Here is a 72,089-nt window from a genome sequence, read left to right on the forward strand (position 1 = left end):
CCAGGCCCAAAGTGCTGCCTAGTTTCCAACGGGCAGAGAGGCCCCAAAGCATCTTGCTTCCAGCTCTTTGGGAAGCTACAAACAAGTGGCTCTGCCCAGTGCTCATACAGCCTACTGGGAACATCAGTTACCAAGTCTGTGAAATGCAGCTTCTTGGCAGACATGATCTGGCTGAACTACAACTTCTGCTCTGTGTGTGCTACAATGGCCTAGAACTGCCAGGCCCAAATTGCTGCCTCGTTTCCAGAGGGGCAGAGAGGCCAGAAAGCATCTTGCTTCTATCTCTTAGGTAAGCTAAGAAACAAGAGGCTCTGCCCAGTGTTCTTACAGCCTACCAGGAACATCTCTTACCATGGCCTGTGAAACGCAGTTTCTTGGCAGGCCTGGTCTGTCTGAAGTAGAACTTCTGCTCTGTGTGTGCTTCATTGGCGTAAAGCTGCGAGGCCCAGTGGGCTGCCTTGTTTCCAATGGGGCAGACAGACCCCAAAGCATCTTGCTTCCAGGTCTTTGGGAAGCTAAGAAACAACTGGCTCTGCCCAGTGTTCTTACAGCCCACAGGGAACCTCTCGTACTAAGGCCTGTGAAATGCACTTTCTGGAATGCCTGATCTTGGGAAGTAGAACTTCTGCTCTGTGTGTGCCACATTGGCCTAGAGCTGCCAGTCCCAAAGGGCTTCCTTGTTTCCAAATGGGGAGAGGAACCCCAAAGCGTCTTGCTTCCAGCCCTTTGGGACTCTAAGAAACAACTGGCTCTGCACAGTGTTCTTACAGCCTACCGGGAACATCTCCTACAAAGGCCTGTGAAACGCAGTTTCTTTCCAGCCCTCATCTCGCTGTGTTAGAACTTTTGCTCTGAGCCACGTCTTGGCATATATTCGAAGAGTCTTATTTACTCTCCGTATGGCTGTGGAATAGTCAGCTGTTCTATTAAATGCTAGGGAACAAGCCTATTATGAATATGACCCAGTATCAGCCATTTGCAGGCTTAGTGAATAGCCTGTGCCAGAGACCAATGCTATGTGGAATCACAGTGATCCTAATGATCATGAAGAGGAAGACAACAAGATGAAAAAGCAAGCCACCCTGTTTGGTGTGTCCCTTCAAGTCTGTTCAAGGTAACCTGAGGAAGAGAAGGAGTGAGTGACCTCAGCCTCCAACCAGTGACCAGAAAGCCACCAGCAAATTTGGGTGTGTGTACTGCAATCTGGAAGGGCATTGGCAGCAGGACTGTCCCAACCATCACCAGAGAGGGAAGAGATTGAACAGGGTCAAGCCACGGTATCTTCTCTTGACCACAGATGAGATGTCACAGGGCCATGTGGCTCCCCAGTTGGCTCTAGGGGTGACCTTGGCAGTAGAAGGAGAACATGTTAAAATTTTTGGTCAATACTGGAGCCACATTCTCAGTGCTGAATACCTAAAAGAGAAACCTTTCAAATAGTTAAAGATGTAGCCTCAAAGGTGTATCAGGCAAAGGGGAGACCAAAAGTTTTCTGGAGCCCCTTGACCTATGAAACAGGATAAAAAGTACTTAAGCGTTTCTTTCTGTATGTACCAGAATGCCTTGCTCCCCCTCTAGGGAGTGACAGGCTATCTAAGCTAGGGGCCTCAATAAGCTGGGAAAAAGATAAAGTAGAGATCCAAGATCCCAAAAGTTTGGGAATTGGGCTTATGGCCCTATTACAGGATACACCAGCACCTGAGAAGGAAGAGATTCCACTAAATATTTTAAGTTAAGCTAACTCAGAATTATACGCACAAGGACAGGTGGAGTGAGCAGCCAGTGTCAGGTCAGTAAAGGTAAAACTGAAGCAGGTAGTTTGCTGGCCCCGGGTAAGACAATACCCCCCTGAAGCCAGAAGCCATAAAGATGAATCTTTCTTGTAATCAATACGTTTTTAGAACTGGGGAATGTAGGTTTGTTCAAGACCGTAGTGCTGTCAATGCTGTACAGTACTGGATTTATAATAGTAAATATCTTCATTTTGTTTCTGGCACAGAGATCCAAAAACTCTTGTAATTTCCCATATAAGAGCCATAGAGGCATATATTGTTATAATAATTACTTTAGTCCTCAGTTCCTGAAATTACTCCAGAGCAATAAAGGGGAAAGAGGTGTCTTTTGTTATTCCTAACAAGACCCTTTCAACCACATTGAATTTATGTTAATAAGGTGACATTTGGAAAGCCCCTAAGGGTGGAGGCTGGTATGTGGGAAAATAGGGAAAGCTATCTTGTGATTCAGGGTTGGAATTTTCAGCCCCATCCCCCTCTCCATAGGTCCAGGATGAGGAGGGGGCTGAAGATTGAGTTCGATTGTCAAAGGCCAATGACGTAATCAACTGTGCTTGTGTAGGGGGGTCTCCATTAAAATCCAAACGGATGGGCTTCAGAGAGCTTCTGGGTTGGTAAACACCCAGGGAGATTTGGGGAGAGTGGCATGCCCAGAGAGGGTCTGGGAGCTCCACGTCCTTGCCCCACGTATTTTACTCTATGCATCTCTTCCATCTGGCTGCTAAGTAAAATGTTTTCCTGAGTTCTGTGAGCCGCTGTATCAAAATAATCAAACACAATGAGGGTTGTGGGAACATCTACTCTGTGGCTGGTTGCTCAGAAGCACAGGTGACAACCTGAACTTACAATTGGCATCTAAAATGGGAGGCAAAGGGTAATTTTGTGGGACTGAACTCTTAACCTGTGGGATCTGATTCTATGCCCAGGTAGTGTCAAAACTGAGTTAAAATGTTAAACTTCTTAGCCAGTAAGGGATATAAAGTGTCTAAAGGGAAGGCACAAATATCTAAAGAGACTGTAAAGTACTCGGGGTTCATCATTTCAAGGGGACAACACAGCCTTCCCCTAGAGAGGAAAATGGTAATATGTCAACTTGCTTCACCAAAAACTTACAGGCAGCTCTGAGGATTCTTGGGGATGGCTGGCTTTTGCTGCATTTAGATCCCTAACTTTGGATTAATTGCTAAGCCTCTCTAGATAAGCTGCAGGGGCCAGAAATAGACCCCTTTGAATGGGATAAGCTATGTCACCAAACTTTCAATAAGCTTAAAACTTGCTAATGGAAGCACCTACACTGGCCTTACCAGACCTGAGCAAAACATTTGACCTATTTGCCTGTGACAGACAGGGAGTAGCTACAGGAGTGCTAACCCAAATGCTGAGACCCCCTAAAAGCGTGGTAGCCTATTATTGTGGCAAAAATGATGACTCCCATGCTTGAGAACTGTAGCTGCCACCTTCCTATTAATCAAGAATGCAGAAAAAGTGATGATGGGCCAAACTTTGACTGATGTGGAGCCCCCAGCAAGTCTCTAGCTTACTAGAGACTAAAGGACATCTCCGGCTATCCAAGAATAGAACACTACAATATCAAGCTATGCTGTTAGGGTCCCCTCAGATTTCTTTAAAACCTTGTCATACCTTAAACCAAGTTACCCTGCTCCTTGATTCCAAGGAGCCTATTACCCATGCTTGACCAGAAGTGATTGATCAGGTTTACTCTACCCACAGAGATCTCCAGGGTGAACTATTGCCTAATGCAGAGGAGGTACGATTTGTAGATGGGAGCACCTTTGTGAGTAACAGACAAGGAAGAGCAGATTATGCAGTAGTGTCTCTGCATGAAACTATAGAAGCCAAGGGGCTGACACCAGTCACCTTGACCCAAAAGGCAGAAATAATTGCATCAATCAGAACTTTGGAATTGGGACTAGAAAAAATACTAACAATATACACAGACCTTAAATATGCTTTCTCTGTAATTCATGCTCATGGAGACATTTGCAAAGAAAGAGGACTTTGTAATGGCAGCAGTAAGAGAAATCAAACTTGAGCCAGAGATCCTCTGGTGCACGGCCCCAAGGAACTAGCTGTGGCCATTGTAAAGGCCATCGAAGTGGGGAATCAGAGCATATAAAGGGGAATGATTTGGGACATGCAGCTGCAAAAAGGGCTGCTATATCAGGAGAGCTTCTCCAATTATCATTAATTCCTATTCTACCCGTCTATGTATTAATTCCCCTGATGAAGTCATGGAAACCACTACACAGGGTTATCAGTGGTCTCCAGTAGTCAAGGACTGGATGATAAACCCATGAGGGAAGATTTGGGTCCCCAAACAGCTTGGGGGCTCCTTAAGAGTGCTCATGATTCTACCCATCATGGAAAAGAAACCTTATATACCTATGGCTGACAAAGGTCATAAGCACCCCAGGTATAAAAGAACTTATTGAAAACAATATCTGGACAGTGAATTTATCACCAGAAGAATAATGCATAAACCAGGCCTCCTGTACCGACCCTGGCCAAAGGAATGCACATTTGGGAAACTTTAGTGGGGGAAGACTGGCAAGCTGTTTTTACTGTTATGTCCATGGTCTCTGGAGGGTACAAATTCCTCTTGGTGTTTGTGGATAAATTTACTGGATGCATTGAAGCCCTTCCTTGTAGGTCAGAAAGGGCGAATGTGGTAACAAAGTGTTAAAAGTAATAATTGCCCATTTGGGGTTGCCAAGATCAATTCAGAGGGACAACAGGCCAACTTTTATATGAAAAATAACCTCCAAAGTAGCCAGAGTTTTAAAAATTAAACGGAGGGCTACATGCTGCAAAGAGACCACAACTTCTGGAAAAACTGAGTGGGCCAATCAAACTTTAAAGAAAACATTAGCAAAATTGTGCCAAGAGATGCAGGAAAACTGGCTAAATTACTGCTAATAGCCCTCACTCAGATAAGGGTAGTTTCAAAAGGCAAATGAAGCATAGCCCCTTGGAAATCACCCATGGGAGGCTGCTCCCTAAGGACTCAGATTCGCTACAAACCCAGACAAAGAGGTTTCCATGGCAAACACATAATCAATCTGAAGCAGGTGGTAGAAGAACTCAATAAATATGGAAACTTCTGACTTCCCTTGTCCATGTAGGTCAAACTCCACCCATATGAGCCAGGAGATTGGGTCTTCCTTAAAACTTGGAAAAGCGGTTTGTCCCAAGATCTACTATGTCCTATTTGGGTAGGGCCTTGCTTGGTGTTACTAATCACACACTCTTCCCTTAACTAAGGAGTCGCCCCTTCGATCCACCACACAGGAGTTAAAAAGACGCCCACGCCTGAACATCAAGAGAGGTCATCACAGACGCTTGATGACTCGGAGTTTTCCTGCAAACCACTCTGTCTTGAAACTCTTGCTTTGGTGACACTATACAGATTACTAATGACTCCCTACTCACCCCAGGCTCTTCCCTGGATCCTAGCCAACCCCACACCAATTAGGGATGGTATGCTTCTAAGGGGGTGGCATGTTCCTGGGCAGCAAGACTAGGTCCATCAGAGAATGATAGACAACTCAGTTTCTAGATTATAAAGAGCTGGTGGAATTGGGGGCAAGTACGCCCAGATCCGAAACATATACTAAACACATTGAGAGTATAAAATTACAGGTGGTTGTTACGAACAACTTGGGGCTATGCCTGTGGTGAGCCACAAACCTATTTGAGAGTAGCTGGAAATTCAGCTCCTCTTCTGGTCCCTATGACAATGCCCAAGCTCAGCAGTCACAGAACATGGACCTTCGACCTGTGCCCCTCAAGAACAAGGCACAGGATAAAACCAGAGGAGGGATTTGTGTCACCAACTAGTTACCCCGAGAAACTCAAGGGTGGGTATGGATATTTTAACTGTTTTTCCAAGTTGTTACTGTTCCTTATGTTAAGGAGATGCAATCACCAAGCTCTCTGGGTCAGACAAAGCCTCATCACAAGAGCAATGCCTATGACCTTTGCCTTATTTTTAAGGCTAAGATCTCTCCAGGAGGAGCTTAGGCCTTATTACCATAACCTACAGTGTATGTGGAAGCATGTTTTCAAACTGAGCCTGTGCAAGGAAATACCCACCTTAGCCTTTTGAATATTCATTTCTTATCTGAAATAAACGTCCCTTTTTCCCTTTGTTCAGGGAGGCCATGACTTGGGAGATGATTACTCATAGTCTCCTATTTGCTGCAAATATGCCTTACTTTGTGAGATAGCTACTTCTGATGGAGAGCCTGATTTAACTCACCAGGAGCAAACTCACATTGGTTTGGTAAAAAAGGGAATCCTGAGAATAAAATAACAAAGATGGAGGGACCACACTCCCTGATTTCAAAATATACTACAAGGCTATAGTAATCAAAACAGCACTGTAGTGGCACAAAAACACACACACAGATCAATGGAACAGAATTGAGAGCAAGGTAAATAAACCCATATATATATGGACAGCTAATTTTTGACTAGGGAGCAAAGAAAATACACTGGACAAAGGAAAGTCTCTTCAATAAATGGTATGGGGAAAACTGGACAGCTACCTGCAAAAGGATGGAAGACCATTATCTTACATCATACACAAAAAGTAACTCAAAGCGGATTAGAGGACTTGAATGTAAGACCTGAAACCATAACACTTCTAGAGGAAAACATAGGCACTATCCTCTTCAACATCGATCATAGCAGTGTATTTTCAAGTACCATGTCTGGCCAGGAAAGGGAAAAAATAAACAAATGAGAGTACATCAAATGAAAAAGCTTCTGTACAGCAAAGGAAACCATCAACAAAATGAAAAGTCAACCTGAAAATTGGGAGAAGATATTTTCAAACTTGTGCTCATCACATGTATGGTATGAGCTGTTAATATCCAAATTACATAAAGAACTCATACATCTCAACAACAAATAAACGAAAAACCCAACTCAAAAATGGGCAAAAGACGTTTCTCCAATGAAGATATACCGATGGCCAGCAAGCACAAGAAAAGATGTTCAACATCACTAATTATCAGGGAAATGCAAATGAACACTATCATGAGATACAAACTTACACCCATCAGAATGGCTATAATTAACAAAAAAAGAAATAAGAAGTATGATTAAGTATAGTAGTTCAGTATGATCCAGCCAGTCCACTGCTGGGTATTTTTGCAAAGAACATGAAAACATGAGTATGTAAAGACATATTCACCCTTATGTTCATGGCAGCTTCATTCAGAGTAGCCAAAACTTGGAAGCATTTAGGTGCCCATTAAGAGATGAATGGGAGCCAGCAGTTAAGTTCACATGTTCTGCTTTGGTGGCCTGCGGTTCACCAGTTAGGATCCCAGGTGGGGACATGGCACTGCTTGGCAAGCCATGCTGTGGTAGGCATCCCACATATAAAGTAGAAGAAGATGGGCATTGACGTTAGCTTAGGGCCAGTCTTCCTCAGCAAAAAGAGGAAGATTGGTGGTAGATGTTAGCTCAGGGCTAATCTCCATCAAACAAAAAAAGAGATGAATGGACAAAGAAGATGTGGTATGTATACACAATGTAATACTACTCCACAATGGAATACTACTCAGCCATGAAAGAGAATGAAATCTGACCATTTGTGACAACATGGATGGAACTTGAGGGTATTATGCTAAGTGAGATAAGTCACAGTGAGAAAGTCAAATACCATATGACCTCATTCCTATATAGAAGATAAAAATGAGAACAAAGACATAGAGACAGAGATTGGATTGGTCGTTACCAGAGGTTAGGAGGGAGGCAGGAGGGTAAACGGGGTAATTACACACTTGGGTATGGTGATTCATTGTAATTAGCCTTTGGGTGGTGAATATGATGTAACACACCAAAATCGAAGGATAATCATGTACACTTGAAATTTATATAATGTTTTAAACCAATGTTACTGCAACAAATAAATAAAAAAGGAATGAATATGGTAAAGTTGCAGGCTGCAAATCAACATGAAGTCATATGTTGGGTTTCTATACAATAACAAGGAATTTGCTGAAAGAGAAATTGCAAATGCAATCCCATTTACAATTGCAGCAAAAGGAATAAGCCACCTGGGAAGAAACTTCTCCAATGAGGTGAAAGAACTTTGCACTCAAAAAGTTAAAACATTGTTGAAAGAAATGGAAGATGCAAAGAAATAGAATGATATTCCACGCTCTTGGATTGGAAGAATTAACATAGTTAAAATGTCCATACATCTTAAAGCAATCTTCAGGCTCAATGCAATCCCTACCAAAGTTCCAATGACATTTGTCACAGAAATAGAACAAAGAATCCTAAAATTTATATGGCACAACAAGAGACCAAAAAGACCCAAAAGAATCTTGAGAAAAAAGAACAAAGTTGGAGATATCACACTCCCTGATTACAAAATATGGTACAGAGCTATAGTAATCAAAACAGTACTGTACAGGCACAAAAACAGACACACAGATCAATGGAGCAGACTCACGAGGGCAGAACTAAACCCACACATCTATGGATATCTAGTTTTTGACAAGGGAGCAAACAACATACAATGGACAAAGGAAAGCTTCTTCAATAAATGGTGTTGGGAAAACTGGAGAGCCACTTGCAAAAGAATGAAAGTAGACCATTGTCTCACACCGTACACAAAAATTAACTCAAAATGGACTATAGATTTGAATGTAAGACCTGAAACCATGAAAATTCTAGAAGAAGATAAAAGTAGTACCATCTTTGACATCGGTCTTAACAGTATATTTTCGAGTACTATGTCTGACCGGGCAAGGGAAACAATAGAAAAAATAAACAGATGGGACTACATCAAACTAAAAAGCTTCTGCAAAGCAAAGGAAACCACCAACAAAACAGAAAGACAACCTAACAATCGCTAGAATATGTTGGCAAACCATATATCTGATAAGAGGTTAATATCCAAAATCTATAAAGAACTCATACATATCAGCTAGAAAAAATGGAAAAGCCCAATCAAAAAATGGGTAAAAGGCATTTCTCCAAAGAAGATATACACATGGCCGACAGGCACATGAAAAGATGTTCAACGTGACTAATTATCAGGGAAATGCAAATGAAAACTATGATGATATATCACCTCATGCCCGTCAAAATGCCTATAATTAGCAAGACAGGAAATAAGTGTTGGAGAAGATGTGGAGAAAAGAGAATTCTCATACACAGCGGGTGGGAGTGCAAACTGGTGCAGCCACGATGGAAAACAGTTTGGAGATTCCTCAAAATAATTGTGAGTAGAACTACCATATGATCCAGCTATTCCAATGAAGGGTATTTACCCAAAGAAGATGAAAACATGAACATGTAAATATGTATGCGCCCCTATGTTCATGGCAGCATCATTCACAGTAGCCAAGACTTTGAAGCAAACAAGGTTTCCATCAAGGGCCAATTGGTAAAGAAGATGTGGTATACAACTAGACGGACACACAACTGAAAATGCACAACTATGTACCTGGGGGCTTTGGGGAGAAAAAGGAAAAATAAAATATTTAAAATAAAAAAAAGGAGATGTGGTAAATATACACAATGGAATATTGTTCACCATAAAAAAGGATGAAATCTGGTCATTTGTGACAACATGGATGGAACTTGAGGGTCCACTGTGCTAAGTGGAATAAGTCATAGTATGGAAGTCAAATGTTGCATGATCTCATTCATAAATAAAAACAATAAACAAGGGGCTGGCCCCGTGGCCGAGTGGTTAAGTTCACGCGCTCTGCTGCAGGCGGCCCAGTGTTTCGTTGGTTCGAATCCTGGGCGCGGACATGGCACTGCTCATCAAACCACGCTGAGGCAGCGTCCCACATGCCACAACTAGAAGGACCTACAATGAAGAATATACAACTATGTACCAGTGGGCTTTGGGGAGAAAAACGAAAAATAAGATCTTTAAAAAAAACAACAAAGAAACACATAGAGACAGAGATTGGATTTGTGGTCACTAGAGGGTAAGGAGGGAGGGAGGATGGTGAAAGGAGTGATGAGGCACATGTGTATGGTGATGGATTGTGATTGGGCTTTGGGTGGTGAGCATGATACACTCTACACACAAATCGAAATGTACTGATTTACACCTCAAATTTACGTAATGGTGTAAACCAACGTTACCACAATAATGAATGAATGAATGAATGAAATAAGAAATGAATATGGTAAAGTTGTAGAATACAAAATTAACATGCAGAAATCAGTTGCTTTTTTATACACTAAAAAGGAAGTAGCAGAAAGAGAAATTAAGAAATAAATCCCATTTACAATTGAAGCAGAAAGAATAAAATACCTTGGAAGAAAGTGAACCAAAGAGGTAAAAGGCTTTTATACTGAAAATGATAAAACATTGTTCAGAGAAATAGAAGGAGACACAAAGAAATGGAATGGTATTCCATGCTCTTGGATTGGGATAATTAACACAGCTAGAATGTCCATACTCCCTAAAGCAATCTACAGATTCAATGCCGTCTCCATCATAGTTCCAATGACACTTGTCACAGAAATAGAACAAACAATCCTAAAATTTATATGGCACAACAAGATTCCAAACAGCCAAGGGAATCCTGAGAACAAAGAGCAAAGCTGGAAGTATCACACTCCCTGACTTGATGTAAGTTGAAGAGATTGGAAACTTTGGCTGAGCCAGTGGCTGGTGTCTCTGATGAGCTCCTGTGGCTCATCCTTGATCTGGAAGTCACTGACATGCTTCCCATTCTCCCCTACATCCCTAATCCTGCCGTCTCCTTCCATAGGTCTCAGGGGTGGGAAAAGCATTAAGCCCCAACATCCACCTCCTTCAACTCTTCCTGGAACTTTTGGCAAATATCAGCCCAATAACGACATTGACCATGGCCAAGCTCCCTGCTGAGCACTTTCATTCATGATCACCTCATTTAAATCCCGTAGAAGCCTCCATGAGGTGGATAAAATGAACATTCCTGTTGTTCAGATGGGGCCACTGAGCCTCAGAGAAGTGAAGCAAACGGGCCAAGAAGTGCACATGAGTTTGAATCCAGGTCTCTCAGGGATGGGTGGAGAAACTAGGACATCCACACAGGGGAAGAGGGGGATCATGGGACACAGTGCTATCTTTGAATCTTTCTAAACTTCAGTTCCTTTGTCTTTAACATGGGGATAATTATAATAATACTTTCCACCACAGTAATGGTGAGGGAATGTGTAAGTCACGTCTCAGAAGTGCTCAGTAGGTGTTCATTATTGTCACTGTTACTGCTTCTATTCCCAACTCCAGGAAGCCTTTTCTTTCTGGTCAGGGTCTCTTTCCCAGCCTGGGAGAAGAGACAGCCAGATAACCCCGCACTGCTTGTCCCTAGGTCTCTGACTGTGTAAAGCAGGACCTCAGGAGTTCCCTTGGTCTCTGTCTCTAGTTTGGACTACATGTTGGCCACCATCCAGGCACTGTTCTCCTCCAATCTGGACCACTTCATGGTGAAGCAAGTGCTTTTAGACAACATCCTGAATGTCTCATCCCACTGCCTGGGTGCATCTTAATTGGTGGTTGATGTGCATGTGACAGGTGCAAGATGGAGTCTGGTTTCGTGGCTTGAAGACATGGGGCTGTGAGGAAGGATGGGTTTTCTCAGTAGCAATGTAATGGATGGAGGCTCTGGAGGTGAAAGGGGGTCTATCTAGATACCCATGGAAGTGTCCCATCCAACAGGAGGCAGGGAGACGACATCAAGCAACTGCACCCAAGGGAATGGTTATTATTACACATCAATTTTTCCAACTCAAAACGTGAAGGATCCTGAGTTGACTTCTTAGGCCCCTTAGTTATGAGTCATGCATTGTTTCATTCGCATTCATTTATTCAACAAATACTTAAAGGGAGTAAATAGGCACTGATGGTACATTTTGATGGTTGCTATAATCAGAGAATTTCAAGAGCCTGTGGGAACCTCAAGGAGGGACACACAGCCATGTCTTGAAAAGTTTTCTGAGGAAGTGATGAGGAAACAGAGATGTGACGGGGAACAGGACCTAGAAAGGGGGAAGAGATGGGGAGTGGTGCTGCATGTGTCTATCACCTAGAGAGAAAGATCAGGGCATATTTGGGGAAGCTGTTAGAAGTTTAGTGAGGCTGAACCATACAGTTTGACACAGGAGAGGTGACTGTTGAGGCTAAAGATGTGGGCAGGGTCTTTGGGCACTGGAATGGTTCATGGGGGGACACTACACATTCAGAGTCCTGCTTTAGAAAACTCATCTTCTAGGTGATCTTTGGAGAATGGATTGGGACGGGGAAGACGACCAGCGGCAGAAAGCCCCATTAGGAACCTAGGTCAGAAAAGGTATGTGACAGATGCCCACTGGGGTGACAAGCACCTTCACTTGCTGACTATGCCCCCCAAGAGGCCCAATCTCCTCTTCCCCCATCCTAGTGAACTCTCATAATTCTTGGTTGGGTGTTGGACAGGTAGACATATGAATGGATTCGATGTGGACAGGGAGGTGAAGGGCCTTCTGCAGCCCACCTTTAAAAACCCAGCTCAGGGGCCAGCCCGGTGGCTGAGTGGTTGGGTTCGCATGCTCTGATTTGGGGGCCAGGGATTTCACCAGTTCAGGTCGTGGGCGCAGGCATGGCACTGCTTGTCAGGCCATGCTGGGGAGGCATCCCACCTGCCACAGCTAGAAGAACCCACAACTAAAAATACACAACTATGTACTGGGGGGCTTTGGGAGAAAGAGGAAAAATAAAATCTTCTTTTAAAAAAAATAAACCCAGCTCAGGTCATGTTGCCAGAAATAAGTGGACCTGGCTGGAATGACGTCTTTGTTAAAATCTTCTCCTGATCCAGGAATTTTATACTTTCTGTTTATTCTAGGAGTGGAGGCACCATTTCATCTGCTGACAGACAAGCCAAGAAGCGATCCCAGTCCCCAGCGTTTCCAGCAGAATTTCACTGTCACCAACCTACTCTATTCCCAGGACATAACCCAGCCAAGCACCAGCAAACACCAATAGAACAAGAGAAGTATGGAGGGTGCGGTGAGAATGGAGATGCTTGTCCACTCTGTTCTCATGTAAGGACTGACCTATGGACACTGGGTGGTCAGAGTTTGACTTTTCTTAACAATTCATGGAGACAGGTTCTTATTCCTGTTTTACAAATTAAGAAATAGGCACTGAGAGTTTCCATACCTGGCCCAGGGTCACATAGCTAAGTCATAGCCTGGGACAAGACATCCTTTGGTACACATACCTGGTCTAGTGCTCATTGAGACAAGAAAAAATAAATGGGGAAGTTCATTCAGTAGCTGAAAACTCTCAGAGGCCACAGAGCCTGGGATTCTGACCTCGGAAATATTGCCGTGTCTTTCAGCTCAACCAGCTCTTCTGAAATAGCAGTGGCAGGAGTTATTTTCATGACTGTCAAGTTTTAGCATTCAGTCGAGTTTCAACTCAGGACCTAATGACTCTGGAAAGTTCTCCTTCTGTAAAAGAATTCCCATTTCATAGTCTCTCAGTTCCAGCTGTTATGGAAGAGAATCCTTGGAATATAGAATTGTTACCTAAAATCCAGCTTCTTCCTAAACCAGTGAGCCCAACAGGTTTAGAACCTCAAGGAAGCCTGTGTAAACTCAGAAGTCATGGAGGTACCTAGTGCTTGGAGCCATGGAATATAGTGTGTAGGAATCATGCCTTAGTCAAGATTCATGGAAGATGGGGGCCTAGAACCAGTTGACTTAGGATCCAGCAGTCTAACTGTGCTGTTCAGGAGTGTATCCACTAACCACATGAGGCAATTTAAGTTTTTAATACACCTGTTGGGATAGGGTTCACATACCGTGTGTTCATCTGCTTATCTCTTAGGATTTTCTATATATGATATGTCATCTGCAAAAGGAAATAGTTTTACACCTTCCTTTCCAACCTGGATGCCTTTTATTTCTTTTTCTTACCTAACTGCCCTCATTAGAACCTCTAGTACAATGTGGTTGCCACATGAGATGAGGGCAGACATTGCTCTCTTGTCCCTGGTCTTAGGGGGAAATTTTCAGTCTTTCACCATTGAGTATGTTGTTAGCTGTGGGTTTTTCAAGGATGATATTTATCAGGTTGACAAAATTTCTTTCTATTCCTAATGTGTTGAGCGATTTCTTTTTTAATCCTGAAGGATTTGTATTTTGTGAAACCTATATTCCATGTGTGTATTGAGATTATGTGGTATTTGTCCTTTACTCTGTTAATACAGCATATTATGTTAATCAGCTTTTCAGATAAACCAAACCTTCAGCTAAAGGTGAGAGATTAAGACCTTCTCAAGTCTTTCCTGGTTATGCACAGAGCCCTGCACACTTACAGCCTTCTAGATAACCACAAATCCACTGGAGCTTTCCAAAGCTCCCTATGGACATTTCATTCCCACAAGTTTTCTTTTATGTTTCTGCTCACCTCTTGCCTGCCTCAACTGGCATAGCTCACTCAGGCCTCTGAAATGTAAAACACTTACCACTGATGTTTTTTCTTCAAGTGCTCTGGGGAAAAGCTTTCCTCACTAAGCAAGCTCTGAGTCAACTACAGAGAAGCCCTGAGAGTGAGGCTTTTTCAAGGAGCTGCCACACAGGCCAAATAGTGACAGTTCAGTGGGGATGGGTCTTTTGGGAGCTCCAAATCCATTATGGCTGCTAAGATCTTGGTTTTCAGAGCTATCATGGTTCTGAGACTGATGGTTTTCAAAGTTATTGAGAATATTGTGAGGGCAGGATGGGAATAGTGCACGTTATAATGCCACAGAGCTTACTCACTTCACCAAGAATCAAGTTTTTCTTAACCAAACAGTCCTCAGATTGCTCTAAGACTTTGGTTCATTTCTAGACTTCTGAAAATATTGATTTTGACCATTTTGACCAGTCTTCTCATTTGTTTTGTATTTTCAGAAATCCTTTCTCCAACATTTCCCTGTGACTAATCATTTATAAATCAATTACATTAAATTAAAATATATGAGAAATTTAGCTCCTTGTTCACACCCAGTAGGCACATTTTAACTGCTCAGTAACAACATAGGACTAATGATGACTGTATTGGGTAGGGCAGACAGATGTTCACATCCTTACAGAAAGTTCTCTTGAACAGGACCTAGAATCAGGGTAGAATTCCAGACACCCTTGTGCATCCCTTGTGCCCTTCTAGCTCTGTCCCCACAGTAACCACACTGGGGGACCATCTGTGTAACTTCTCACCATTGATGTGGAGACTGGACAGAGTTGCCATCTGTGAGGAATTCCTGTGACTGACGCAGAATGGTACCCAGCTACAGAGCCTTACCCTGGACAAGATCAGTGTCTTTGTGGATGGGAAGGCTCCCTGGTCACTGGGACAGGAGTAGGTTTCCAACTTCTACACCTGGGGTTGTTCCTGGGAATCGGGAGGACTGGAGCTGAGAGAGCATGGAAACTTCTCAGGCTAGTGGGAGGTGGCATAGTTCCCCAGGCTTTACCCACCATTGCGGGAGAGAAAAGGAGACCCAGTGGAATATAAGAGGCCTTCTCCTAGACAGCTCTGTGAGCTCAGGCTGGTCACCTCCCCTCTCTGGACTCTGTTTCCTTATCTCTGCACTGAAAGCCACTTGGCCAGATGGTCAGTGAGGGCCTCTAGCTGTGTGTGAACCAGCATTGACAAGTGTGGCAAGGTGGACCTGTTTCCACATCCATAGGCTGTATAAAAATAGGAACGAGCCTGACTTGGCCCACAGGCTGTAGTTTGCCAAGTCCTTCTCTAGATCAGCACCATGCACTAGAGCTTTCTGCAAAGATGGAAGTGTTCTAGATCTGTGCTGTCCAGTGCATAACTACCTGTGGCTATCGAGTACTTGAAGTTACATTATTGTGACTAGGATTTATGGTTACCGATTTCTAACGGTACTGAAGTACCAGATTTTTAATTTTACTTAATTAAAATTAATTTTAATTTAAAAAGGCACTTGTTGCAACTCCACATTGGACAACACATCTATAAGAATTTGGCTGGAGAGAGGTTGCACAAGTACAGGGACCTGAAACCCTACCCACATGCACAACAGGTGCTGTGTGTCCAAACTCTCCTGGAGTTTATGTTGTAGTTGGTAACAACAATGATAGATGATTGAAAATTATAAATTATGTGACGTGAACCAATCCATGATTGGGAGTGGTAATCTGAGATGGCTACTTGGAGGAAATTACGTTATAAGAGAATCCTTAAAAATGAGTATAAAACAACTCAGTAAAGGAGAAGCGGATGAATACTTTTCTAGGCAGAGAAGAAAGCGTTTGAGTGAGAATTTACAAATTTAGAGAGATCCCATGGGCTTGCCAGGTATGATGATCCATTCTGCCCTCGACCATCATAAGATGACTCAGCCCAATTTCAGTTCTCCGTGCCCAGAGGTATAAGTTCGATTTAATTTGTTACTCTCTTGTCGTGCGATAATGACCTTGAATATGTAGCAAAATTCCCTGATTTTCAGAGGTGCAAAATGGGGGTGAAACATCACGATGACTTTAATATTTTAATTTTAATTTTAATATTAATATCCATTTTCAAAGAAGCAAGGGTGGCAAGTGTTAATAATTTACACATTGGAAGAAATATTGTTTTACTTGGCTAAAATATACATTGTAAAATCTAGGTGATGGATGTTTCTGATATTGTTCTACTTTTCTGTGTTTGAAATGTTTTATTTAAAAAAGTAAAACACACATGCATTCTCCATTCCATTCACTTCCAGGGTATTCTCCCAACAGAAATGGTGCCTTGACTGAGAATTCTGGTCAACCTCAAGGAAACCTCAGCCCAGGGTGGGGAGGGAATATCTTCATGCTCTGACCCATAAAAGATAACCATGAAAACAGGGTCTTGGGTGATGATGAAAGTTGGCCAACCCATGTCAAGGAGTGTTGCAACACAGTGAGGGGACAGCAGCAGCCCTGGGAGAATTACCAGAGGTGGCTCACAGGAACAATTGTCTGCCCATATCTCCCCTTCTAGACCATCATTCTCATTTGCTTGGCAGGATTCATGGTGCTCATCACTCGCTGGATCTTCTGTCTCCTGGCAAGCAGGGAAGTGTTGCTTGTCTTCTTACTATTGGGTTGTAAGAGCTCTTTGTATATTATAAATACATGTGCTTTGCTAGGGATATGTTTTGCAAATGTTTTTTCCCAATGACCGCTTGGTATGCAGAGCTCCTTTAGAGCTTAAATTAATAGTGAAATTATCTACATGACTCTTAGTGACTCACTCCCACATCCCAGATATTTCCGTCAACCCAAATGGTCTTGTGCAATAATAAATAACTCAGAAAACATATCCACCCACAACCAATTCCTGATTTCCAGTGTTTACTCAAATGCTCATACAATAGATACTCGTTCCTCAAGATTGGAAATAATGCCAGATCACCACATCCTCACCTTCATTTCTCTTCTCCTCTTCATTCTCTTCTCCTATCATCCCAGGATTCCATGGGCTATGATCTCAATAATTCCCTTGGAATGATCCAAACTTTCTTACTGCTGATATCTGTCTTGTAAAACTTCAAACCCAGAAGATCCTGGTTATCTGCCATGACTTACCTGCTGCTGGTTTTATGTTAACTGCTAAGAAAAGCACATAACATATGTTGGTACCACTGTACATCCAATATTATCTACCTCAACTGGGAAGCATCCATAAAGCCTGGAAATTTTACTTGCTTTTTATGTGTCAGTAATTTTGAGCCTGTTTTTAATATTCTCCACTTTCCTTATTCCTTCCAACATATTCAAAGTCACTTAACTTTCCTCACATTTCACAGAGAAATTGCTGTCTATAACTCCTTTTCTGTAGTGGTGAACCATTGCGAAAAGATCATCTATATTATGTGTCTCTGTCCCACCACCTCCTCAGATCCCCCACACTCCATCTGCCCTCAGTATTCTATGAGTGATTCCCTTGGTAAGGCCGCACTGACTCCTTTCTTACTAGACCCAAGGGAAACTTTTCATTATTCATCCTACGTGATCCTTAAATGGAAATCTTTTAAGCATGTTTGCAACAACTTAGAGATGTGAATCTTATGTTACAACTGTCAACGTTATAATATAATGTATATACGAAAAAATTCAAGTTACGAATGCAGATTATGCTACAGCTGAAAGGCACAAACTGGATTTGTGGAACCAATAAAAAAAACCCCAGAATGTAAACTCTCTCATTATTAATTTTTATATAGATTGCATGCATGAATGATAATATCATGGTTATAATGGGTTAAAATATACTATTAAAATTAGGTTCAGAGTTTGTTTTTACTTTCTTAAAGGTGGCCACTAGAAAGTTTTGATTTCATGTTATAGAGTGTTAATGCTACTATTGGACAGCACCAGTCAAGGCAGGAGTGAAAATAAAGCACAGAGAAAGTGGTTAGGGGGGCCCGCTGGGTGGTGCAGCAGTTAAGTTTGCCCATTCTGCTTCTTGGCAGCCTGGGGTTCACCGGTTCGGAACCCGGGTGTGGACATGGCACCGATCTGCAAAAGCCATGCTGCGGTAGTCATCCAACCTATAAAGTAGAGGAAGATGGGCATGGATGTTAGCTCAGGGCCACTCTTCCTCAGTGAAAAGAGAAGGATTGGCAGTAGTTAGCTCAGGGCTAATCTTCCTCAAAAAAAAAAAAAAAGTGGTTAGGGAACATTTTTCCCAAGAAAAGGAGTGTACTCTGCCCCACACTGCAAGAGGCAGTAAACACTCTCATTCACACACACAGACACACAAAATGAAACAAATGTCATCCTAGGGTCCCACCGCTACTTCTCAACTGGCATGAAGTTGCACTCCTACATAGTGCTAAATGGACTAATCTCAAGAAAGTAATCAGAAATCAAGATAATTTACCATTAGGAAGATCTAAAACCAGAGACTAAGGGTCAAAATTTTTCTTGTGAATTTTCCATCAATGGCTTCTGTTATTAATTCAATATGGGAGGGAGACTCTTTGAAGGAGAGTTCTTTTAAAACTCACTTTTTCTTTACTATGTAAATGTATACAAGATATGTAAAGAATAATTGAATTATACCAGCCAATCAATGAAAAGGAGATGATAGAATACAAATATCACTACTATAAATCACTATTGGATTAGCGAGTTGGTCAGGGAACAGATGACATTGGATTAATTTGGACCTCATTAGGATGATTCTGACTTCATGAACCATCATATTGCAGGTATTATGCTAGGACCTATGAAATAGCCATCCCCGCCCCACACACAGTTTAACTATCAAGGCCCACCAGCAGAACAGGTCCTTGCTGACAACTCCCCTGACTCCACCCCTCTGACAACACCTGGAGAGTTTTACACAAATCCCACCCTGTCACTGCATGCTTCTACCTGCCACAGACCAGGAAACGTTTCTACAAGGCTCATGTTCTGTGCATGCCCAGATCTGGGGATGACACTTCTCCTTAGTGTGAAGAAAAGGATCAGAGTGCAGACCCTGTGAGCTGAAGCAATTAGGACAAGGACTGGGGTTTGTGACAGAGAGAAGAGAACCTTTAGAGGGAATCTTCACTAGGGTCCAAGAAGCCCCAGTGATTCCTGGATAGAATCAAAGAAGACGCTTAAGGACAGAACACATAGGTTTGCGTGTGATTCTGCTTGGGAATGCCTGTAGGATGACATATGTGACAGTGGTAAAGCATTCAACAGTGTTGTTCATTCTTTTATTCATTGTATGTCATGGAGTGCTTTCTACATACATCCGGGCACTAGCCTCACCCTCTGGAGCTTATGAACAGGGTCAGAAGATTTTTTAAATTTTATTTATAATGCATAGATACAGTGCTTATGATATGCTAGGTGTTCCAAGCATTTTACAGACATTAACTCCTTTAATACTCTCCATGACTTTACAAAGTGGCTATGCTTATCATTATTGCATGATGACATTATTGACAGATGAAGAAACTGAGGCACCAATGACATAGTAATTTGCCCAATACACATATCTAGTAAGTGACTGTGCTAGAATTTGAGCATGAGATGTTTGCTCCATTTTCTATGCTCCTAATAGTGATATTTGCTCTCTAAAGACTTCACACATTGAAAAAAATTGATCAACTTATCCCTTTTCTTGGTGTATTCAATAGCCTATCTTATCTGTTTGAAAAATATAATACCTGCATAGAAACTATTGCACATACACACCCAAAAACATTTACTATGTATCAGGGGACTTTTGGAGAATAAGCAAAAAAAAAAAAAAAAGAAAAGAAAAAGATGGGCAACAGATGTTAGCTCAGGTGCCAATCTTAAAAAAACATAAAACTTAGACATGATCCCATCGCCTTGGCTGTATTAAGTTGTTCAGAAGCCAGTAACTAACCACATCGTGGTTACATGAGGATATGCACACCAGGAGGCAGGGAGTATTGGGAGCCATTGTGAAGAACCCATAGGCCAACATGAGGCACTTGGGTCCATAAAACAGGAGACCCTGGAAGGTTTAATGCCAGTGGATGACATTAGATGAATATCTGAATTTCATTTAATTTCAACCCTTTAAAGATGCAGGCCTGACTATGAGGCCTGGTGGGGCAGTGAATTTCCCAAGATCACAAAGCTGAAACCCAGGCCAGCTTTGAGAGATAGTCCATGGTATATCCCACGCTTTCCTGTAATTATTTCATCTGTAAGTTTGTGCATCAGAGACATGTGACACTAGCCCACAGGTGTTATAGATGTCATCTCATATACACCTGACCATGTGCCTAGGTAGTAGTTTTGAGCATCATCACCATTGTGCAGGTTGGGAGAGTGGGGAAGCCCTGAGAGGCACAACGGCTTTTCCAGGACACAGGACTGGTAGAAAAAAAGAGGTCTGAATTCAGTTCTGCCTCCTCAAAGCTGGAGCCCTGGCTTCATCCCCAAGGATCTCTGGGCAGGGTTGTGATGGATATTTGTGTACAGTTATGGAGATGACATGAGCAAGGAGGATGAGCAGTCAAGAGCCCTGAAGGCTCAATGCCTCAGCACAATGCCTTGGGAGCACAACACAATGTCTGCCTGTTTAGCACTCAGCAGAGTGCTGTCCATTTGAGCATTCAGCACAGTGGTTGGTGAGCACTCAGCATAATGCCTGCATGTTGAGTACTCAGCACTGTGCCTTCCTGTGACAAATAGAAACGGCAAGCAATAGGATATATTGGAGAATATGAGGAAGCCACTTGGTGTAAACCTAATTTGGCCTGACTTTGTTTTTTTCCAAAAGGGTCTGAGCACAGCCATTGAGCACGCATTGTATATCTGCTTTAAAACATTTACTATGGCAAGAACAAATGGCCTTAATTAAGATAAAGGTGCAACTTCCCCCCACATTGGCATTTCCTTAGGGATAAGCATCTTTCCTTAGGCTAGGAACTGATTGCTGTGCTCACCTTTGACCACCCGGCTCACCTGTGACCACCCAGCTCGAGACAGCAGACCTGCCACCCTGCTGTGTTCACTGAGACAGCAGACCTACCTGCTGTTTCCATCAATCACCGTGCCGACAGAGCAGTCTCATGACTGTTGTAAAAGGACATTTCAATCCTGTGTGAAACATCCTGTTTGGGGGTATATAACCACTCTGCGCACCCCACTTCTTTGGTGCCCTTTCTTCCTTTGGGAAGAAAGGGCCCAGGCCATGGTCCTCACATTTTAGCTCAGAATAAGCTCACCCAAATTTTCACTTATAGATTGGTTATGGATTATTTTCATTGACACCTGTGAGAACTCAGCACTGTGCATGGTGCTCACTCAGCTGAGTGCCTTCCTGGTGAGCACTCAGCATAATGCCTGCATGATGAGCTCTCAGCACAGTGCCTGGTGAACATTCACAAAGCTCATGCCAGGTGAGTGATAAGCACAGTGTCTGCCTGGTGAGCATTCAGCACAGTGACAGCCAGGTGAGTACTCAGCATAGTACCTACACTGTGAGCATTGTGCAAAGAGGCTGGTGAGCAGTCAGTACAGTTCCTATCTGGTGAGGACTCAGGATATTGCCTGTCAGGTGAGCACTCAGCAAAGTACCTGGTCAGCATTCAGCAGACTACCTGGCTGTGGAGCACTCAGCAAAGTGCTAGGGGAGCACTAAACACAGTGCTTCATGAACATGCAGCACTTCCCATATTTGCATTCTTAGCCCTGGCACCTCCATTCCCAGGTCTCTTTCTCTGAGGCCACCAACAGGATTCTTCCTCAGGCACCTCTGCTACACATTTCCTATGAAGGGAAGAGGAAAAACCTGAAGACACTTTTTCCCTCTCTGACTCAGTAACCCACTCTTCTCCACTCCTACCTCATCCCTCCTAGCCCCCAGCATCCAGAGAAAAAAATGAAATCTTTTGTCTGGGGCTCTCCAAACAGTGAGATGACCCCCATACCTGTGCTGATCCACATGACCCTCAACCAGTGAGCCATCCCATGGGAGATAATTAAATAGGGGGAGACTAAAATTCCAGTTCTAGTTTCTTGCTTATACCATCACAGTAAGTGATTAAAGGCTTAACTCCTTCATTTTGGGTTTGTTTTTTTAATCAGTCACTCTGACACCTGGCAGTTCAGCTGTCTCTCTCTCAGCCCAGCTGATCTCCTGACACTATCTTTATATAATTGTGTTACAAGATTCAGGAGGATAAAAGACAAGTTTAAATATTCTGTTGGAGGGGCTGGCCCCGTGGCCGAGTGGTTAAGTTCACATGCTCTGCTGCAGGTGGCCCAGTGTTTCATTGGTGTGAATCCTGGGCTCGGACATGGCACTGGTCATCAAACCATGCTGAGGCAGCATCCCACATGTCACAACCAGAAGGCCTCACAACAAATAATATACAACTATGTACCGGGGGGCTTTGGGGAGAAAAAGGAAAAAAATAAAATCTTAAAACAAAAATTCTGGTGGAGAAGTGGAACATAAACTTTAAAAAAGACAAAGTAAATTTGGAGAAAGGAAAATAAAAATTCTAAAACTGACAAGTAAAATAATATTAAGAACTCAACTGGTGTGTTTGAAAGTGCACATCTTAGAAACAGCTAAGGAAAAATTAAGAAGCAGGATAGATTGTTGGAAAGAAATCCAGAATAAAGTCCAAAGAGGCAAAATTTTGAAGAAGAGAGAGAGAGACCATGAGAATGAAATAGAAATAATACTAAAATGCATTCAGCTATTACCACAGGTTAAAGGGACACATGGGCAGCAGCAATATTGAACTGAAAATGACTAAGCATTTTTAAACTGGTGAATGACTACTCCATAGAAAAAATAAGCTCAGTGGATCACAAGCACAACACAAAACAAATTCCACATCTACAGTGAGTATAATAAAATCACAAAAAGAGTGGAATGAAAAGACAAAGAGAAAACCTGAAAGCAGTCAGGAGGGGGCAAAAACAGGAAGGAGAGGAGGAAATAAGGAAAGAGAGAAAGAATAAATTCAACCAATATCTCATTTTTCAACAGCAAAAATGGAAGCTGGATCACAGTGGGAAAAAAATAGCTTTAATGTGCTGAAACAATACAATGGCAAACCCAAGAACTGTAAAGAAAACAAAAATATCTTTTGGAAAATAGCAGAAAATGAAAACATTTCTAGAAAAACAAAAACTGAAATTTATCATGAATGTGTTGGGAAGCAGAATTTGCTACCTCAAAATGTGTATTTTTGGCTTGATTATTTTTTAAACGTTTTTTAATTTTTTTCCTTTTTCTCCCCAAAGCCCCTGGTACATAGTGGTATATTCTTCATTGTGGGTCCTTCTAGTTGTGGCATGTGGGATGCTGCCTCAGCGTGGTTTGATGACCAGTGTCATGTCCATGGCCAGGATTCAAACCAATGAAACACTGAGCCGCCTGCAGTGGAGCATGTGAACTTAACCACTTGACCACGGGGCCAGCCCCTTGGCTTGATTATTTTTAAGAACAAAAGACCAAGAAGATCCTTTGAGTTTCCTCCTAACCTCCTAAAGGAATTTAAGATAGAAGGCCTGTTCCAGGAAGGAGCTCTCACCATAGATAACTATAGTGTAATATGTATTATGTGTGGCAGACAGGGAGGAGCCTAGCAAGGCCCATTTCATCAAAACCCTCCTCATGTCCCACACTCTCTGCCAAACATGGCAAACATTTGTTGACCAAACACTTACTTTTCCTTCTCTTAGTGAATTGCCTCCCTCCTCTTTGAAGTCTCAAGCCACTACCCTCAAAACCCTCTTTTGTCTTCAGCTGAAGTATTTAAGGTATTTCAGGTGGTGGCTCCAGCCATTTTGGGGAATTACTCAGTTTTCCTGGGCTTCTCCCATGTATACACGTTCTTACCTTTCTTTGATTTTCTCCTGTTATTCTTTCTCATGTCAATTTAATTCTTAGACCAGCCAGAAGAACCAAGGGGAATGAGGAAAATTTCTTGCTCCCCTAAAATATCAAACTGAAGGATAATAGTGAAGGATATTTTTTGAGAGAAAGGGAGGAAATCTCATGATGGAGAAGTAGGAACAACATAAGAACAGCAAAATTAATAAATATGTGGGTAGCTCCAAATAAATAATCTATAAAACAAAGATAATATGTGATAGGCTTCAAATATATATTTTCATAGATTACATTTATAGTTTTATAGTTATATGATAATTGAAGAACACAATAATAATCTAGAAGTCAGAAAGGGGTAAATGGGATTCTTGCACTCTCTTGGAAGAAGGTATACATACTAATTAATGTTAGACCTTGATAAAGTAGGGTAGCCACTAAGATAATAGGAAAAATATTTACTCCTCTGAGAAGAGAGAGCACACAGGAATGAGAAGGGAGTATTACTAGACATGTGGTGGAGGAGAAGGAGCAGGAGGAGGGAGAGATAGGGGGAGGGAATTCAGGAGAAAAGGGGTGCCTGTAAATCCAGAGGAAAGTGTTTCAAGAAGGAGGAGTGTTCAATTGTATAATATGTGTCAAATGCAGCTGAAAGGTTGAGTGAGATGAGAGCAAAAACTTAACCTTGAATTTAGCAAAATGGAAATCATTGGTGACCTGGAAAAAGCCATTTCGGTGAAGTGATGTGGAGAAAACTCCTGAATTGGTTCAGGAGAGAACCTGAGGGGAGGCAGCTTGAATGGAGCAGAGAAACAGAATGGGAAATGGAGAGGAATCTGGGGTCAAAGGAGGTCTGCCTGTTTAACACATATTAGGGCATGTTTGTACATGGATGTTGGCAAGGAATCATCCCAGATACAGGACTACAGCACTCTGAGATGCAGCCTGAAAGGACTTTCAAGCCCAATTTTACTCAAAGTTACCACTTTAGGTCAAGATGGTGGCATAGGCAGACTCTGAACTCACCTCCTCCCGTGGACACAACAAATCTACAACTACCCTTGGAAAAATTAACCCTAAGAGAGAACTGAAAACTGGATTAAAAGAACCCCCACGAAAAGGGACAGGGCTGACTGAAGTGGAAGAGGCAGAAACTCCTTTCTGGAGAGAAAAAGACCACCTTCTAGCAGAGATGCTTCACGGCCAGCAGGGAGTAACCTTAAGCCTAGCCTCCCCAGGCACCTGCAGCAAGAGCAACATGAACAGAAGGGCACATATAGAGCACACAGGGGACACTCCTGGAACATTTGGAACTGGTGATGAGAGGGAAGCAAACTGCTGGACCTCATAAGGCATCTCTTATATATGCCCACCTCTCCAAGATCAGGAGATGTAGCTGGCATACATGATACATAGATATAAGCACAGAGAAAGAGGCAAAATGAGGAGATAAAGGAATACATTCCAAGTAAGGAAACAGGATAAAACCCCAGAAAAAGTACTAAATGAAACAGAAATAAACTACCTATGTGACAAAGAGTTCGAACAAAGAGTCATAAGGATGCTTGTTGATCTTGGGAGAAGAACTCAGTGAGAACATCAACAAAGAATTGGAAAATATGAAAAATAACCAGTCGGGGGCTGGCCCCGTGGCCGAGTGGTTAAGTTAGCATGCTCCACTTCAGGCGGCCCAGTGTTTCATTGGTTCAAATCCTGGGTGTGGACATGGCACTGCTCATCAAACCACGCTGAGGCAGCGTCCCCCATGCCACAACTAGAAGGACCCACATTGAAGGATATACAACTATGTACCAGGGGGCTTTGGGGAGAAAAAGCAAAAAAAAATCTTTAAAAAAAGTAATTTAATTTAAAAAAGAATCAATCTGAAATGAAGAATACAATACTAGAAATGAAACCTTCACTAGAGGGACTCAATAGCAGAGTAGATACAGAAGAATGGATCAGCAAGATGGATGAAAGACTAGAGGAAATCAAACAAGCTGAACAGATAAAAGAAAAAAAATTTAAAAGAGTGAGGGCAGTCTAAGGGACCTCTGGGACAACATCTAGCATACTAATATCTGTGTTATAGGTGTCCCAGGAGGAGAAGAGAGAGACAAAGGTGCAGAGAATCTATTTGAAGAAATCATAGCTGAAAACTTTCCTAACCTAAGGAAGGAAACAGACATCCAAGTACAGGAAGCATAGAGAGCACCAAATAAGAGAAACCCAAGGAGGCCCACACCAAGACACATTATCATTGAAAGGTCAAGAATTAAAGATGAGCGAGAATCCTAAAAGGCACAAGAGAAGGGCAACAAGTTATATACAGAGGAAACCCCATAATGCTATCTGCTGACTTAGCAGAAACTTTACAGGCTAGAAGGGAGTGGCACGATATATTTAAAGTGCTGAAAGGAAAAACCTACAGCCAAGAATACTCTACCCAGCAAGTTTATCACTCAGAATGGAAGGAAAGATAGTTTCCCAGACAAGCAAAAACTAAAGGAGTTTATCACCAAGAAACTAGCTTTACAAGAAATGCTAAAGGGACTTGCTTGAGTGGAAAAGATAAGACCACAAATAAGAATAAGAAAATTACTTTTTAAAAACCAATAAAATCACTGGTAAAGGCAAATATACAATAAATGTAGCAGCTGATATGAAGGTCAAAAGACAAAAGTATTAAAATTATCTCTTTCCATGATAAGAGGGTAATGGATACACATGCAGAAAAAAGAGGTTAGATATGATATCAAAAACAGAAAATGTGGGATGAGGGGAGTAAAAGAGTAGAGCTTTTAGGGCCAGCCCAGTGGTGCAGTGGTTAAGTTCACATGTTCTGCTTCAGCGGCCCGGGGTTTGCCAGTTCAGATCCCAAGTGTGGACCAATGCACCACTTGTCAAGCCATGTTGTGGCAGGCGTCCCACATATAAAGTAGAGGAAGATGGGCATGGATGTTAGCTCAGGGCCAGACTTCCTCAGAAAAAGAGAGGAGGATTGACGGCAGATGTTAGCTCAGGGCTAATCTTCCTCACAACCACACACAAAAGAGTAGAGCTTTCAGTAAGAGGTCAAACTAAAGAGACCAGCAACTCAATATTGACCATGATACATGTAGACTATAATATACGAACCTCGTGCTAATGTCAAACCAGAAACCTATAATACACGAATAATTAATAGAAAGGAACCCAAACATAATACTAAAGAAAGCCATCAAACTATAAGGGAAGAGAGCAAGAGAAGAAAGGAACTGAGAAGAATTACTAAAACACCCAGAAAAAAAAGCAACGAAATGGCAATAAGTACATTCTTATCAATAGCTACTTTAAATGTCAATGGACTAAATGCTCCAATCGAAAGGCATAGGGTGGCTGATTGGATAAAAAAAGTCAGTGGATACAGAGGAAATTATTAATAAATGCTATTTTGTATCAAGAAAGAAAAAGTACCAGCTCTAAAAGAGAACACGAACACCTTCCCCATTAGCTCTTTCAAGAACGCACTTAAGGTTAAAGCAGTGCCCATGCCCACAAGTCCCTTTAGCTCATTATCAGAACACTGCACACTATTTGTTGACCTTCACTGGAAGAATGGCTGCAGTGGACTTGCCGGGATGAGTTCTCTTACATATGAAGGGGGATCAGAATAAATAGTCTTAGTTGCAAAATGATATATTCTCCTGGTAAGAAAATAGATTCTTCATCATAGTAAGTGTGGTGGCCACAAGATCATACCAGCTACAGGGAGCAGAACTGACCAATGGCCCCAGCTGCTGCTCTGAAATCCATCACTTCTTTGTGCTGAGGCCACGCCTCCCACAAGCTCTTCCCAGCCCATTACTGAGCTCAGCAGGGATAGCTTGGCTGCCCTCTCCCTGAAAGTGAGCTGCAGGATTCCTCTATTGGTTGACTTTGGTTCAAGGTTGTCCCCTCTTGAAAAACTTTCCTTTCCTCAAGTCAGACCTCCATCAGAGTCTGACAGCCCTGCCAGCTTCTCTAACTTCCACCACAATTTCTCACTGAAATATTTCCCCGCCAAATGCTTGTCATCTCTTGGAGGATACAGATTAACGTTGTAAGCAAAACAAGAAAATACTCAGTTTCCAAAAAATTTTTGCATCTATAATAACATCTATTCCTTATAAATATCCAATACATTACACAAAAGGGAAATTGTAACCCCCACACTTTGGATGAGGAAACGAATTAAGTGATTTAGCCAAGGTCAATTACCTTATTTTTGTTCAGTAGCTTCTCCATTTCCTAGTCTTCCATGATCAGTGTTCAGAAAAGAACTTTGAGTCTGCTTTCCCTTTTGATTATTACTTCCCTACTATGGACAACAATAACACCTATAGTTTACTAAGCAGGCACTGTGTAAGCACTTTGCATATATTCAATTTTTCATTTAATCCTCACAACTCAGGGAGGTAGATACATCCCCCTTTATATATATGTGAGGAAATAGCTCCCAGGAATCAAGCGACCTGCTCAGGTCACTCACCTACTAAGCAGAAGGCCTAGGACCAGCCCCTGACTCTAAATCTAGTGCCATTAGCACTTATCATAACACATCAAATCTGTCAGCATTTTACTAAGCACACCTACATTCATTAGGAAGTGGGATGGGCACCCACCAGCAACTCCCCCTGCAGAGGTCTGGAGATGACAAGAGCCAGGGAAAGGAGGAGGTGGTGATAGGAGGTGACAAGGTACAGGCAAAGGTGAAGATGAGTAACCTTCTCCCAACTGCTCCATCTCAGGTTGCAGAAGAGTTCCTCATGGTCACCTGTACTCCAAGGGGTCTTATTTCAAAGAAAGTATGGGGGGAAGTAAGCTTTTATTTAAGAGGTTGCAGCAATTATTTTCGCAAATAATTCTCATAAAAATGTTAGGAGATGGGACCCAGCTTCCTCCCACCTGCCAGCCATGGAATAGGGAAGAAAGTATTAGACACTCAAGCTTCTCCATGGTCCAATCTTTAGCCTCCTCTCCAGCTTCATCTACCCTCATACTCTGTTTTACTTGATGCTTCAATACAGCAGCATCCTTACCGTGCTGTCACATATCACTGTACATTCAGTCATGTAGCTCACTGTCTAGTTCAACCTTCCTTCCCTTCCCTTGGCGAACTCTTACTCATTTCTCCACATTTCAGCTCAGCCACCATATACTTCAGGAAGTCTTGCTCAACAACCGAATTGAGAACTCCCAGAGGACACCTCCTCTGTGTTCCCCTATCCTACCCTCAGTGCTTACCTCGCCTCAACATTTCCCTTATTACGTGAGATTATCTCACACCAGAGATACAAGCAATATTATCTCCTTAAAACCTCACTCATACCACATCACTCTGGCCCATAAAGTGCTTCAAGAGGAATCCTATGGAAGGTAAGAGAACATATAGGCCCCATGCTCTGGCCTTTAAGGCCCTAAATGGCCTGGTCCCTGACCTTCTCTCCAAACTCCTCCTTTGTCCTTGCTTACTGTCATGCCACTGTCTGTTTTCAGATCCATCACCCTGCCAAACCCTCTCATGCCTTAAGACTTATTTCCTCAGCTCTTAGCACAGTTGTTCCTTTTTATTCTCCAGGGCTTTGTTTGAAAGTTGCCTTCTTACAGGCAGCTTCCATCTCCACCTCTAGAACTGTCATCCTTTCCCATTGTTCCCTATTTCTTTTCTTCACTGCAACCACGGAATTTTATAATTAAGATATTTATTGACTTATTCATTTATTGTTTTCTTGTTATTTAATTCTCTAATTTAGTGGAAAACACACCCTCAACTCTTCATGCTCCTGGAAAGTGCAATCCAGACTTTTTAATCTGTATCCTTCCAGAGTGTTTGGTGCACTGTTACATCCTCAAATGTTCCAAGTAAATGAATGAGCAAGCAAAGTTCAGGAATGACACGAAGAGAGGGAATTACAAAATAGCAGAGATGTAAAGAAATTAAATATTAGTGTTAGTTTCCATAACAACTTGCATTGAGGGAACTCTGAGTGCTTTAAAAATATTAATTTACACTCTGTTCACAGGAAGAACTCATTATCTCTAACTTACGAGCAAAGAAAGTCAGCCAAATGAAGCGACTTTTCCAAAAGGAATATAATGCATTAAATAGGGAGCTTGGTCTAAACTCTGAATAGCTTTATTTTATACCCTGTCTTGTTCCCAAAGGATTTTAGATGGCTTTGAAAGACACAGACAGTTACACAATTTAGAGTGTTCACAAAAACAAAACAAGCCAGTTGCTCAGGAGAAGCACGATTATTCCTGGTACAAGGTCTGAAAGAAACTTCTTTCTTGGGTCCACACAAAGGGCATCAAACCACATCCTCAATCACATCCTCCAGGCAAGGAAGCAGTGGGGCTCACGGGGTTGTTTGCGGCACTCCTCAGTGTGGGCCGATGGCGCGGGGCCAAGGCTCAGATCCACAGAGCAATTCTCCAAGGAACCAGATCAAGACAGCCCAGGTGTGCAATTCTCTGATGGCCTGTCTTAATCCAAAAAGAACATCTGGAGATTCTGGAGGAATCATTTAACAGCACACTCTTCATACGCTGGGCTCCGTGAATTTTAATTTTCACCCAAAAACTTCTAATAAGTACTACCTAACAGTGAAATTGAAAGTGACAAACATCTGGAACACGGTCAATGTTGTGTAACAATGAAGATTTCCATCTGATTTATCAGTCAGATGACCTGGGATAGGGTATATTAGCTAAGGTGTAGGTTAAGCTGTTCTAACAAAGAGACCCCAAAATACAGTGAACTAGATAAAACCACACTAACATTTTGGGCAAAAGCACTGGGAACTTCTGGTCCTGTTGCCTGTGTTAACTAGGCCAAGAGGCCCATGGTGGGTAAGGAGGTCCTGTGGACCCACTGAGTGGGGCCTCAGAGAAGGGGCTTAGGGGGTCACTTACCGGGCTTCTGCATTTCCTGTCTATAGTGTAGGAATTAGCTGTCTGCTGTGATGTTTCCTCCTTTTAATACTATGGCTGGGGCTGTTCTTCTATGAGGCATGACCAAAGTGTAGACTCCTCAGCCGGGAGTTCTCCACTGTGAGGGTTCCAGCAGCCCAACCAGATGGAGGGGATGGAGGAAAGGTGGCTTTGAAAATGCAAGTTCCACCTACCCGGGTCCCAGTATTTCCATTTTAGCCACTGAGATTTTATCAGCCAGGGAGATTTTGCTGGGTTTCAAGCTGCCTCAGGAGCCCTCAGGAGCCGGCCTCAGGCGCCATTAATTAAACCCGCTTTAGCCCGGCAGCATGGCTGCAGGGTCAGAGTGTGGAGGACGCCGGGAGGAAGGGGAGGGTCATGAAGGAGGAAGGGGAGGGCCGTGAAGGAGCGCAGAGCGTGGTGGGCGTGGGGAGGGGCGTGGGGAGGGGCGGGGGAGGGGCGTGAGGGGAGGGGCTTGAAGGAGCGCAGAGCGTGATGTGATATGCGTGGCGACTGGCATGATGGAGGAAACGGTGGATACACCGGTGCTTTCCTAAGCGCTATAAGCAGCAGTGACTGTGACTCCTTTCAGCCCTCAGGCCATGGAGCATCCGGTCTGCTGCTGCAATTTGCGCTTGCCCTGAATCTTTGGGGTGGGGCTTTCAGCCTGGGTGAGGCGTGAAGGGGGCGTTCCTGACGCCACAGGCGTCCAAGTCTTATGGCAGGCACCACTGTCACGCTCAGACTTCTCAGGCTTCGTCTCAGGTTCGCCTGCTGTCTCTATGGGGCGGCTGTGGACTCTTCAGGTGGGTCGGACTCACTTTGGGGGGGTCAGAGCTGGGGTGGGGTGAGCACAGCTCAGCAGGCAGGGGATGAGGGGCAGGGTGGGGGATGGGGTAGAGGGTTCTGTGGCCATTTGGGGTCTCCTGGAGTGACCATATACAATTGAGAGGCTTCTGTTACCTGTTATCAGATGCATAGGACTAAACTAAATGATAACAGATGCTTGGAGGTCCCAGAGAAAATTGACAATGGAAGCCTCACTGTAGGTGGGGCAGGCTAGGGCCATCCTTCTGTATAAAAGTATCAGGGAACGTTGGGTTGTGTTTCTGGACCATCTGTCCTTCTACCTTGTAGTGAACACAGGGAATGTGTACAGATAAGAGACAGAGGCTGCACCTGCCGATCCGTGTTCTCTAAATCTGTTCCATTCTGCAGAATGGTCAGCATGGCTTCATTCAACTAACATACTTCTTACTTATGTGTATTGAGTGTTTGATGCAAAAGAAGTGCTTTGCAAATTAGCTCATTGGATCCGTCAACATTTGTAAGAGGTTGTTAAACCATTTCACAAAGGAGAAAGGTAAGGTTCCTATAGGGGAAATGTTTACACATAATCACAGTTATATGTCACAGGCAATTGATATTGCCTGCTATGTGATGAGTCTGTGATTCACTTTAAATTGGTGAGGAGAATCTAGTTATGTGTTCTTAAGTTGACAACCAATAAACTGTAGTAAATGCGCCAGTCTGTAAATGAGATTTACCATATTTTGGGGAAATGTCCAGTTTATTTCACATTGCACATCATGTGATATTCCTTTATAATGAAGCTAGTATGTATTAAGGCTGTGTACAGACTGTATATACGTTTGCGGTTATGCAAGAATAACACATGCCAGATCAGCACAGGGAAGCATTTGGCTAGAACCCCAAAGGACTTGAGCTTTCTATACCTACAGCCTCATTTCCCCAACTCTATCATGTCAACTTTCTGCCCCTGGACTCTGGTAGAGATGTCCCTGTCTGAACCAGAATGTCCACAATGTTTTAGGAATCAGCGACCTTCATGGATATGGTTCTGGGTTTCACCCAGGAAGAATAGGCCTTGGTGGGCGCATCCTGGCAAAAGCTACACAGAGATGTGATGCTGGAGAACATCATTCGTCTTCTCTCTGTTGTTGAGTCTGTCAATAAGGATTTATTTACTCAACAAGTATCCAGAGAAGTTTCCACATATCATGCTCCCCTCAGCTCTCATTTTTATTCTTTCATAACACAACTACGAGTGGGTAATTCTGTTTATTGATTTAATGACATGTAGTTTGCCCCTTCACTAGAATATAGTCTTCTTGACCACAATTTTATGTCTTTGTTGCTGCTCTATTGCCAGCACCCAGAACAGTGCTGAAAACTCAATGGGGTTTTTTTTAATAACTAAAAAATAAGATTAAACAATTCCTAAGTAATTTTTCTGTTCTAAGCAGTAAGCCCAAAGTTTGAGGCCACAGTAGAGAAAAACACCAGGCAACATAAATTTAGGTTATTCTGGATTAACTAGAAACATTTAATTCCTCGTTTGTTGAAAACACTGGGAATCTTTACTCTGTGAGCTTGCTCGTGCACATCCACGAGTTCCTCAATGCTTTTGGCTTGGTGTCACGGTGTTCCTCCTGCTCTGCTCAAGGACTTCCAAGGTTTTCTTCAATGCTCACTTAGTTGTTCATGCGATCCTGTCCTTGACTTGAGGAATATGTATGGTTCTTAAAACACAGTTCAAAATTCCAGTGGCTTTTTCCCATGAACAGGGTGGCAGCTCTGCAAATAAGACACAATTTCCCATTGGAGCAAGGAGAGGAGTTGTGGAGGGAAGAAAGGGGATTCCCACAAGGCCTGAGGCTGGCTAAGCTCTAGGCATGTGTGTTCACTATGAGGAGAAGCCTAGTCAGTGAGGGATCAGGACCTTGGTAATGCCGACTACAGATTTCCTTAAGTCCATGGTCTTTTCAGGAAAGTATGGGAATCCAGTGGGGGAAAAATCCTCAATGTTGTCAATATTCCTAGCATTTATCAATGTCTTTTATTCATAGTTTATGTCCTCATTGGATTGAAAGTTTCATATTGTGAACTTTGCCCTCATCCCTTCCCCTTGATGATTTCTTCTCTCATAACCTTACCAAAATCTGTCTTAGTTTTCTCTTCAATCTTGAAAACATTTTGTAATTGACAGTGCCCTAAAACATGTTTCTAGACATTAGTGCATTGCTCCATTTCACATTCTTGCCCTGTGTAAGGGTCAATATTTGCCTTGCATGCCGTACAACACTTTGGTTCCCTAATGCCTCTTGAGAAATTTATTTTTTAATTGACTTTAGGCAGGAGAAGTAACCTTTAAAACCAAGAAATGGTACCTATACCAAATATCTGCAGGAAGGAGCCATCTAAGTGCACAGTGATGGTAAGTTTCTTGGGTTGAACCCTGGTCCCCTACATTAGAGGCCTGGGAATTGGATGATTACTAGTAAAGCACAATAACGGGACTATAATTTGAGATGGGAGTAAGTGCCATCCCAGCGGAAAGTTTTGCATAATTTTAATTTAGGAAGGATATTGACCTGAGCTCAGAGCTATAACCTGAGTTCTTATAAAAGGACAATTGTATAAACATGGCTCAAATATCTAGTCTATGAAACACAATGAAGTTACAAAATTAACCAACTGTACAGTTGAGGTGTTATAAAGAAGAAATCTCTGGGCTGGTCCAGTGGCACAACAGTTAAGTTCACACGTTCCACTTCAGTGGCCCAGGCTTCACGAGTTTGGATCCCCAGTGCAGACATGGGACCACTTGGCAGGCCATTCTATGGCAGACGTCCCACATACAAAATAGAGGAAGATGGACACAGATATTAGCTCAAGGCCAGTCTTCCTTAGCAAAAAGAGGATTGGCAGCAGATGTTAGCTCAGGGCTAATCTTCCTTAAAAAAAAAAAAAAAGAAGAAGAAATCTCAATGCATGCAAGAGAGTAACACACCGTGCATATGTAACTTACATGAGGAAGGTTTTTAACCAGGAACTATGACTGACTGATTAGCCTAGAATTCATACATAGAGAAAAGAACAAATGAACGTCTGTGGGCAGTCTTTTAAGTGCCTCTTAGCTCCTCCAATAAGCAGAAATCTCACATTGGGGAAGAACCCATTGAACAGAACTAGTGTGAGATGTTTTCACTCACAGGTTCACAGTGACTTAACATATGTGAAGTCACGTGGGCCCAGGAGGCCCACCTCTGTAAGCTGTTGGACCAACTGAGGCAGCAAAGCCATGAGGAAGCACTGAAGTTTCACCTGGAAAATACCCAAGATATTCTCCAGAACATGAAATACTGGTAGGCAGGCCAGATTCAAAAAGACAGAAGGGGATGGCCTGAAATCCATAATTAAGATCAGATGAAGCCTGCTTAGGAGCCCAGGGGTGTGCCCAGGAAGTTCAAGATGAAAATCTTGCCTCTAACTTTGGAGAATGTTGTGGACTTTGCTGCTCTGTTCTCAGCCAACTCAGAAGGTTCCAGGGAGGATTTTGATCAGAATAGCTTATGGAGGGAGGTTTCAAGGTCATGTAATTTAAACAAGTGCAGTCAAAGAGATGGCTGTAAGTGAGGAAAGCAGGGCTCCTGGAGTGGTGAGAGTCACTAGGACAGATGGGAGAGATGGGGGGCTGGGGAGGGTGTGGGTGCACCAATGATGCACTCCTCGGGTCCCCAAGATGCCAGATGTCTGGGAAGCAGCTGCCACCATGGCCTTTACCACTGCAGCCACCGCCAGTGCCGTTTCCCCAACCACCAAGAACACCACCACAGTAGGCTGGACAGGGAAGTAAGAAGTAGGTTCCAAATTCACCACTGTGGTCTCAAATCTGGACCTGGGAATGTTGTGATTGGGTCTGATAGGAGTCGTTGGGCAAGAGGAATTACCCTGAGGCAGGGGCATGAAGATCCCTGAACTCCTCTCCAAGTGTCATTTGTTGTATTTGAATCTGTTGAGCTGAGGTGGATTCCTGCCCCAGAGGTGACCAGAGTCAGCCCAATCCACATGCCACACCACAGGGGGCGCCAACCGACCCAATGCATTCCAGGAGGCTGTGGGACACCACCCCCGCTGCTGGTGCCCTTGCACTGGCTGCTGCCACGTTCATCATCCTCCCTCGGGAGCCCGGCCTGGGCTGGGGGGGGCCCAAATGTGGAAGGGCTGAGACACAGTTTGGGCACACTAGCTTCCTGGAAGCCTCCTGCTCCAACCAGGCTGATGACAACTGCCAGGGTACTTTCAGGTCTCAGGGCCCTTTTCCCCATGCTAGACCCCAGACAGAGACTCATCCCAGGAAGCTGGAATGGCTGGCCTCCTTCAGACAAAGCAGGCTCCTCCAGAGGATACACCTCTCCCTGTGCCCTGCCACAGTGCACCCAGAGAGATGGCCAGGGCAAGGCCTGTCTTGGACCTTAGTCATGGATTTCTCTCAAGAGTAGAGCTCTGGGCAGCAGGAGGGCATGGCTTTAGTGACTCCAGAGTGAAGGGAGGTGCCTGCCCCTGGAAGGGCAGGCCTGCCAATTTCCCCACTATTTCCGCAGGGGGCGTGGCATGCCTAATGTGGCCAAACTCCTTTGGCTAGCATTCCTGAGCCCTGTTGACTTGTCAAACATTTACTGCTCCCTGTGTTGAAAAGCTCCTTCCTGATGGGAGGCCTTGTTCTGTCAAACAATAAAGGAGGCACCGGATGACCAGCATGCAGGAGGGATAGCCTTGCCCTGCCCCCTGGCTCCTGATGGGCAAAGAGGGGCAGAAAGCTATTTTCAAAGGATGGGAGTGGGACCTGAGCAGAAGGGGAGACGGGGATGTGAGACACAGTTGTAGAAGTTGGGAATCCCAGTTCACCAGCAGCTGCACCCGGCCACCACCAGTGGGCTCCCCCACACTTTCAGTGCCACAAGGACCTGTCCCTCAGCAAGCCCAAGGGCCTTTCTGAGGCCAGTCACCTTTGCTGTGCATGCGTAGATAGAAAGAAGGGTTTTCCCTCCATGGAGTGGGGCTTCCAGAGTGCTAACAGTCAATAAGACCCATGGGATTTGTCAGTCAGTTGGGGAGGGGCGGGTGCACCCACCATCCTCTCTTCATTTCCCTGAGATCCTAGATCTGGTGAGAGTCACTTGAGATTTCCATGAAATTAGTGGAGTTCTCACTGTGTTGTAGGCGATCTTGTTGAGGTAATGGCTGGCCTCTGTGATATCAGGTCTCGGTGAGGTCAGAGGGGGGTCTCTATAATGTCACTAGAGGTCTCTTGGAGGTCATGGGAGTTCTTTGTGTGTTCAGGGAGTTCTCTGTGAAATCAGGAGACCTCAGTTTGAGGGAAGAGGGGTTCACTATGAGGTCAGTGGAGGTCTCTGGGTGGTCAGACAAGTCTCTGTGTGGGCATGGGATGTCTCTGTGTGGTCAAGGGGAGTGTCTAAAGTGTCAGGGGATGTCTCTGTTAGGTCAGCTGAGATCTCTGTCTGTCAGTGAGGACAGAAGGGGCCTCTATGACGTCAGAGGTGGTCTCTGTGAGGTCACGGTGTTACCAAAATCAAAGTGGTTTGAATGCTTGCGAGTTAAGTTGGCATGAGCACACTAAAGCTATTTGGGAACATAAACCTTCCCTCATTTGTTTGTCTTCCACCCCTTGACTATTGGGGACCACTGAGAACGCTGTGTAGTAGCTTCCCTCACTTCATCTGTAGTAAGTTCACAGAAGGTGTCAGTTCACACGAGGGCAGTGTGGAAATTAATGGTAACTAGAGAATCTCTCCTGATGGAGTGGCCATTTTTGCAGCTGCAGCTGCCACGTTATGTCCTTTGAAGGGCTTTACCATGGATCCCAGCTACTTTCTTGGAGACCTGTACCACTTCTAACAGTTTAAGCATCTCTGGCCCATGTTTAACGTCCATGATTCACTCTGGAGACCTCTGTGGCTGGAGGTCACTTCTGGGCAAGCATGGCTTAAAGACCCATTGGAATCAAGGAGAAGGGCAGCAGAGTTTAAGATATGACAGGATATTAAAGAAATATGAAGGGAATCTGGCATCATATCTTGATAATGAAGTATTCTATTTCGGGATAGCCAGAGGCCTCATCAGTCACTGGTAGACTAGAGAATTGATGTAGGAGTCCAAACCCTCATAGGTAGGTCCATAGCCAATTTTTTTGCTTTCTTGAATAACAAGCAGATGGCAGCTACTGCTCTGAAGCTTGGGGGCTAAACTTTAACCAGTGTGTCCATCTTGCCCCATTCAAAAGCGTCCGTTTATGATCGCGAGTTTATCAGAGAGGCTGATAGCCATGCATCCAATGTAAAGAATCCAAAGAAGAAAGAACAGAGCCATTCCTTTAGACACATCGTATTCCTTCCTGGTCAAGAAGCTGAACATACTTAACTCACGTCTGACTCTATCCTCCTGGGGATAGAATCACACCCCGCAGGATTACCCTTCTCCCCGCCCCCATTTTCCATGCCAATTGCAAGTTCGGGTCGTGACCTGTGCTCCTGACAAAGTGGCCGCGAGACCGCAGGTTCCCACCACCCCCTCCTTGGGTTTGAGGGCTCTGATAGAGCGGCTCACACAACTCGGGAGAACCTCTCCCTTCTGAACAGCCACAGGGAAGAGGGGCATAGAGCAAAACATGTGTGGCAGGGAGGAGGAGCTCCCGGGGCCTCTCTGGGTGTGCCACTCTCCCCGAACCTCCACGTGTTCGCCAACGCAGCAGCTGTCTGAGCACCATTCTTTCGCAGTCTGACGGAGACTCCATCGCCTGGGCATAGTCGATTGCGGTCATTGGCCGTTGGCTACTCAGCGCAACCTTCAACCCCTCTTGCCCCCCCCCCCGTCCCCAGGGGTGGGGACGGGGACGGGGACGGGGACGGGCCTGAAACTTCCAAGGCAAGAATCGAATCACACAGTTGGTTTCCCTGGCACCCAGCCCCCACGCTTAGGGCTTCTCCAACACTCACCTCGTTAACACCAGTTCAGGTGGCGTTGAAAGGGGCTTGTTAGGCATAACACCAGACAAACCACTTCGCCTTTCTGGCTCTGGACTCGTTTCAGGAACTGAGCCCTAAAGTAATTCTCCTAACCAAAGATGCGCCATGTGGCTCTCGTATGGGCAATCCCAGGACTTTTAGGCGCTCACTGCCAGAAACCAAGGGAAGACATTTACTGTTATAGCCCCAGGAGCGCACAGCATTGAGAGCACTAAGGTCTCGAGCAAAGCTAGATTCCCCTGTTCTGAAAACTTCCTGATTCCGGGAAAGCTTCCTCTTTCTGGCTTCTGGCTTCAAGGGGCATATGTTTCACCCGGGGCCAGCCACCTACCTGCTTCCGTTTTACCTTTCCTGGCGTGGCACCGGCTGCTCACTCCACCTGTCCTTGGGCCCATAGTTCCGAGTTAGCCCTGCTTGAATCATGTAGGGGAATCTCTCGCTTCTCAGGGGCTGCTGTATCCTGCAAGAGGGCCATCAGCTCACCTCCCCCACTTTTTGGTGCTTGGAGCTTGGTTTTCTCCTGTTCCCAGCCTGTGGAGGCCCCTAACTCACAGAGCTCGTCCCTCCCTAGAAGGGGGTGGGGAACGGGGCATTCTGGTACACACAGTGAGGAATCCTTCAGCAGTTTGGACCCTGTTTCACAGGTCCAGGGCTCCAGAAATCTTCTGGTCTCTCCCTTTCCTGAGACCTCCTTCAGTTCACACTTTCCTTCAGAAAGCTTTCCCTTGTGGGCATTCCACACCAAGAACACGGCTCCACTAGGGAGCAAAGATTCAGCCTGCTCTCCTCCTTCCTGCCGAGGTCACCGGGCCCTCCCGGAGCCAACAGGGGGAGGGGGCTGTCCTTCAGCCCCATCACGTCTCATCTGTGGTCAAGGGAAACTGCCACGGCTCGGTCTTCTTCGATCCCTTCCCTCCCTGGTGACGGTTCGGACAATCCTGCCACCAACGCCCTTCCTCTTGGCAGTCCGCACACCGATTAGCCCCCGACATTGCGGGTGGCCTCCTGGCCCCTCGGTGGGGGCTGGGGTTACTCACCCATGGCATATGTCCCCTCTCCCTCAGGTTACCTTGAGGAGACTGGCGGGCCACAGCGAGCAAGGCGGCCTGCCTTTTCATCTTCTTGTCTTCCTTTGCATCCTCAGCTTCAAGCCGGTTATGGAGCACCCTCCGTGCAGCCACTCGTAGCTGTGCAGGACTGGTAGCAGGATGGATCGCCAACTTTTGGAGTTTCCCACGGGTGTCTGGAGCACTTCTGAGATCTGAAATACGGATTCGGGATCACTGTACTGCCCCGGGCCTCCAGGTCCCAGTTTGTGTATCACCTGAGGCAGTCCTGCGGCCTCTGGAACAAAATGTGTGTGTGTGTGGCGGGGAGGGGGGGCGGGGAGGGGCGGTGTGGCTTTCCCCAGGGCCCCATTGGACCTGTCTGAATTTAGGCCATTTAATGGGTGGCCGGCTTACTCTTTTCATGGCTTTCAGAAGCAGACCCCGAAAATATCCTCCCTTTCCTCCATCCCCAGGATCATTGGGATTCCACCCTGCCTCGCTCTCTGGCACAGCCTGTCCACCATGCCTGTGGATGTCCGATCCTGGGTCATCTGCCTTACCCGCTTGTTCCCTGGCTTTGAATGGAACGGACGACTTTGCCTCAGGCATGCTAACCTTCTCCTCCAGAAGCCCACAATTCGTATGGGGCAAGAATTCATATGGAGTGAGTATAATAATATTGCTAATAAAGTTATTTTTATTATTAATAGCTAACAATTATATAGTGCTTCCTATATTCCAGGCAATCTTCTAAGTGCACTCTAAATATTAACTCTTTGAATCCTTGCAAATCCCCCATGAGGTAGGTATTATTTCTTTCAAATGAGGAAACTGAGGCACCAGAGAGAGGCTAAAACCAATATGTAACTGATAAATGAATTCATCGATAAGGCTGAGTAAAATGCAGGCTCTCTGTCTTCGGAGTCTTGGCTCTTGATACTCTATACCTGTGCTCCTGCAAGTCCTATGAAACTCAGAAGCTTGTACGATGGTGGTGAGGCACAGAGGCTTTAAGCAAACTGCTGAGTTCCACAGCTGACTCCACCCTTGGCTTGGTACTGAAAACAGTCCTGGATTTGAGAAGCTCAGTATCTACTGCCCTCTCCTCTAGGACCCAGTAGAGGTGGGGGATACAGATGCAAATATGGGGAGGCTTTTAAGTTCTAGGGGCAGGTTGTATCCAAAGAAGCTCAGGGCCTGCAGGTAACTTCTCCTCTCCAGTTTAGCACCTCCCCTACCCCTTCAGCCCCCGTCCATGCAGAAAGGCAGCATGAGCCTGGAATCACACAGGCCTTGATGGAAATCCTGGCTCTGAAATGCACTGGCTTTGGGTAACAACTTAGGCTTCATGATCAAGAAGGTAAAATCAGAGGAAGATGGTGCTGTTGAATGAGCATCCCAGCAGCTGAGTTAAACGGTAACCAAAATGACTGCCTGACTCAGGGACATAAGGCTTTAATGCACACACACTTCACATGTCCCAGGCACAGGCTAGACATTCTACACGGCTCATCCCTTTTCATACTCCCAATAGCCCCAGGAGTTGTGTTGTTCTACACCCACGTCACAGGTGAATAAACTGAGGTTCAGAGACCTTAAGTAAGTTGTCCCAAAAGTTGGGCTGCTTTGAATCCTTGTTACCATTACGGGCTTAATTGTATCCTCCCAAAATTTATATGTTGAAGCCCTAACACTTAGCACCTCGGAAGGTGATTGTATTTGGAGACAAGGACTTTAATGTGGTGATTAAGTTACATGAGGCCATTAAGGTGGAGCCCTAATCCTGTCTGACTGGGGTTCTTGTAAGAGGAGGAAATTTGGAATCACAGGGAGACATCAGGAATGCGCTCACACAGAGGGAAGAACATGTTAGCACAGTGAGAAAGTGGCCATCCACAGGTCCCCTACTACCAGCACATAATCAGGAAGGGCAAAGAGGTTTTCTGGTGCCATTTTGTCCAGAGGCTTTATCTCATATTTGGTAACTCCTAGCAGCTCTGAAAAATAAATGTTATGAATGTGGAAATATCAATGGATCTGGGAATTTGTTGTTGCATTATTGTCATTTCTTGGAGGATCAGAAGATGTCATAAGCATAAGCCTGTCTCTCCTAAGAAGGCCTGGAAAGAAATTACAGAAAGTGTAGAAGGCAGGAGCTACTTCTACTATAGCTCATTTCCAGATTCGGGCTAATATCAGATCTTCATTGGATTATTAATGTTTCTTGAGAGTGTTGCTTCATCAAATTTCTCTTCCCTGCCTGGGCCTTCAGCAGCTGATACGGTCATCAGCTGTCTAGCTTGTGGCCCTGCATATCTATGCCTTACCTATTCATATGTCCAAAGTGACATGAAGCTCAGGAGGCCGTATTTTCTGATTTATGGTATGATTTTTGGAAAAGTTTTATGAGGTATAAACAAAGCAAACTAGTTAAAAATCTAACACTCATTTTTATTTGAAGAGAATAAAATCATATGCCATTAGAACTCCTCTGGAAAACCCAGGGCATATATCTCACAACTTGCTTGACTTTTTTTTTTTAAAGATTTTATTTTTTCCTTGTCTCCCCAAAGCCCCCCGGTACATATTCTTAGTTGTGGGTCCTTCCAGTTGTGGCATGTGGGATGCCGCCTCAATGTGGCTGGATGAGCGGCGCCATGTCCACGTCCAGGATCCAAACTGATGAACCACTGGGCCACTTGCAGCGGAGCATGCTAACTTAACCACTCAGCCACGGGGCTGGCCCCCTTGCTTGACTTTTGATAGGCAAGAAGGAGATAGAAATTCTTACCAGTGGCTATCTGGTTGCTAGAAACAGAAACTTCCTTTTGTTAACATAAGCAAAACAAATATCTTTAAAGGCTATGGAATGACATATAAAATTGAGGGAAAATAGAACTTCAGGAAGCACCAGAACCAAAGAATAATGAGAGATACAGAGACGGAGACAGAGAGTGGGGGGGAAGGGAAGAAGGGAGGGAAGGATGGGTGGAGAAAGTGATAGAGTTAATTAAACAAGGTGGCCACAGCATAGGCTAAGGGAGGGGATGGGAGATTGACAGTAGTCCGTGATCCCAGAGAAGAATGTATTTATATACAAATGGAGGAAGGATACTGGACAAGCAAGTATAAGTGATTTTCACTAACAAAGCATTCCTAAAGTACTCATAAGCATTACATGACTCCCTGATTGTCTCATGCACAAGTATTGCTCAGTGAAATTCCTGCTTGGGGACTTCACCAAATGTCATCTATTTACACTCAACACCCATTTCCATCCCCTTGTACATTCTTTCTTGTGTTTCAGTACTTCCCATATTTGAGAGGGCTAAAAAGAACGTTTCCAAAACTCCCTTGATGCCACGGTTCTAGAATTGATTTAAGTTCCATCAATGTAATGCAGTTGCATGAGATTTGAAAGGCAGAAGGGGTAGTGAAGGGCAGCAGGGACATTTCGTGTATTTATTTTCCTGCATTAGTAGCAACTCCAGGCCCTGGCAGGCATCAGTTTTTCCCGTGGCCAAAAGGCACTTTGCACTGCCTACTCACCAACCTCATGGTCAGGGGCATGGAGACATCAGCCAGAATTTCCTGCAGTTCCCCCAACCCTGGTCTACATCTGCTGAGGCCTGACCCTGAGCCTGAGTCTAGCAGCAGACACCAAACTCCATTCTACTAGCCCTTGAAATAATTCTGTGGACGTCTAATTTCCTATAGTAAAGCCCTTTCTAGTGGAGATACTTAAAGTAGTTTCTGTTTCCTGCATTCACCCTGAATGATACAAGTATCAAAAAGCTCCTTCAGTATCAATTTAATTTCCAGCTTTATTGCACATTCTTTCAGTGCAATGATATGGTTCACCCATCTTATGGCTCCTTTCCTTGCACAGATGACAGAGTTTTCTTGAGTAATTGAGCAGAGCTTCCTCTGACTTGCCTACAGGTGAGTTCAGTTATTTTGTTCCTTGAGACCACTCCCATTTCCCAGAACTATTGTGGACTATGCTGCTTAGCTTCAGTGGTTTCCTTGTTGTGTTTCATCTCATTACTCCCAGAAATGTACACTAGGAGTGATGATTGCCTTGATGGCTGTTCTTTTAGGCAAGTTGGATCATAAAAGGCATACTTCTCCAAATATTATTATATCATGAAGCATTCTCTGGTGATAGCCCTTTGATAGGTACACTTATAGAAGAAGTTAGAGTTGGTATTATGCATTAGAATTTCAGTCACATAGTCCCTTGGATCTAGGAATCCCAAAGCTAGGGACTTATGTTACTGATATCTCACAAAAAATCCTCTCAGATTTACATATAAGTTTAGTGCAGGAATTGTTTTTGGTAAGTGTTTTTTAAAACGAAAACAGCAAAACGATCCTTCAGGGACCATTTAATTGAATTACAGTATATTCAATTGATAAAAGTATTCAGCTGTAAAATAACATGGTTGGCCCAATACAGGAAGATTTCCAAGATGTAATATTGAGTGAAATGGTAAGGATGAATTGCGCAAAATATTTAGCATTTAGCAAGTTTTAAGTATGACAGGTGAGAAAATATGCATTGGTGTCAACTACACATGAACTGTTCACTAATTCCCCTTGGGATCAAAATACAAGGTTCTGAGAGTTTAGAGTGGCGGGGTGGTATATCATTTTGTGTTTCAGTGGAGAAAGAGAAACATTGCCAGGTATTTCAAACAGAGGGAATTTACAACAGGGGATTGTTGGTTGGCTTTGCCAGGATTGGACGACTGAGAATGAGGGTATTCATTTCCTAAGGCTGCTGTAGCAAATTACCACAAACTTGGAGACTTAAAATAATAAGCATGAATGAAAAAAGAGAATGAAATATACAAAAAGAAGTGTATATGAGACATATAGGAAATGCTGACAATACCCAGTACACATGTAATCAACGTTTCAGAAGGACAGGAGGAAGAGAATGGAGCTAAAGCAATATCTGAAACAATTATGGCTGAGAAATTTCCAAAAGTCATAGAAGACTTCAAGCCACAGATCCAAGAAATGCTATGAATTCTCATGAAGACAAATACAAAACATTTAGATCCCACCAAACATGGTATGGTCTAAGGTCTAAAGGGGTATTTCACAATAAGGAAGTGTGGGCCCAACTTTGCATCTCTTCATTGTGGGGCCTGTGAGTGAGGGAGAGGAAGAAGCAGCAATCATGGAGCAGGGCTATAGCGTGGCTGCTGATGGGGGATAATTAGGAGGGAATGAAGGTAGCCTCAGAGGCTCATTGATCCCCTCAAACATTGCTTGAAGACCTGTAACTCAAGATTTGGCAGAAAAATGGCTAAGAGTTTGCCTTCCCTTTTATCAAGGAAAAAAATACCTATAGTAAGTCTTACTTACAACTACTTATACAAAGGGACAGAAAACCCAACTCAGTGGGTATAGACAATGAAGATATTTTGTTTTATGTAAGTGCAAAGTCTGGCAGCAGCAAGCCTTACAGGTGTGGGTTTATCTAACCATTCAGGTGTCAAAATCAAGGATCTGCTTTCATTCTGGCTCTCTGTTCTGCTTTACTTGGTGTTGGCATAATCTCTAGGCTCTAGGTGGTAGTCCTCCAACTTCTCCAGGTGGGCACTCCTCTGCAATAGCAAAATAGCCATGGCAGCTATGTCATCATATCTGTACAGCTCCCTCTTTTGGTAGGTCCTTCTAGGAAGGAGAGAACCTTACTAGCTAAGAAATTATAGCAGATGTCTCCTCTCACCTCTGAGGCTCCGATTGAGTCTTATGCCCATCTTTGAACCAAGATCGTGATTGAGATACCACGTTAGTCTTCAACTAAGCAGAGACCAGGTTTAGAGTTGGAATTGGGGGTTAATACTACCAAACCACAGCACTGGCATGGGGGGAAGAGTGGTCTCCACAAAGAAAAATATAGTTTCTAACAGTAGAAGTGGGTAATCACCAGAGGAGGAACAAATGCTGGAAGCCAAAACAAACAAACAAACAAAAAATCAACTCAAATCACATGGCATGACACTTGACCCACTTCTCTTCCCTTTCCCTCCTGGGTTAGCTCGGCTCTCTTCTCAGCTGTTGCTTGAATGCACCAAACACCCCGCCCTTGAGGCCTTTGCTCTCCCCAGAGCTTTATCCTGGTATGCTCTTTCCTCAGACATTTGCTTGGCTTTCTCCCTTGTTTTTCTATTCACGGCTCTATTTAAATGTCGCCTCAGAGAGGCCTCTGGTGAATTCCCTATCAAAAATAGCAACTGCATTTCTATCTACCCCCATAATTGGCTTTGGTTGTGTTTATAGCATTTATCACTATTTGACATTATTTTATGTCTCTCTTTGCCCTCACCACTGGAACACACTCTCCCTGAGAATATTCCCTCGTGCTCATTGTTGTATCATGGTGCCTAAAACAGTGCCCAGCATGTAGTAAGCATTAAACAAATGTTTGTTGAATGAATGAATGAGTTAGAATCCAAGACCTAACCCCACTTCTGTAATCTTAAGCAGGGAACTGAAGCCTTTACTGCCTCTGTTACCTTATCTGTCAAATGGAGATGCTTTCTACCACAGAGCATTATTCTTCAAGTAAGAAAATGTGTGGGAAATCTCTGGCATGTACAGATCTTTGATATATATTATTCTCACACACACACACACACATATATATATATTCTCACAAAGCTTCATTCAGTGGACCCAATGAGGCCAGAATCCTTTATTTAAATCAGTTGTTATCGACCCTGGTGTCACTTTAGGATTACCGAGGGAATTCTTCACAAGTGCTGAGCTTGGTTCTCACCCTGAGTCTCTTATTTAATTGGCCTGGTGTGATGCCCAATCATTGGCAATTTTTAAAGCTCCCCAGCGGGGTCTAATATGCAGCCAGTGCTCAAGACCACTAGTTTCTAGTCATTGGTGGGCTGATGGCAGGGCTGGATGTGTAACCATCAGACTCATGGAAGCATTGTAAAACCTGGCCCTTCCAACACCTGGAAATCTCTAGAAGCCAGCTTGGCTTATTTTCTCCAGTACAAACCTTCAACTGGCAGACTACACAGATGATCCTTCCCACTGTGTTAGAAAGAAAAAACACCAGCTCTGCCTCAGATTTCTCAAATGATTTTTACATGTGCAAACCATGACCCGTTTCCACGCTTGTAGATGTTAGGGGGGAGAAAGAGAAGCTTAAAGGAGACCAGGGAGACTAGTGTGTATTTTCTCCTAAAGAAACTTTTAAAAGTGCAGAGGAACTGGCCTGGGACAGGGTCTAGGATCTAGATCTTATACTAACAGGGATGATGCATGTGAACAGTGCCCAGGACAATTCCTGGCCCATCGTAATTAGTGTTCAATTAAGCAAACTAGACTTGCCTAAGGTGTTATGATAATAACGACACAAGGACAAACAATGAATCCTTTTTCTAAGCATCTTCCCTGTGTTAAGTATTTTAGGTAGGTAATTTTTTATCTCTACAACATTACGGTAAATCACTGGTTTTCTCTCCTTTCACAACTGGCAAAATTAGGATCTGAAAGCTTGCAGCTGGGAGAGGGAAGACTCAAGATTAGCATTCAGGGCTGACACCAAAGTTCATCTTCCTGCCTGTATACTCTATACTGTTTCTAGAATCCCCTTAACTCTCAAACTCTATGACTCGGAGCAAGTTGGACCTTTTTCACCTGCAGTAAACAGAAGGCTTTTCCTTCACTTAAAATAATGTAAGTAGTGATAAATGCTAGGAATACAACCGAAGCCAATTGTGGGGGTACTGGGTTAGAGATGCTGTTCAAACCTCATCCCATTCAGACCCTCTGACTATTGATAGGAGAGGGAAAGTGGAAGAGAGAGGTTTTGCCTGATCTTTGAGGCATACACCTGTGTGGAGAGAGGGGGCAGAAATGCCTGGTTTTCTGTTAAGAGGTAGGGCCATGGGAGGAAGCTGCTGCCCACTCCTCAAACTGTGCAAGTCCTCCTGATTCAGGGCAGTTCTACAGGCTCTTGTCTCTGCTTATCTGGAACTCTCTGCTCCTTGTGAACACCCACCATCACCTTTGCCTGGAAATTCCTATTCACCCTTTGGATCCACAGTTTAAGCGTCACTTCCTCCAAGAAGCCTCCTCTGGTTCTCCACCACTCCCACCCCTACAGTAAAACAAAATATTTTCACATCTTCTTTTGTTGTGTTTATGGTAGTTTGTAATTACATAATAATTTTGAGTAATTGTTTAGCGCCTACCTCCCCTTTGTCAGCTCCATCAGGGCAGGAACCAGATCTTTCTGATCTACCTCCATATCCCCATCGCCTAACACAGTGCCAAACACATAGAAGGGCCTCAACATTTTATTTGCCTGGCTGTAAGTGTTACAATGAAGAGACCAAATTTAACCCTTCCATTTTTTCTTTCTTTCTCAGGAAACAGAGGAAAGGGAACCTCTGCCACTCCACTTCAGCCTGACACTCCTGAGATGCCTCAAGGCACAACTAAACAAATGGTATGCACCTGGGTATGTGGAGCTTGAGGAAGAGCTTCACTTATCTTTCACCTTCTATTCTCTGATGCTGGGTAGGGTCCTCCTTTCTGGTTTTTTTTTTTTTTCTGGTGTTGTTCATTTATTTTTTTAATGATTGGCCCTGAGCTAATATCTGTTGACAATTTTTTGTTCTTCTTCTCCCAAAATTCCCCTAGCACATGGTTTTATATTCTAGTTGTAGGTCCTTCTGCTTCTGCTATGTGGATGCTGCTTCAGCATGGCTTGATGACATCCATTCCCAGGATCTGAACTGGTGAAGCCCTGGGCTGCTGAAGCAGAGCATGTGAACTTAACAATTCGGCCACGGGGCTAACCCCCCCTTCTTGGTTTTTGGTTTCCACCCACCGCCGTGATGTCAGACTCTCTTTGACTTTGAGAGTCTCCTCTGGCAGAGAAGGGAGGTAGAAACCTCTTCAAGTGTGGGGTGGTTCCTGCCTTAGCTGATATCGCTGCAGAAACCTCTCTCCACAACCTGGTCATGGGCTTGGCACCTGCCGCAAGAAATTGGACCTGTAGCATGTGCAACGTTTCTGAAGCCTGTGACCAATCCTCCCACTGCCATCAAAATAAAGGGTGGTTCTGAGACCTATTTCAACATTTTTTTTTAAAGATTTTATTTTTTTCCTTTTTCTCCCCAAAGCCCCCCGGTACATAGTTGTATATTTTACTCGTGAGTCCTTCTAGATGTGGCATGTGGGATGCTGCCTCAGCAAGGTTTGTTGAGCAGTGCCATGTCTGCACCCAGGATTCAAACCAACGAAACACTGGGCCACCTGCAGCGGAGCGCACGAACTTAACCACTTGGCCACAGGGCCAGCCCCCTATTTCAACATCTTAAATTCAGCTTCCAGAGACTGAGGGCGACCTTTTCCCCAGACACCACATTTTAAAATGTAGTGGGCTCTTTGATTTTGCAAACAAAATCTGGTAAGCAGTTAAATTACATTTTAATATTCCCAGCACTTAGCCAGGAAAAGATGCACACAGAATTGAAAAGCATCCTGAGTTTTTCTGTCATTTTTATTTAAATGCCCAGATTAGACCACAATTCATCTCAAAATGGCAGGAGGCCTCTTCATGCACTTCACACTTCAAAATGTCTTAGAAAATCATGTCAATTTTGGCAAGCCTCTTGCCATGCCAGAAACAACAGCAAATGCTTTTCTCCTTGAGTACCATCTATTGTGAATCAGATTATAAAAAAAATACACCTTGCTCTTTTATTTTGACTCTGTTTTGAGGATTTTATGGCATCTCTGCAGTAATTGATTTGTGTCACATTCCTGCATAAGTAGCATTCATTGTCCCACTTTTTAGAAGGGGGAATTGAAGCAGAGGTGTGGTAAAGCAACTTTCTTATGATCCTGGAGAAACTCACTCATTCATTCACTTGTTCTTTCAGTAACCATGTCTTGAGAACCAGCTATGCCCTGGTCACTAACCAGACCTTGAGGATACATAAGTGACTATCTCACAGGCCAGTCTCCAGATCTCTGGTAGAAGAGAGAGTCATTCTAATAAATGATTACAACATTCCACAATAAGTGCTGAGGTGGATAAAGGGGCCACAAAGAATCGCCCCTCAGCCAGCTTGTCTGTAAGAGAAGGCTTCCCACAAGAAGTGAAATATGAGTCAAATCTTGAAGGATGAGTAGGACCCCAACCATCCAAGGCCTGAGTGGCAAGAAGCGCTTTTACAGCAGAGGGAGCAGCATGCACAAGGCACAAAACAGCTTCGTGTTTTCTGGTTTTAGGTGGTTGGAGAAAAAGATGTATATGTGGGATTGAAAGAAGATAGACAAGAACGAGAACGAGAACAGTCTTACATGCCAATCACGGGACGTGGACTTCCTCCTGACACAGTGGGACGAAAACAGTATAGAGTGTGTTAGTTAGTACTCACTCACTTACTTAGTTCAGCCTAATTCAGGTTCATACAAATTCCCCCTTTCCCTGTCTTTAGTGGTCAAAGAGAGTGTTGATCTATCTGAAGAAATATAAAATTATTAAAATCACTTTTTCAGATCCAAGGACCTCTTTGAACTGTCTAAAGTCATCCTGCATGCAAATGTGCATTTGCCTGGGTAGATTATCTAAAGCCTTCGTTGGATTTCTCAAGTGATCTAAAGCTCTAAAAAGTATAAGAATCACTACTCTGTTTATTTTATGAAAACTTTCAGCCCTTCCCAAAGTTGATTTTATCCAAGTAGAATTCTTTTATATTAATCTCTTAAAATTTACTGGTTGCTTGTTATCCATGTGGGTACCATATCATGTACCATTCTATTATTTCAAACAAAACAATTCTTCACATTTCCCAGCAGCAGGTTAATCCATGTTTGTTAACCAACTAAAACTGGACTTCTAATCTCAATTACTATTCTTTAGACCTATGGGATTTTCATACTTTCTATGTGAGAAGTTTGAGACAGAGGTACTATATTGGAGAAATACAGGTATTTGAATGTTGGGGGAAGCACAGATGATTTTCAAAAGTTAGAGTCATAATTCTATGGTGAGTTAGTTAAGATTATTTGGATTGAAATTAAGAGAAGAAACTCTACTAAATTTATTGGAAGGAGCGAGAAGCGTATTATGCTACCTAAGGTTAGAAAGGTAACAAGTAACAGTGAAGTAAAATCCGGGAACTTGAGCTTCATCATGACTTCCTGTATCTTTTCCCTTCTCTCTGCTGTTAGCTTCATACTCTCTCTCTCTGTCCGTCTCTATCTTTCTGGACAGATCAGCCTTTTCTCATTTCCAGTACACAGTGTGTAAAACCTGTGAGAGTTCCCACCTCTCACACAGAATGATCTCTGTTTGTATATCCCTCTGTCTTCATCTCTCACAAATCGTTCCAAAATCACTGAACAATGAGTGCATTGGTCCCTTTGCATTAGATACCCAGTCCTGCACTGTACACTTAGATATGGCTGTTCTCTCCCTAACCATATGGCTCGGCAGGAGGGAAAATTCCTGGAAAAGTGAAGTTGTGAAGATCAAACAATGGATGCCACTCTGTACATGGTAGGTGACAGAATGCCTGTCATGGCTGCCGGGACTAGGTTGTCCATTATTCTAAAAACATCTCTATTTTGCAGTAGACATGAGATTAGGATACCAAACTGAGCTAGACATAACCTCTACATCTCCTTATAGTTCTGTGTCTACCATTCACTGCCTGATCTCAGTAAGTCACTTCCACTCTCTGGGCCTCGTCTCCCTTAGTTAAATCAACAGGACAGACAGAACTAGAAGTTCTTTATGGTCCATTACAAGGAGCCCATGAGCCTAAGACAATGTCACTATTCTTCCAGTCATTCTTTGTGAAGAACCTCAGGCTCATTGTCCAGAGGTTTTTCCGTGGAGAAGTTATAAGCAATTCCTGAAGACCCTCCTCCATGAATCCCACTAGTATAGAACATCAAGAAAAGTCTCAACCAGTTAAAAAAAAACCTTTTCTTTGTGCAAATCAGAAATGCAAACTGATTAAAGTCATGATTTCACCCTTCTCTTAAAAAAATAGAAAGCGTTCAACACAGTAATTTACATCCTGGAAGGCTTCACAGATGTAGTCCTATAGCACTCAGGACTTGAAACCCATCCTCCAAGCTTTACAAAGCCAGACATTACAGTAAATCTCGCTAGCTGTATGGCCTCATCTTTGGCCAAGAGACTGGAGAAGATCTAGGTGGTGAATGTGTTGCCAGTGAGATAGTTGTGTTGTTTTGGTAGAAAACTCTAGAAGAGGATCTGCAGCCAGAAAACCCTACTGCTGAGACTTCAGCCCCCAAAGATCCCCCAAGCTCTTTGAAAATCAGGCCAGTCTCACAGCCTTTCCTGAACCCAGTGATGAAGAACGAGTCTGAAGAATCGGAGACATGGATCAAAAGGTTCAGGAAGCTAGAAGATGCCCTATACTTCTGTGATCTGAATAATGCAGGTGAAGTGCGAAGCTTAAAGCTAATATACTTCTGTTTGTGTTTTAGTCTGAAAGTGGAGATCTCATTTTCTTTCACTTGTTAACAAATACAATTTGTATATAACCCACGTGCCTGGCACTGTGCTGGGCGCAGTCAGGGAATACAAAGATGGATCAGATGTGTAACCTCCACCAGGTTGCTTAAAGTTTCTCTGTGTCTCTGGAGGAATCTACTTCCCCACCCGGGTCTAACCCACAGTCCAATCTTGCAATTCCCTTGATTGACATTTTCAGCATGCTTGCTAACAGACTGAACTCCAAACTTCTTAGCAAAGCAAAACCTGATCCTTGTCTACCTGACCAGTGTCTTCTCCTTCAGTTGCTATTCTCTCAGCATACCCTATCCTGTCAGAGTCAGCAACGTGCCTTCCTCAAATGTGATTTCTCCTGTGGCCATGCCCTCCATCTGAGCTGTCTGCCTCTCCTTTACCTACCTCACCCCCTCCCAACTCCCCGTCTTGTCCAACTGGCTAATTAATACCTAAACATATTTTACGTTGGAACTCCACTCCACTCCTCTGAGACTCCACAGACAGATCTAGGCCAACCTTTATCTGACCACTTAGAGTTCATTAACATCCAGTATCATATTTAATATATTGTATTTTGTCAATCGAGGGCTTGTTACTATCTCACCAGTAGACTATATTCCCTTTTTATCCCCAGCATCTTGTGCAATTCTGTTCAACACTTTTTTTGAGGCAATAAGTAAATAAATAAATGTACATAAATAACTAAATCCAAGATGGGAGGTGATAAATGCCATTAGGGTGTGCTACGTGGGCATTCAGAGAAAGGAGGATCCTTCCCATAAGGTGATCAGGAAGTCTCTGGTAATATGGGACTGATCATTAGAGATCAAGCGCAGTTTGTATACAAAGGGATGAAATAGAGCGCCCTCTCTGGCAAAGGTGCAGGTTAGCCAAGCAAAGTGTTATGTATGAAGCTCAAGGCAAGGAGTTTGCTTTGTATAAAATGTAAGGACTATTAAGAAGAATATCAAACGATAGAAGATGGGACCAGATCCAGGAGGATCTTAGATGCCAGACCTGGAGATGAAGATTTCATTCAAAGATAGTGAGTAGTAGTGAGGGTTTCTAAGCAGGGGAGCGGTATGATCAAGTTGTACTCCAGAAAGTTGGTGTTTCTGTGCAGAATGAAGGAGAAATTGAAAGCAGGAAAAGGAGGAAGGAGGCTATCGGAGTGTCCAACTGAGAGAGAATGTAATCCAGAACCAGGTCAGAGGCCTGCAGAAGGGAGGAGCACATACAAAAGCACATGGGCTGAAATTGTTGTACTTAATCACACGCTGTGTTTTGTGAAGACTTAGTGTCCCCTATGTGGCTCTGGAAACACGAAACTTGTAGAAACAGAGATAAGAGTGGTGGTTTTCAGGGGACTGGGAGAGATGTTTAAAGGGTACAAACTTTCAGTTTTCAGATGAATAAGTTCTGAGGATCTAGTGTACAGCATGGTGAGGCTAGTTAATGTAGGGGAGGAAGACACTTCCTCTTCCCAAATGTGGGTTCGTCTGGCCGGAGAACGAATTAAGTTCACCTGAGACAGAATAGCAAGAGAAAATTAAACAAAGATTTATGAGGAGCCATGGCCCGGGGCCTGTCTTCCCGAAGGAAGAAAGGGCACCGAAGAAGTGGGGTGCACAGAGTGGTTATATATCCCCAAACAGGGTGTTTCACGTATGATTGAAATGTCCCTTTTACAACAGTCACGAGCCTGCTCTGTCAGCACAGCGCTTGATGGAGGCAGATATTTCTGCTGTCTCAGTGAATGCCGTGGGGTGGCAGGTGTGTTGTCTCGGGCTGGGGGATCACAGATGAGCGCAGCAATCAGTTCCTTGCCTACAGAGAGGGAGGCACCTTTACAGATAGAGATTTACCTTACAGATGTAAATGTGTCCTAACAAAGGGCAAGTTCCACTCCTCAGAGCCTCCTTCCCTGTCCCACTTTATCAAAAGCAATCAGCCTCAAATAATCCTGATGCCAAAGAGACATATCTGGGGGTGGCCAATTTCAGGTCCCTACAGTCTCGCCTTTGAAACTAAAAGTTTCACAATCCAGAAGCTGAGTGGTAGATTGTTTCATCTCACTGAACACATTTCTTAGTCCTGGTAATAGATCAGTCCAGTTAAATTCATTTTAGAAGGTGGCGACGCAGGTGGGCTCCCAAAGTTAGGCCTTTATTTTGGAAGCAAGCAATCAGGTGTTTAAGAAGTATTTCTATGGAAATAAAAAGAAAAACAAGGTTAATGGTTGGAGCAAATTATAAACTAGTTCCTGAGTCCAGGAGGCAGCCAGTCAAGAAGACTTCTGGATGTCAGAGTGAAGCATCTTTAGCAGCTTGAAATGTCTCTGATGATGTCGTCAGGCATTCAGATATCTTTCTGAGTGGCTTACAGCTTACACAGCAGCAGACAGGAATCTCTCAAGTTTTTATCAAGTCGTTCAGCTTTAGTTTGCAAGGCTTCAGGAAAAAGAGCAGGTTCAAATCTCAATGATTCCAAATGAAAATGAGGAAAAGATTGAAAACATTAGTTTGGAGATTTGTAAGCAGATATTTCAGCAGAAGAATTCAGGATCCAGTCCAGTTCACAGGTGGAAAAAAACCCTCAAAGACAGTTAACAAAACTAGGATCTAACATCCACAAATGTGTCTTATAGCTTTTCACTGAAACATAGTTCTTCTCTCTAAAATCACCCTCATTTTTACCAAAGATAGCCAAATTAAGACTAATTCGTTTGCAAAATAAGTTTAGTTTCAAGAAACTTGGCCCAATTATTTACATAAGTGCAGCACGAATAGCAGTTGATCACATAGGCTCTTAAATCTGCTTTGCTGAAGTTTTTTCTGAGGAATCTCAGATTGAACTTCAAAGACCTCTCGAGGCCAGGAAAGCCACGCCAAGGACTTGCTGTCAGATTTTGCCTGCAGTACCTACAGATTTGGGTGGACTCCTCTCTTCTTGAGGTCCCCCAAAATATTCCAAGTTTCCTTACATCTGCCAGATAAGCAAGCTTCCTTACTTACCGGGTAAGAGTGCCAGAATCTCTGTAAACAAGATACCAGGCCCATATTTCCAAGTGGCTTTATTTCCAGAAAGTCAACCCTCTTCCTCAAAGGCAGTATTGTCATATCCGAGTCTGTATGTTTCTCTCAAATATGACATTCCAGTCAAAGCCTTGGTAATACAACCAATGTCCTGTTATAAGGAGAACAGATTCTTATTGAACTTATGCAAATACCTGTATTGCCATGAAATAACCATACTCACAAAGGGTTTCCCAATTCTGGAGGGATCAGGTAGGGAGAAAAAGATAAATGTTTCAGTTTTGCTCACAAAGGTATAATTTCACCAAATTGGTAAGTCATAGTTAGCATAAGAGAAAAAGAGAGAAAGATCTCCTTGAATCTGAGAAAACAAAGCAACACATCAAAAGCAATATTCCAAACAAAAGTCGTAAAAAAATTATAATCATCTTCAGTTCATTCAGTCCTATACATCATTTCTTGATCTTAATCTTCTGTTAGCAGTTTTATGGGGTCTTCAGTTTCTCCACTAGATTTCTGTACTTTCTTACCCAGTTCAGTTCTATGATCTGAAAGTTTGTCAGAAACCTGTATTCCAGAGTATGTGTCAGAGTCCTTTTTATGAATCCCTCTGAAGATGAGACATATTTGTAAAAGCAAAAGGCATCAGAGTAAAACAACTGACTGTAAATAACAAAAGACTTAAAAATGACAATTGACAGAGAAACTTGGTTATTTCTGTGATATACACCTTAAAATAATATTTAGAATTATGGCTGATAGCCAGGACAGATCAGAATTTAGGAATGTTATGTAATTTTCAAAACACTTATGTCAATAACATTTACCCACATAATACTAGCTAAGAAAGATTGTCATCACTTATATGACAATGCTTCCAATGTAATTTAACAGACCAATAAGCCTAATTAGTTTAGAATCTTCCACCTTACAGGAAGAGAGAGCAAATTTCTCTGTGAAGTCCCCGTAGCCCTCTGAAAATCCCCAGAGAAATCCTCTTCCTTCATCCAGGTCAAAAGAAAGCCTTTATTCAGGACTTGAATATTTTTGAGGAAGAAGCTTGTCAAACATATCCAAGGTTTTAAAACATTTGTGAAACAATGCTCAGGTATCAACAGCAAAAAAAAATAAATAAATAAATAAACCTTAATAGAGAGACCTCTGTCTTTTTGCATAGGAGATTATCTTAACCAAACATAGATCTTCTTCTGGAAACTTACTCAGAAGGAAAAACCTTTTATAATTCCTTTATCAAGAGCAGACTAAGAGTTTAAGAAAATTATCCTTTTTAGAGAGAAAGTCAAATTCTAATTCTTGTACAAGTTTACTTTTTCATATTAAAACCCATTTACCTAATTAGATTCATTTCAATCTTAACCAACTTGACCAGGTACAAAACCCTTTTCAGAATTTCTATAACTTTGTTTTATATTCAGAATTTGTCCCATGCTTGCTTTCTTACTTTCTAGTACTTTAGGACAAATTTATCTTTCTTAATCCAACAAAATATTTCCATTCTTTATACCGTCTTTACTAAAAACACACATTTTACTTTCCTTGAATACAGAGCATTTTCCTTATTAATTTCCAGTAGCTTTAATTACATGTGTTAATTAGACTTTTAACCCTTACAGACCATAGTAAAAAGCTAAAAACTAAGCAATTAAGAATTGTCTTTTATACCAGCATTCTAAACACTTCATAATTTCTAGAAACATGCCACTTCACAATAAAACACAAGGCATACTTTCTAATAGACCCAAATGTTTTTAGCCTCTTTGCAATAAGAAGCCAAAAGTAGATAAACTTACATTTAATAATTAATGTCTAATATCTTATTTGGAAATGATCTAGTTACTCAACGAATTTTATCATTTAAATTAACCTAGCAAAACGTCAAAATTTCGTTACCAAAGATTTTGGAAGTTATTTTAAATACACATACCATAAACTACAATTATTGCTAAAAAAAAGTTATCTATAAACTCTTATTTCATTTATATCTAAACCATTTGTTCCCAACAATTATGTTTAGATTACCCACAAAAACTTTGAGACATTAGACAAACGGCTATCATTTAAAGTTATTATGCTGACAAATTTCTAACAGAAAACATGAATTTTTTGACTAGTGAACCCAGGCTGCATGTTTGCATCACATCCAAATACTGACAGCTCTTTAGGACACGCCTTTTCAATCAAACCAACAAACTTAAACTTTCATTAACCAAAGATTAATCCATATCATCTTAATTTAAAAGACATTGGGTTAATTTCCATTGTATTTAGAATTTATGTAAGCGCTGACTTTAATCCAATTAAACAGAGCTCTTAGTTTAGGCCATATCACCCGGGGTAAAAATATCACACACACATAGACACACACAGACACAGTGCTTCCACAGCCATTGTTTTAAAAATCACTCCATGAATCTGGTACAATACAAAACTCCCTAGTTATGAATCCGAATTTTGTTCTGAGCCTTTTTACTAATATTTCTGGAGAAGACACTCAAGACGCTAGATTGTTTTCCTCAGCAAGGGCACACTTATGACCTTTCCCCTCTTTTTATTTTTTCCTTCATTCTTAGGATTAGTGATGGTCTAGATAGTAGTTCCTGGAGAGGGGAGATGATAATCCTTTTGAGATAAAGGAACTGGGTGGAATCTGAACTGCCTCTAGAGCTGTATGTCCAGTCTTGCAAGGATTTTCCAAGGACAGTTGGAAGTTACTGGGCTTAACTTAATGACATTCTAGATTGACCTGCCTGTCCAACTACAGGCAGTCACAAAGGGACAGAGAAACTCCTCAAGTTTTCTCCAAGCTGGAGTTTCTGGGGCATAAGCCATCCAACTGAAAGCGTTTCCAACTTTAAAATGCACCCAGGGGGTAAGTCTCTTAGGATGTTTGAGGCATTCCTCATGGTGGTAAAGCTGGTGTCCAATTGACAAGGCCAGAGAAAGGGTGCAAAGGCGCCTGACTGCAGGCATCAACATAGTTATAAGATCTAGTCAAATCCCACTTAGCCCAGGGCACTTAGTCCCTGAGCCAGCACAGGTGAGCCAGGCAGGGAAGCAGGAGGCAAAGGCCTGGAGAACAATGGAAAAGAGATCAGGCCTCACCCTCATGGCCTCTTCCCCAAGGGTTATCGAGATAGAGGTCACACAGCAGTTCCCATGCTGGGGCACACAGCACCATCAGGACAGTTGACAGAATAAACCACAGGTCTCCTATTGTCATAACCAATTCAGTAGGCACCTAAAATGCTTAACAAGTCAATCGCCAAGAGAGGGCACCCCACGTGGTTGCCGGGGTGATCAGGCCCAGAAACCAGAGTGGGGGCTCCCAGAGGTGGAGCCTTTCACACTTTAAAGATTTCTTTGTTTCTCAATTGCAAAGCTCAAAAGGAGCCCAAAAATGGTCACTGTCACTTTAAGAGAGAGGAAAGAAATGGGTCCATTACCTTGAAAATCTCCCGAACCTAGGGCAGCATCCTACTTGTTCTGCCTGTGGGGTTCCTATAGCAAGGGACGATGGGGCGCATCCCTCTGCATTGCATCCCTTGTACACCTTCCCTATTATGCCTGGCAGTCATTAAGTGCCAGGTGAGTTGTCCCCAGGATCAAAGAACAGAGAAAAACAGTGAAGAATTTTTCCTCCGGTCTGGGGGACATTCTACCCAATTGCGTCCTGGAGCCGTTCTCCCAAGAAGGGGTTCCCATACTCAACCAAAGGTTAGAGTTTGGTACTTGCCTTGAACCGGAGTCCCGATTGGGACTTGCAGTTCAGAGAGAGATCAGGTGCCAGAGGAAGGGATCCCAATCCAGCCTTAGGAAAAGAAACCTTCCACGGGAGTCTTGGAGATTGGCGGCCGTCCTAATGACTTAAGTGGCCGACCCGTGCCCATGTAAAATTTGTCTATTACAGATAGAGTCAGGAAGGAATGGATTAATTCATTGTCCATCACCCTCAGGCTTAAGGTACTGATTCTCTTCAGGCTGAATGCCACAATTTGCCCCATAGAGTAGCCATGGGCAAGCAAACATGGATTCATACAGCTATCCCAGAAAGTTCCCGATGGAGCAGTGAATTTAGATCCATCCTTGAAAAAGAGAAAGGCACAAGGAAAACTAGAACTTCAGCTCCCAAGCTGGTGAAGCAAGCTGGCTCAGCAGCCAAGGAGTCAAAAGAAAGACTTCCTAGGCTCAAGGCCTGGAAGTAGCACTCCTCTATTCAAATAGCGTGGGGACAGGGCCTATGGGCAGTGAAGAGCTGCAGCATGACAGCAGGACCCATGGCCAGGACTTAACAGGTCTTAGTCTTATAATATTGCATAAGGAAGCATTCCCAGAAAGACGTTTTAAAACATACTCAAGCAAAACCTCTCCATAAAAAGATAATCAGCTCAAGCATTCCAACCTTTATAATCTTAACACATAGACCTTTATATTTCACCAGTTCAATTATAACCTGAGTCAGGGTTTAAAACCTAGTTGCCATTTTCTTGTGTTTCCTTTTCAATTTGGCTTTTTTTTTTACAGATACCAATTAAGAATTATGATGAGAGCTCTCACAATTTTTTTCCCCAATTTAGAAGTTTTCCGAATTTAAATGATCCATCGTCTGGCTGATTTGACGAGTAGGATCTTAGCGACTCAACCAAAGCTTAACCAAGGACAAAGAGGCGCCCCCAAAAGAGATCCAGAAAGTTCACTCCCAAAAATAGCCTAAGAAAGTAAAGGCAAACAACAAATGTTGAGACGACAAAGGCCCCTTATGAAAGCAGTTGGGACCTCTTATGACAAACTTCCCTGAGAGCTTACACAGCCAGACAAAGAGAGCCAAGCTCTCAAGATAAACTTTCCCAGAGCCCCAGTCTATGTGACTGGCTGCCAAGATGCGTGCCGGTACATGCATCCTCCAATGGCAGAGACCAGAAAGGTCACAAAGCCAAGCTCTCAAGACATAGAACAAGACAAAAAACCCAGACAACAGTCTTATAGAGATGCCTGTGTTGTATGACAAACAAAAAGACAGAGACAAGGAAAAGTCTATCTCTGGGAGGAAAAGGATCTACAACCAGTGAGTGCTCAAATCCTAGAGTCGCTGAATCCGAGAAGCTAGCCCCACCAACATTTTCTCCTGTTAATCTAAATTTAGAAGAGCAAAAACCTCACCACTCTTGCTTCCTTTGGACTCTGCAGGCAGAGATCTGGGAGACTGATGTGGTAAGAACTCTTACCTCTTGCCGGCTCTCATCAGGGGTCCGGGATCTCTCAGCTGCAGCAGTCCAGGTGCAAGCAGTGTCCAGCCAGGGAAATTTCAGCCTGCTGACTATGCCAAAACTGTAGGGGAGGAGGACATCACCTCTCCACAAATGGGGGTTCGTCTGGCTGGAGAACGAATTAAATTCACATGAGACAGAATAGCAAGAGAAAATTAAACAAAGCTTTATGAGGAACCATGGCCTGGGGCCTTTATTCCCGAAGGAAGAAAGGGCACCCAAGTAGTGGGGTGCCAGAGTGGTTATATACCCCCAAACGGGGTGTTTCACATGTGATTGAAATGTCCCTCCCACAATAGTCACAAGATTGTCCTGTCCGCACAGTGCTTGATGGACACAGCAGGTAGTGGTCTGCTGTCTCAGAGGGCGTAGCTGGAGGCAAGTCGGTTGTCTGGAGCTGGGCGGTCACAGGTGAGCTCAGCAATCAGTTCCTAGCCTAAGGAAAGATGCTTAATCATTAAGAAATGCCAGCGTTGGGAGGGGGAGGGAAGTTAGTTACAGGAGGTTACCAGACTAGCACAATAAAATGAAGATTTTAAGTCTTTGTCTGTGGTATTGATTAAGAGTTTTTAGAGAGAAGGTCATCTCCTTTCTTCTTCCTGGTACAGAAAGGGAGGCACCTTTACAGATAGAGATTTACCTTACAGATGTAAATGTGTCCTAACAAAGGGCAAGTTCCACTCCTCAGAGCCTCCTTCCCTGTCCCACTTTATCAAAAGCAATCAGCCTCAAATAATCCTGATGCCAAAGAGACATATCTTGGGGTGGCCAATTCCAGGTCCCCACAATAACAAAAGAAAATCAAAAGAGACGTGGGAAATCAAGCTTCTGAAAAGGCCTGAATCAGTTCCCGAATTTGCAGCCTTTCCTCCAGACTCCCGTTGGCTTCGTGCTGTGATTGCAATTGCTTAACAAAGGGGGTATCCCAAGCCAGATTGCTAAGGCGAAAAGAAAGAAAGAAAGAGAGAAAGGAAAAAAAAACTGGGAAAACAAGTTTTTTCACCATGGTCTGCTATGACAACACCAAAATCAAATCTAAGGAAAATCTTTGTTCTATATGTCTGTCTGTCTGTATCTATATATGTTACAAATGTGTGATACTTTACCTCCAGATGGTACAATTTCTAAAGAGCTCTATTCCATTGACTTAAAGTAAGGGCTTACAAAAAAGTTTCTCTAAGAAGTTTTAACCCAAATGTCTTTCAAGTTAACATGACATAGATTAATCCTTGCTTAATGAAAGTTTAAGTTGTTGGTTTGATTGAAAAGGCATGCCCTCAAGAGTTGTAGGTATTTGCATATGATGCAGGCATGCAAGCCTGTGTTTACTAGTCAAATAAGTGCATGTTGTCTGTTAGAAATTCGTCAGGAAAATAACAGCTATAAATGATCAGTTTTGTCTGATGTCTCATGAGGTTTCCATAGGTAATCTGAACATAATTGTTGGAAACAAATGATTTAAATAGATAAAAGTGGATACAATAACTGTTTTATGGTCTGTATACTTGGGAAAAAAAACAGCTTTGAAATTCTTTTTGGTAACAATCTTGAGTTTTGCCAAGTTAAGTTAAATGATAAAAAATCTGAGTATCTGGGTCATTTTCTGATTGGATAGAACACTGAAACATTATTGCTAAACGTATCTAAGTTTATCTACTTTTGCCTTCTTATTGCAGAGAGGCTAAAAGTCTTTGGGTCTTTTACTGTAAAGTGTGGGGTGTTTCAAGAAATTATGAAAAGTGTTTAGAATGCTGATATAAAAGACAATTCATAATTGCTTACCATTTTCGTGTTTCCTACGGTTTGTTAAAGGTGAAAGAGTTCTAATATATGTGATTAAAGCTGCTAGAAATTAATAAGAAAAACAGTTCTGTACTTAAGGAAAGTAAGGTGTAAATTTTTAGTAAAGAGTGTATGAAGAATGGAATATTTTTGTTTGATGGGTTAAGAAAAGATAAACTGGTCCTAAAGTACTAGGTGGAAAAAAAAAACGAAAGACTTTGGGACAAATTCTGAAGGCAAAAAGAAAGTTGCACAAAGTCTGTGAAGGAGAAATTCTGAAAGGAGTTTTATGCCTGGTGAAGTTGGCTAAGATTGAAATGAATCTAATTAAGTAAATGGGTTTTAATATGAAAAAGTAAAGTGGTACAGAAGTTAAAATTTGGTTGTCTCTCAAAGGATAATTGTCTTGAACTTTTGGTCTGCTCTTGATAAAGAGGTTATAAAAGGTGTTCCTTTGAGTAAGTCTACCTAAAAGACAAATCCGTTTTGTTAGTATAATGACTGAGGTCATGCTTAAGACTTTTGATTGTTTCTGTTGTTGCTTTAAATGGATACCTGAGCATTGTCTGACAGTGACCGTTGTTTGAACAAGTGTTTTCAAATCTTTTGATATTTTTGACAAGCTTCTCCCTAAAGAATATTCAAGTCCCGAATGAAGGCTGTCTTTTAACCTGGTAGAAGGGGGAGGATTTCTCTGGGGATTTTCAGACGGCCCCTGGGACTTCAGAGAGACATTTGCTCTTCCTTCCTGTAAGGTGGAAGATTCTAAACTAATTAGGATTCCTTGGTAGGTTAATTTACATTGGAAGCATTATCAGATAAGCGATGATAATCTTTCCTAAGTGGTATTTGTGGGTAAATATTACTGATATAAGTGTTTTGAAAATTAGCTGACATTCCTAAAATTCTGATCTGTCCTGGCTATCAGCCATAATTCTATTATTTTAAGGTGTTGTATATCAGAGATAATAAGTTTCTCTGTCAATTGTCATTTTTAAGTCTTTTGTTGTCTACAGTCGGTTGTTTTACTCTGATGCTTTTTGCTTTTGCAAATACTTCTCATCTTCAGAGACATTCATGGAAAAAACTCTGACACTTACTCTGGATTACAGTTTTCTGATAAACTTTCAGATCACATAACTGGACTGGGTAAGAAATTACAGAAATCTACTGGAGAAACGGATAACCTCATAGATCTTCCTAACAGGAGCTTAAGCTCAGTAATCAATTATACAGGACTGTGTGAACTGATGAGGATGACTATAACTTTTTATGACTTTTATTTGAAATATTGTGTATTCTTTTGATGTTTTGTTTTGTTTTGTTTACTCAGATTTAAGGAAATCTTTTCTATTTTGCTAACTATGACTTACAGCAATTTAGTGATAGTATGCCTTTAAGAGCAAAACTGAAACATTTATCTTTTTCTCCCTACCTGATCCCTCCAGAATTGGGAAACCCTTTGTGAGTATGGTTATTTCATGGCAATACAGGTATTTGCATAAGTTCAATAAGAATCTGTTCTCCTTATAACAGGACATTGGTTGTATTACCAAGGCTTTGACTGGAATGTCATATTTGAGAGAAACATACAGACTCGGATATGACAATACTGCCTTTGAGGAAGAGGGTTGACTTTCTGGAAATAAAGCCACTTGGAAATATGGGCCTGGTATCTTGTTTACAGAGATTCTGGCACTCTTACCCGGTAAGTAAGGAAGCTTGCTTATCTGGCAGATGTAAGGAAACTTGGAATATTTTGGGGGACCTCAAGAAGAGAGGAGTCCACCCAAATCTGTAGGTACTGCAGGCAAAATCTGACAGCAAGTCCTTGGCGTGGCTTTCCTGGCCTCGAGAGGTCTTTGAAGTTCAATCTGAGATTCCTCAGAAAAAACTTCAGCAAAGCAGATTTAAGAGCCTATGTGGTCAACTGCTATTCGTGCTGCACTTATGTAAATAATTGGGCCAAGTTTCTTGAAACTAAACTTATTTTGCAAACGAATTAGTCTTAATTTGGCTATCTTTGGTAAAAATGAGGGTGATTTTAGAGAGAAGAACTATGTTTCAGTGAAAAGCTATAAGACACATTTGTGGATGTTAGATCCTAGTTTTGTTAACTGTCTTTGAGGGTTTTTTTCCACCTGTGAACTGGACTGGATCCTGAATTCTTCTGCTGAAATATCTGCTTACAAATCTCCAAACTAATGTTTTCAATCTTTTCCTCATTTTCATTTGGAATCATTGAGATTTGAACCTGCTCTTTTTCCTGAAGCCTTGCAAACTAAAGCTGAACGACTTGATAAAAACTTGAGAGATTCCTGTCTGCTGCTGTGTAAGCTGTAAGCCACTCAGAAAGATATCTGAATGCCTGACGACATCATCAGAGACATTTCAAGCTGCTAAAGATGCTTCACTCTGACATCCAGAAGTCTTCTTGACTGGCTGCCTCCTGGACTCAGGAACTAGTTTATAATTTGCTCCAACCATTAACCTTGTTTTTCTTTTTATTTCCATAGAAATACTTCTTAAACACCTGATTGCTTGCTTCCAAAATAAAGGCCTAACTTTGGGAGCCCACCTGCGTCGCCACCTTCTAAAATGAATTTAACTGGACTGATCTATTACCAGGACTAAGAAATGTGTTCAGTGAGATGAAACAATCTACCACTCAGCTTCTGGATTGTGAAACTTTTAGTTTCAAAGGCGAGACTGTAGGGACCTGAAATTGGCCACCCCCAGATATGTCTCTTTGGCATCAGGATTATTTGAGGCTGATTGCTTTTGATAAAGTGGGACAGGGAAGGAGGCTCTGAGGAGTGGAACTTGCCCTTTGTTAGGACACATTTACATCTGTAAGGTAAATCTCTATCTGTAAAGGTGCCTCCCTCTCTGTAGGCAAGGAACTGATTGCTGCGCTCATCTGTGATCCCCCAGCCCGAGACAACACACCTGCCACCCCACGGCATTCACTGAGACAGCAGAAATATCTGCCTCCATCAAGCGCTGTGCTGACAGAGCAGGCTCGTGACTGTTGTAAAAGGGACATTTCAATCATACGTGAAACACCCTGTTTGGGGATATATAACCACTCTGTGCACCCCACTTCTTCGGTGCCCTTTCTTCCTTCGGGAAGACAGGCCCCGGGCCATGGCTCCTCATAAATCTTTGTTTAATTTTCTCTTGCTATTCTGTCTCAGGTGAACTTAATTCGTTCTCCGGCCAGACGAACCCACATTTGGGAAGAGGAAGTGTCTTCCTCCCCTACATTAACTAGCCTCACCATGCTGTACACTAGATCCTCAGAACTTATTCATCTGAAAACTGAAAGTTTGTACCCTTTAAACATCTCTCCCAGTCCCCTGAAAACCACCACTCTTATCTCTGTTTCTACAAGTTTCGTGTTTCCAGAGCCACATAGGGGACACTAAGTCTTCACAAAACACAGCGTGTGATTAAGTACAACAATTTCAGCCCATGTGCTTTTGTATGTGCTCCTCCCTTCTGCAGGCCTCTGACCTGGTTCTGGATTACATTCTCTCTCAGTTGGACACTCCGATAGCCTCCTTCCTCCTTTTCCTGCTTTCAATTTCTCCTTCATTCTGCACAGAAACACCAACTTTCTGGAGTACAACTTGATCATACCGCTCCCCTGCTTAGAAACCCTCACTACTACTCACTATCTTTGAATGAAATCTTCATCTCCAGGTCTGGCATCTAAGATCCTCCTGGATCTGGTCCCATCTTCTATCGTTTGATATTCTTCTTAATAGTCCTTACATTTTATACAAAGCAAACTCCTTGCCTTGAGCTTCATACATAACACTTTGCTTGGCTAACCTGCACCTTTGCCAGAGAGGGCGCTCTATTTCATCCCTTTGTATACAAACTGCGCTTGATCTCTAATGATCAGTCCCATATTACCAGAGACTTCCTGATCACCTTATGGGAAGGATCCTCCTTTCTCTGAATGCCCACGTAGCACACCCTAATGGCATTTATCACCTCCCATCTTGGATTTAGTTATTTATGTACATTTATTTATTTACTTATTGCCTCAAAAAAAGTGTTGAACAGAATTGCACAAGATGCTGGGGATAAAAAGGGAATATAGTCTACTGGTGAGATAGTAACAAGCCCTCGATTGACAAAATACAATATATTAAATATGATACTGGATGTTAATGAACTCTAAGTGGTCAGATAAAGGTTGGCCTAGATCTGTCTGTGGAGTCTCAGAGGAGTGGAGTGGAGTTCCAACGTAAAATATGTTTAGGTATTAATTAGCCAGTTGGACAAGACGGGGAGTTGGGAGGGGGTGAGGTAGGTAAAGGAGAGGCAGACAGCTCAGATGGAGGGCATGGCCACAGGAGAAATCACATTTGAGGAAGGCACGTTGCTGACTCTGACAGGATAGGGTATGCTGAGAGAATAGCAACTGAAGGAGAAGACACTGGTCAGGTAGACAAGGATCAGGTTTTGCTTTGCTAAGAAGTTTGGAGTTCAGTCTGTTAGCAAGCATGCTGAAAATGTCAATCAAGGGAATTGCAAGATTGGACTGTGGGTTAGACCCGGGTGGGGAAGTAGATTCCTCCAGAGACACAGAGAAACTTTAAGCAACCTGGTGGAGGTTACACATCTGATCCATCTTTGTATTCCCTGACTGCGCCCAGCACAGTGCCAGGCACGTGGGTTATATACAAATTGTGTTTGTTAACAAGTGAAAGAAAATGAGATCACCACTTTCAGACTAAAACACAAACAGAAGTATATTAGCTTTAAGCTTCGCACTTCACCTGCATTATTCAGATCACAGAAGTATAGGGCATCTTCTAGCTTCCTGAACCTTTTGATCCATGTCTCCGATTCTTCAGACTCGTTCTTCATCACTGGGTTCAGGAAAGGCTGTGAGACTGGCCTGATTTTCAAAGAGCTTGGGGGATCTTTGGGGGCTGAAGTCTCAGCAGTAGGGTTTTCTGGCTGCAGATCCTCTTCTAGAGTTTTCTACCAAAACAACACAACTATCTCACTGGCAACACATTCACCACCTAGATCTTCTCCAGTCTCTTGGCCAAAGATGAGGCCATACAGCTAGCGAGATTTACTGTAATGTCTGGCTTTGTAAAGCTTGGAGGATGGGTTTCAAGTCCTGAGTGCTATAGGACTACATCTGTGAAGCCTTCCAGGATGTAAATTACTGTGTTGAACGCTTTCTATTTTTTTAAGAGAAGGGTGAAATCATGACTTTAATCAGTTTGCATTTCTGATTTGCACAAAGAAAAGGTTTTTTTTTAACTGGTTGAGACTTTTCTTGATGTTCTATACTAGTGGGATTCATGGAGGAGGGTCTTCAGGAATTGCTTATAACTTCTCCACGGAAAAACCTCTGGACAATGAGCCTGAGGTTCTTCACAAAGAATGACTGGAAGAATAGTGACATTGTCTTAGGCTCATGGGCTCCTTGTAATGGACCATAAAGAACTTCTAGTTCTGTCTGTCCTGTTGATTTAACTAAGGGAGACGAGGCCCAGAGAGTGGAAGTGACTTACTGAGATCAGGCAGTGAATGGTAGACACAGAACTATAAGGAGATGTAGAGGTTATGTCTAGCTCAGTTTGGTATCCTAATCTCATGTCTACTGCAAAATAGAGATGTTTTTAGAATAATGGACAACCTAGTCCCGGCAGCCATGACAGGCATTCTGTCACCTACCATGTACAGAGTGGCATCCATTGTTTGATCTTCACAACTTCACTTTTCCAGGAATTTTCCCTCCTGCCGAGCCATATGGTTAGGGAGAGAACAGCCATATCTAAGTGTACAGTGCAGGACTGGGTATCTAATGCAAAGGGACCAATGCACTCATTGTTCAGTGATTTTGGAACGATTTGTGAGAGATGAAGACAGAGGGATATACAAACAGAGATCATTCTGTGTGAGAGGTGGGAACTCTCACAGGTTTTACACACTGTGTACTGGAAATGAGAAAAGGCTGATCTGTCCAGAAAGATAGAGACGGACAGAGAGAGAGAGTATGAAGCTAACAGCAGAGAGAAGGGAAAAGATACAGGAAGTCATGATGAAGCTCAAGTTCCCGGATTTTACTTCACTGTTACTTGTTACCTTTCTAACCTTAGGTAGCATAATACGCTTCTCGCTCCTTCCAATAAATTTAGTAGAGTTTCTTCTCTTAATTTCAATCCAAATAATCTTAACTAACTCACCATAGAATTATGACTCTAACTTTTGAAAATCATCTGTGCTTCCCCCAACATTCAAATACCTGTATTTCTCCAATATAGTACCTCTGTCTCAAACTTCTCACATAGAAAGTATGAAAATCCCATAGGTCTAAAGAATAGTAATTGAGATTAGAAGTCCAGTTTTAGTTGGTTAACAAACATGGATTAACCTGCTGCTGGGAAATGTGAAGAATTGTTTTGTTTGAAATAATAGAATGGTACATGATATGGTACCCACATGGATAACAAGCAACCAGTAAATTTTAAGAGATTAATATAAAAGAATTCTACTTGGATAAAATCAACTTTGGGAAGGGCTGAAAGTTTTCATAAAATAAACAGAGTAGTGATTCTTATACTTTTTAGAGCTTTAGATCACTTGAGAAATCCAACGAAGGCTTTAGATAATCTACCCAGGCAAATGCACATTTGCATGCAGGATGACTTTAGACAGTTCAAAGAGGTCCTTGGATCTGAAAAAGTGATTTTAATAATTTTATATTTCTTCAGATAGATCAACACTCTCTTTGACCACTAAAGACAGGGAAAGGGGGAATTTGTATGAACCTGAATTAGGCTGAACTAAGTAAGTGAGTGAGTACTAACTAACACACTCTATACTGTTTTCGTCCCACTGTGTCAGGAGGAAGTCCACGTCCCGTGATTGGCATGTAAGACTGTTCTCGTTCTCGTTCTTGTCTATCTTCTTTCAATCCCACATATACATCTTTTTCTCCAACCACCTAAAACCAGAAAACACGAAGCTGTTTTGTGCCTTGTGCATGCTGCTCCCTCTGCTGTAAAAGCCCTTCTTGCCACTCAGGCCTTGGATGGTTGGGGTCCTACTCATCCTTCAAGATTTGACTCATATTTCACTTCTTGTGGGAAGCCTTCTCTTACAGACAAGCTGGCTGAGGGGCGATTCTTTGTGGCCCCTTTATCCACCTCAGCACTTATTGTGGAATGTTGTAATCATTTATTAGAATGACTCTCTCTTCTACCAGAGATCTGGAGACTGGCCTGTGAGATAGTCACTTATGTATCCTCAAGGTCTGGTTAGTGACCAGGGCATAGCTGGTTCTCAAGACATGGTTACTGAAAGAACAAGTGAATGAATGAGTGAGTTTCTCCAGGATCATAAGAAAGTTGCTTTCTTATGATCCTGCTACCCTGTTGTTTCTGAAATCGTTTCACACTCCCACTTCTTTCTCTGAGTGCATGTGTCACAGTCCCTCTACCGTCTATTTCTTCATGTGTTACACTACCAGTGGCATCTCTGACTTTGTCACACTCCACATGGTGTGTCTGACTTTGTGTGTAACCCTCCACATGGGTTTTCTTACTTTGTAACACACCACATGTCTGTTTTCGTTTGTTACACTCCTCCTCGTGTCTATGATTTCATGTGTAACACCCCAATATTCCTTTCTGATTTCGTGTGTGATACTGCACCTGTTGTCTCTGGTTTCATGTTTCACACTTCCCAAAGTGTCTATGACTTCTTCCGTCACTCACACCCTGGTGTCTCTGACTTCCTGTGTAACTCTGCCCCTGGCATTTCTGACTTTGTGTGTCACACTCACCCTGGCACATCAGACTTCATGTATAACAATTCCTGTGGTGTTTCTGGGTTAGTGTGTAACACTCCTCCTGGCACCTCTGAATTCATCTGTAACAGTCAATTTGGCATCTCTGACATCGTGTGTCACAATGCCTCTGGCATCTGTGACTTTGTGTGTTACACTCCCTGTGGCATCTCTGATATCCTGCTTTACTCTACCCATGGTCTTTCTGAATTCATGCGTAACACTCCTCCTGGCATCTCCAACTTTGTGTGTAACACACAACTGTGGCATCTCAGACTTTGTGCATAAAACTCCCCCAGGCATCACTGACTTTGTATGTTACACTCCCCTGGCATCTCTGAATTCCTGTGTCATAGTACCCCTGACTTCTCTGATTTCATGTGTAACACTCCCCATAGTGTTTGTGACATCATTTGTCACACTCTCCCTGGCATCACACAGACTTCATTTGTAACAATCTACATGGTGTCTCTGAGTTCTCATGTAACACTCCCCTGACATCTATGACTTCATATGTAATACTTCACCTGGCTTCACTGACTTCATGTGTCACAATCTTTCTGGCTTCTCTGACTTGATGTGTCACAACTCCTCTGGCGTCTCTGATTTTGGGTGTGACACTCCCCATATTATCTATGACTTTGCGGGTAATACTGTATGTGGTGTCTCACATTTTGTGTAACACACCCCCGTGGCATCTCTGAATTTGTGAGTAATACTCCCAATGGTGTGTGAATTCATGTGTAACAACTCCCCTGGCATCAGTGAATTTGTAACACTCCCTACTGCATCACTGTCTTAGAGCATTACAATCCCTGGTGTCTTTGACATTTCACATAACATTCTCCTGTGGTGTGTCTGAATGCATGGATCACACACCCCATGTCTTATCGGCCTTTGTGTGTCATAATCCCAGTGACATCTTTGACTTCGTCTGTCAAACACACACTGGTGTCTCTTGACTTCATTTGTAACAGTCCATGTGGTGTCTCTGACATCCTGTTTAACTCTCCCCCTGGTGTCTCTGACTTTGTGTGTAACACTCCAAGTGACATCTCTGACTTAGATTACAACACTCCCCCTGGTGTCTCTGATGTCGTGTGTAACACTCCATGTGGCATTTCTGACCTCCTGTGTAACACACATCCTGATCCTGCTTTCCATTACTTCATGCATAGTACTCCTACTGATGTCTCTAAATTCATGTATCACACTCTCACTTGCGTCTCAGAATTCTTGTGTAACACTACCCTTGGCATCTCAGAGTTTGTGTGTCACATTCCACCTTGCATCTCAGACTTCATTTGTAACACTCCATGTGCTGTCTCTGACTTCATGGGTAACACTCCCCCTGGAATCTCTGGAATCTCATGACATCATGTATAAAACTTCCCCTGCTGTCTCTAAGTGTCTAACACTACAAGTTACGTCTCTGACTTAGTGTATCATGCTCCCCCTGGTGTCCCTGACTTGTGTGACACTTCATGAGGCGTATCTGACTTCCTGTGTAACACTCACACTGGTGTCTTTGATTTTGAGTTTAACACTTCACGTGGCATCTCTGAATTCATGTGTAACACACTCCCCCTTCTATCTCTGACTTGGTGCATCATGGTGC

At 43.0% G+C, this 72,089-nt stretch overlaps 1 long non-coding RNA gene across 1 annotated transcript; it reads left to right on the forward strand.

Annotated features, from left to right (window-relative positions):
- The first annotated feature begins 31,573 nt into the window (after window positions 1-31,573).
- LOC123282627 (uncharacterized) lies at window positions 31,574-50,545 on the forward strand. The gene is made up of 5 exons (XR_011499251.1): window positions 31,574-31,907; window positions 40,096-40,307; window positions 40,474-40,664; window positions 48,412-48,491; window positions 50,285-50,545. It is a non-coding gene; the product is annotated as an uncharacterized lncRNA (long non-coding RNA).
- Window positions 50,546-72,089: the final 21,544 nt, after the last annotated feature.

This window comes from Equus asinus, chromosome 29 (assembly GCF_041296235.1).
Source record: "Equus asinus isolate D_3611 breed Donkey chromosome 29, EquAss-T2T_v2, whole genome shotgun sequence".
Lineage (NCBI taxonomy): Eukaryota > Metazoa > Chordata > Mammalia > Perissodactyla > Equidae > Equus > Equus asinus.